This window comes from Glandiceps talaboti, chromosome 16 (assembly GCF_964340395.1).
Source record: "Glandiceps talaboti chromosome 16, keGlaTala1.1, whole genome shotgun sequence".
NCBI lineage: Eukaryota > Metazoa > Hemichordata > Enteropneusta > Spengelidae > Glandiceps > Glandiceps talaboti.
Genome location: NC_135564.1, coordinates 19342026 through 19414114, shown reverse-complemented (window position 1 = coordinate 19414114; position 72089 = coordinate 19342026). Strand labels below are relative to the sequence as shown.

The window sequence follows — 72089 nt, the reverse complement described above, 5'->3', positions numbered from 1 at the left end:
GTCGTTCAAAGTTTGCTTTCGTCCATGATTATGGGCTGGAAGGGCGTACATTATTGTTTAAATATTGTCTTTTGTTCAGCCAAGGAAAATACAGGTGACCTAATTATGAGAAGGCCGTGGCATTGCGAATCGAATCGAAACATGAGTAGTAACAAGCTTTAATTCCTTGGGTCAAGAGTGCTTTCTAGCTGCATGACGACAAATATTAAGAAATGTTACATATTTATACCCTGGCATGCAACATTTATGTAAACCGTGAAAGGTATTAGGGGCGACGAATTTGAACATTTTGATTGATGTATAAACACCTCGGAACCAATGACATAAACACACATTATCGTGACGTAAACGAACCGGATATAAATCCCATATACTTTTTTGTTCGAATGAGTTCAATTTGGTTTGCGTTGATACAAATAGATATTATCCCCAAACATTCCCTAATATTTGTCTTCCATTCAGCCAATTCCAAGGAAAATACGAGAAGCATATGACCCTGGAGAAGACTATTGGGCAATAATATAATTTAGCCCCCTCAGGCATAATCAGTATAAAAAGTAGGGGAAAATAATCAATAGCGATTTTGATATTTTGAGCACCACAGAGCCAGTTTATAAAATCCGTATCTTCATCAAGTTTCTATTCAAAGACAATGGATTGACTTACACATGGTATAATGCCATATGTATAATCAATCGTCGTCAAAGTCTGTATGGCGGGAAACCTAGCCAGTCATTATACCATGCACGAGTCAGATTCAACAAAAAAATATGGAATATATACTCTGGTCGTTCTACGTCAGGACAAGACGCATGTATGCCATCACAACGTGTGTCTACGTTCTGCTGTGTTCGAAATATGAGTCAAAACGCTTAAAATTGCGATTACTTTCTTCCGATTTTTTTTTTTATATTTTACTGGCGATTGTGTTATATAATTATATTATTCCCCAATGTTTTTCTTCGTTCAGCCGAGGAAAATACCTGTGATCGCAGGACAAGGGTCCCTCAGGTCACTCGTATTTTCCGAAGAACGAAGAAATATATTCACTTTTATCTATTCATGGTGATATTCCAATCTGAGGAAACAACACCGTGACAGGGCGCCCTCAGGCATCGTCGCGGCCAATCTAATTGCACAAGATCAATGACGTCTGAGCGACAAAACGTACCATACAGTCTAAGCTAAGACCATTATAGAGAATCAATAGTGGTCTGAGGTCTAAGTCAGTGTGTGTGATTCAAATATAATGTAGTGAACTTGACTCGATTTCTTTCATTACCTCTATTTTTATTGTCGTTTGTTCTTTTTAATTCTCCGAGCGCCTTGTACCTACGGATGTAGTTCCCTACATTAGATTTTCATCATATTGAGTCTAAGTTTACATATTTCGTTTCCATTTCACTATCACGTGACTGTTTCTCCACTAACGTCTTTGTGTTTTTCTATTATCAGTGAGGATGGTGGAATCGAGGAGAAAAGAGTTGCTAAGACACCCAATGTATAGAATAGATGATGTCTTCCAGCAGTTTTCATATGAAATAAGGTAAGTTGTACAACGTGTATAAGAGCAATAACTGAGACCACGACTATAGTATATGGTTTTACGTGAATTTCTATCTATATTACTAATACCGGTATAGCAGTACAAGTTGATTTAGGTTTTAGAGCTTCTGGGTCACACTTTTTAAAAACAACAACAACAACAACAACAACAACAACAACATCATCATCATCATCATCAACAACAGCAACAACAACAACAACGACGACGACGACAACAACAACAACAACAACAACATTATGACATTAACATAAAACATACATATAATAGTAATTATAGTAGTAACATGACAATATAAAATCACATCCTCTCACTAATTACCACTTTCTGTTCTTTTCTACCATTGCAGGTTGTCTACTAGTAGACTAGATTTCATTGCCAGTAAATTTTAATCAATAGAAATACTTTTTTTTGATTGTAACAATATTGCAGATGGATTTTATTTATATATTTTTAGACTATAATATATGAAGAATTTTGATACAATAAACTATTTTTGTATCAATTCAAAAATTTGGTTGTGATCTCATTTATTTCAGTTACTCAAAACTTTCCCTTTTAAAGCAAAATGTTCAAGAAGGCGCCTTCCCTTTAGACTGTCAAGTTGAGATCAACATACGTAGAATGTGCTGATTAGTTTATATAATTGTTTCACCGAAAATTCACTTTTATCATAATTATTTCATCATTTAATTCATGGCAAAACGATAAAAAATATTTCTGAATCATTCAAAAGTTGACTACATTTAAACTGTTTATTCATACATTTCTGATGGCCCTACCGAACCTATATATTTTGAATCCAACCAAAATATTTTTAGCACTTGCAAATTGGTGACGCCCTCATAGCCAGACCAGAAAAAATCGTTGTTGGGAAGTACATCACAAGTACGTATCCGGGACGAAAACTACTGTTGTTTGCTACTTGTGAAATTGTGGACTTATGATAAATGAAATGATTCTAAGTATCTTTCTTGTCATTTCTAAGACATCTATACTCAGTCTGTTAGTATACGTGTGATTACGAACTGAAAACCTCTCCAATATGTACACACACACACACACACACACATACATACATACACATACACGCACATACACATGTACATATACATACACACATATATTACATACATACATACATACATACATACATACATACATACATACGTACGTACGTACGTAGTTGTACGTACATTCATACATACATACATACATACATACACACACACATACATACATACATACATACATACATACATACACACATACACACAGATACATATGCACATCCACAGACAGACAGACAGACAGACAGACAGACAGACAGACAGACAGACAGACAGACAGACAGACACAACTAAAACCGACAAGTTAAAAGTTATATAGTCGTTGTTTTTATTTGACCATTTTAAATGAATAACAATGTGTGATATGAAACTACAGATTTCTTTTCAAAACAAAATGGATCAAATGTGATGGCCAATGCTTGTAAGAGCGCCCTCAATGTAAAAAATGTACATAAGTCATATCATGTTCAAGAGATGGTGATTAGATTATTTGGCGCTTCTTTATTTTGACATTTACAGATTAAAAAACTGTCAATAGACAGCTCTCCTAGTTTCGACCAGATTTTGAATTTTATATCTTTATCTTCCATGAACCCTGTTTTTATATTAATTTAACACCGGATGTGTAAACAAAATTAAGACAAGCACAGTAGACGTGAAACACAGTTACTATAGTAAATTGAGCATTCTTCCTGATGATCTCTAATTTGACGCCATTCATGCATCGTCGTAAAACAATTTCATGACCTTTTTACGGCACTGTACTAGTATGAAATTGTCCTGAGATGTTGGCTAGCTAAGCTAACTAAATGTGGTCGCGAAAGCGGAGATACATTACGTCACAGTCACTTGTGAGCGAATATTCTATTCCAGGATGCTAATAATTCTAAATAGTCTAGGAATACTGTCAATTAGCAATCACCAGCAACGGTATTTTTGAATAATTATCGTATATACCAAATAACGTCATTATTTTGTATTGTGGTCATCCCAGACTAGAATGACCATCCTGGAATATAATATTAGTTCACAAGTGACTGTGCATTGCATGTATAGACTCTTGAAAAAAAACGATTCCATGGCTGGTTCCGTGGATACTACACATTTAAAAGTGAAGGAAATAATAATATCATTTTTTTTTTCATTATTACGACACAAGAAAACAGAAACTAACATACAATTCCTATAATTACATGTATGTCAGCCTAAAAAGTGAACGATTCGCAGTTGTACGTAACTAAAAATAGCGCTCCTCATAATGATTCTAATCCATGAGCTATATCTTAATAGACTTTACAGCACCGTGCCGATGTCCAATCTATCATTTTACCACCGTTGCATCCTGCGTGACAGTAGCATTGAGATCGACCGTGATGTGTTTGGATGGTGTAGGAGCCACACGCCATGCCACAACTACACCCAGTCACTATGTAACCTGTAAACAAAGTAAATTTTAATTAATACATCCTCTTTTCTCGTATGCACACACACAGACGCACACACACAGACACACACACGCATATACATACATACATACATACATACATACATACATACATACATATAAATATAAATATATATATATATATATATATATATATATATATATATATATATATATATATATATATATATATATATATATATATATTAAACAAAATCTTTAAGTTCTTATTTTTTCAGTTGTGCTAACCCAGGTATTTCAAGATAAGAGAAAGTACACAATCTCTTACCTACAGGACACGTTGCATAATTGCGGGCAAGTTCACCATCGATCCCTTTATTAATACATTGCAAACTTGCACCTGAAAAGATATAAGTATGATCGATGTAAGGATTGTATTATGTTACAGAATACTCTCGTGTATAATATAGTCAAAACCGAATCATTTTTTCTCTGCTTCTGACTCTCTCGCTGTCTACCATTTCTGTAAAAAAAAAATAATTGTCCGTATCTTTCCATTTTTGTGTATTTCTGTTGATCTACCCGCACTCCCTCCCAGTGACTACCCGAATCGTCATTTCAAGAAGCAAACAAACAAACAAACATATATACACAAACAAACAACAAACAACCAACCAACCAACCAATCAAACCAAACAAACTAACAAACTAACAAACAAACAAACACACAATATACAAATGTAGAATGTAGAATTCAATGTAGAATATAGTTTGCAATACATATGTGTGCATTGACCGGTGGGGGAGGGGGAGGAACATCATGACATGTACTTGTTCAATACACATGCAGGTGTACAAGTATTACTGTGTAAGAGCGGGACTGTAAAGACAAATATATATGATCATTGCTGTATCAAACTGTAAACCACATACCGTGTATTGAAGGTGTCAGAGATAAGAAAACAACACCAACCAAAGTTAACAGGATCAAGTTAGTAGTCTTCATATTATACTCGAAAGCTAGAAAGAAAGAAAACAAACAAAACCTTAAATTGCTAACTTTCAAAATATCAGAGGATAATTCCCCAAGATTTGATGTTCGGTGTACAAGGTATCAACACTAATTTGCAGCCTTTTAGGCCAAAAAAAGAAAGAATTGTTTCTGGTCAGCGCGCGCATCACAAATACCCCCACGTCGATTTTTTTACATGTTTGTCCAGCCCATGCAGTCTGCACATCCGGGGGAAAACACAAAAATAACCCTCCGTACATTAATTCACTGATGAAGACACTTCCAGAGATAATAGTGAACTAGAAAATGACCGTCGGACATTTGCCCCACATATACATACACACTTGCTCTAAAGGTCTAAATAAAGAGAACAGTACGTAACTGCGCCATAAATCGTAGATTGAGTGACAGGTTTGACAATATAAAAATAAATTGCATCGTCGCACCACTTTTGACAAAATGTCCTGATCAGAAACACCCCTTTTTATTTTTGGCCTTAGGTTTAGTGTTCCATCGATTTGAACGATTAACGGTATAATGATTTGTGACTGTTTTTATTAGGCGGGTGCAGTCTGTACCTATGTGACTCTCTCTAATGTTTAGTTTGTTAAATGGGACACGCTGTGTAACTCTATAACCTTAGACGGTTACTTGTAGTTACTTGATGGTTACTTGAGAATTCGAATGTGATAGAAGAGTAACATTTCTAGTTCACGAAATATCGCATCAGTGGAGATGACAGACAAAATAGGAGACGAAACTGTGAAGGTAAAATGAGTAACTCTAGATCTACAGACAAAATAAAAAAGTTCAATATACTTACCTTGAAAATGCTAAGAAAGCAATTTGCACCAAAGTCGTTGTGTAAAATGTAGTACTGTAATTGTAGGACAATGATCCGTCTCACGAAATCGTCGACGGCTGTTCACTCTGCCTGAAAGAATTGCACTACAGTGTTGAGGACAGTCAATCGTATAACTTGCTTTATCCTTCCACTCTGCAGTTTTATAAAGTAGACGTGATCAAATTCCTAGAAATATTTTATTTGTTAAAACTATTAGGTGAATTGTAAACATCCGGTTTTCTACTAAAAGCATCACGCTCACGAAGTGCACCCTCTATCGACGTAACTGCATACTAGGCATCCATTCTCCCTATGGGGTAAACCATTTGTTTTCTGAGGGGAGGGCTGGAGGATAGGACCCAAAAACAATTTTCTTCGGCCACCGTGCACCACGACAGCAATTCCCTTTTTCCAAAACTATATGGCTATAGCAATCAAAATCTAAATGGCTATAGCAATCAAAATCTGTCCTTAGGTGTGTAAGTAGCATGACTTCGGAACAGGCTTAGAGACGAGTGTAGTCTGGTGGTCAGAGGTCAAGTGAAAAGACAGCTCTCGATAGTCAGAAATAATCTAGGTTGTTGACATCCTACCAATACCAGTAACTGTGAACTTCCTGTTTCTCATGAATTGTTTATACTTGTGGAGTACAGGAACTTGCATAAGAGGAATCAGAAGACATGTGGATGGGGTATTATGCTTGTCCAATGCTCTGCTATGGCGTAGGACGAAAGATGGGACTGAAAAGTTAATCAATACAGTTTTGTGCATTAACATGGCATTAGGGAACAAGCAGATTTACGTGGGGGGGGGGGTAAGAATGATAAAATGGTGCGAGAGCTATGGAAAAAATTGGGGTGCGAAGAGGGGTTGGGGGCATGAAAATTGTAATGATCTGAAAGGGATGGAGGCACGAAATATTTCGTCATGATTAATATTTGACAAAATTAAACCTTATGAGCGTTCGTTTATTGAGTACATTTGCAAAATGTCTAGTAACGCCTCGCCACAATAAGCTCAAGCCTATATTCAGTGATTCTCTATGATCAGTGATTATCTTGTCCGATTATTTTAGTGACATAAAACATAAACATAATACGAGACTTTGTCATCGTCAAAATCTTTACCCGTACCATATGCGAGAACGAATTTTGGTCAGTTTGCTATTTCATTCGCAGGTGCAAAAATTTGGAATGATACTATTCAAATCAAATCGAAATATTCTTTACATCTTTTTGGGAAATCTTTTGAACAGTATTTAGTAGGGCAGTACAGGTTATTAAAAATTTAGAGAGGTATGGTCGTTTCGCTTGTTGTGTACACTTTTCATAGTAAAAAAAGAAGACTTTTGCGTGTAATGGTTTTTTTTTCAGTTATGTATGAATTTCAGTGCTATCGACAACTGAACCCTCTTATTGTTATCAGTCACAATGTACAATGTCGTACTAACTCACGGTCCTTATAGTGATTAAACTTCTCGATAATAGGGCGCGACTCACGGCGGTTTCTGGAACGATTTTGGTCAGTTGGTTGCGTTCTTGATTTGACTCGGTGTACCCGTTCAAATTTTATTTGTTGAGCTTGTAAGGGTGGCACTTTTAATTCGTTAACAATAAAAGTGCGAAGTTTTTGTTCAGTCTCTTCATCTGTTTCAACGGGTGTTTCTTCTAATTTATAAAATATCAAGTTATCTCGTCTACTGCTCGTCTCGAGGTCAATGTAGCGTCGATTCAAATCTATGTTCAACTTCTTTTGTTGTTCGAGTTCCGTTTTGACCATTTTCATTTCTCGTTCTTGATCTACTACTTTCTTCTTCAAATCTACAACTTCCTCTTGTTGATATTGAAGACTTTTCGAAATATTGACTCAGTGAAGCTCGTATTTACTCACATTTTCTTCTATCTTCAACAACTGGTCCAGCTTCTGGTTAATGATTTCCATCCACTGTTCATGTATACATGTGTAGAACAATGCTGCAGTGACTCGTCCAAGTAGTGGCAATGTCGTCTTCAGTTTCGTCAAGGCTAGGCTCTAGTGAAGTCGATTTTTCCCTCTTACGTTTAGCTGGCGACCCTAAACTGGTATTATTTGGTGAGCAAAGTCAGCAAAGGAACTCAGGAACACCCACTTTGGAATCTCAGAAGACTTTCCCCTTGAAATTCGACAAACAAGAAAAAAATTGTACCCAGTTATGAAAATGGCTAAACGAGAGCAGAAACGAGTGACAATGGTTGTAGACAAGTTGTACATTGACAATCAACTGTACACCGGTCCAGAAACAAGAATAGACAGTACGCTAGCTGCTGGTTCTCAAACACCGGAGTAAGATGTTGTCGTTGTGTAAAGTCGAACTTTTACTTTATCATTTTCAATGCAATTAAAATTAGTTTCATTAAACACAAGAGGGATTAGAGATTTTCACAAACGTAAAAGGATTTTTACTTGGTTAAAGAAAAGAAAAGCACATGTCTTCTTTTTACAAGAAACTTATAGTCAAAAGTCAAATGAAATTTCTTGGCAACAACAATGGGGAGAAGGTAAGATTATTTTTTCCCATGGTTCGACTCACAGTAAAGGAACAGCAATATTATTTTCGAAGAGAGTTGACTTTGATATTAGAAATAGTATTTTAGATGATGATGGTCGTTATGTAATTCTTGAAGTCGACATTGAAAATGAACGATTTGTGTTATGTAACATTTATGCACCTTCATCAGGGGCTCATGGACAATTGCAGTTTTTCAGAGCATTGCTCCAGATGTTAGATACGTGTGGTGCGTCTCAGAATGAAACATTATTTTAGGAGGAGATTTTAATTGTTGTCTGTCGCCTCTAGACAGGTGCAGCTCACGACATTGGCTCATCTATCTCAATGAAAAGAATACTGTTATTTCTGAAATTGAAAATATTACTCATACTTTGGACCTCCAAGATATTTTCAGAGTGAAGAATAATGATAGTGCAAGATATACCTATAGACAGAAAAATCCTTTTATGCAATCTCGTATTGACTTCTGGCTGATTTCGCACCATTTGCATGACAATGTAAAGCGTGTTGATGTTATTCCAAGTGTGAATTCTGATCATTCAGGAATTTTTCTCTGTCTTGAAAATGAAACTTCTGCTGAAAATCGAGGTCCAGGGTTTTGGATTTTTAATTCCAGTTTTGTTGATGAAGAATTTTGCGATCAATTAAATGATGCTATTAGTAAATGGATTAGAGAATACTCTGAACAGTTGACGGATTTAAGGGTTATTTGGGATTTAGTAAAGATGAATATCCGCTCTTTTTCGACTTCCTATTCAAAAGTCAAAGCTAAGCAACAAAGGGAAAGTTTTGTTAGTCTTCAGGTTTTGATGGAGGAAGCCGAAAAACAGCTGGATAGTGGGCCAACGCATGAAAATCAAGTTACTTATGACAGGATAAAGAAACAGTATGAGGAAATGTTAGAATATCAGACAAGAGGTGCCATAATTAGATCAAAAGTTACTTGGCATGAAGAGGGGGGAAAATCATCGAAATATTTTTTGAACTTAGAAAAAAGAAATTTCAAGAAAAAACAGATTCGAAAGTTAGTAAATAACTCAAACGTAGCTCTCACCAATAATCGTGAGATTTTGGCACATTGTAAATCATTTTATGAAAATTTGTATGCAGAGAGAGTAATGGACATCAATGCAGCAGATCATTTCCTTTCTGATAACGAGGTATCTCAGGTCTCTAATGCCGAGAAACTTTTGTGTGATGGACCTATTACTATGATCGAATGTGAAAGGATTTTATCTACTCTTAAAAGTGGTAAAACGCCAGGCAACGATGGATTGACTGTGGAATTTTTCCGAAAGTTTTGGGATGTAATAGGCCCTTTCCTTGTCAAAGTTTTTAATTTCAGTTATGAAGAGGGAAGTATGAGCACAACACAGAAACAAAGTATTATAATTCTAGTGGAAAAGAAAAATTCAGATCGTATGAAAATTGAAAATTGACGTCCAATTTCCCTAATCATGTAGACAGTAAGCTGGCATCTAAAGTTATTGCCTTTCGAATTAAACAGTGCCTCCCCTCTATTATCAGTCCATGTCAGACCGGTTATGTAACGGGTCGTTACATTGGGGAATCAATACGCCTTATATCTGATATTCTTTTTTATACAAGGGAAAGGGACATTCCAGGTATCCTTCTCATGGTTGATTTTCGAAAAGCGTTTGATTCCATAAATTGGAAATTTATTTCACGTTGCTTGCTTAGATTTGGCTTTGGAACCTCACTGATACGCTGGTTTACTGTATTTTACACGGACATCAAGAGTTGCATCATGAATAATAAGATTACATCGAGTTATTTTGACATCAAGCGAGGGGTTCGCCAGGGAGACCCGCTTTCCCCATATCTGTTTGTCATGGCTGTTGAGTTTTTAAGTATAGCAGTTAGAAGTAATACAGATATAGAAGGTTTAAGAGTTTGTAATGATGAAATTAAATTGGTTCAGTTCGCTGATGACACAACTTTACTTTTGAAGGATGAACATTCTGTCGCCATTGTGATGGCTGTCTTAGTTAAATTTTCCAAATGTTCTGGCCTCTGTGTAAACAAAGACAAAACAGAATTTTTTTGGCTGGGTAAGGATAGAGACAGAATAGATAAACCTTTTGGTTTGAAAGTGGTCAAGATGTTTAAATACCTTGGTATTTATTTTTCGTATAAAGTTGCTGAGACAATTAAGTTAAATTTCTTTGATAGATTACATAATGCACAAAAAGCTATGTTTATCTGGAACAGTAGGAATTTAACTCTTCTTGGAAAGATTACAATTGTGAAAAGTCTTATCATTCCGAGGTTACTTTATCAAATTTCCTTGTTGCATATACCTGATCATTTCCTTTCGAAATTTCATTTAGTTATAGAACAATTTCTTTGGAATGGCAAAAAGCCTAAGCGAAAGGATGATACCATGTGTTCTCCCTGGGAAAAAGGTGGATTCAGGCACATTCATCTGGCATCTTGGTGTAAAGCCTGTAAATTAACTTGGATAAAGAGAATTTTTTATTCAAGAGGACAATGGAGACTAATTCCATTGTACTACTTGCGTAAGGTTGGCGGGGAACTAATTTTTTGTTGTAATTATAACAAGCAGTGCATTCCTACTAGCATTCCAGACTTTAACAGGGATATTTTAAATTTGTGGTATGAATTAAAGAAAAAAGATCATCAGAATGAGGAATGTGACAATGATATTTTATGGAATAACAGAAATATCAGTATTGGAGGTTTACCAATATATATTGACAGATTGTACAAAAGTGGCTTTGTGTTTATTCAAGATCTTTTTACAGATGGAAATGTTCCGATTACTTCAGATTATTACAATTTACGCCAGATGAATTTACCTGAATCTGTTATTTTTACACTCACGGGTTTGGTTAGGGCAGTATCTAGGAATAGCACATTTGGCATTAATGAACGCGTTCAGACGAGACCACTGAAACCAGTACTTTTTCAGGGAGACACATGCTATGATTGTTTAAAGATAAATACCAAGGATTACTATACTATTATTTTAGATTATTCTTTAAAGATCACAGAAGCCAGAAAATATTTTAGCAATAGATTTCATGTAAGTGACACAGATTGGAATAAGTATTGTACCATTTCCAAAGACGTGACAGTTGAATCTCGAATACAATGTTTTCAACAAAAGGTTATAAATAGGTTGATATTCACAAATGACAGTTTATTTCATATGAAAATAACCAGATACCATTGTCATGATAGAATACAAACAAGAGATCATTTATTTGTAGAATGTAAGTATACAGAGCGCTTATGGTTGGACATAAATGAACACTTATTTGAACACTTACAAATAATTTTGAATAATTGTAACATTTACTTGGATGTTCTCAATCATGATGATTATTACATGATCAATTATATTATTTTACAAGCTAAATATTTTCTTTATACTTGTAAGTGTAAAAACAAAATTCCCTCATTTGAAAGTTTTATGAGTATTTTGAAGATTAAATACGAGATAGAAAACATCGCAGTAAAGAAAACTGCAAAGTACGAAAACTTTGATTCTAAGTGGCAAAAAATTGAACAGAAAGTGAAGCTCGCTTTGTAATTTTTTTTTCACTATTTTTAGTAACTAGTTTTTGTTGCAAAAGTTTTGTCTTGTATTTCTTTTTCCTTTTTTTCGTGATATAAATAAAATTTAAAAAAATTGATAAAAAAACAAAAAAACAATGTACAATGTCAGGGGGTCAGGCTAAACTAGATGCAAGCTATTTATTGACTCCCCATTTACCCTTCTCTTTTGTTTTTTGTTACCATTATAGTTTGTAACCACTTAAACATTTCGGTAAATAAACCATGGCAACTTATTATTAATTATGCGGGTGACTACCATGAGAATGTGTTCGTGTATGATTTAATCTCTCTGACTGTCTCTCTGTCTGTCTGTCTCGCTGTCTGTCTCTGTCTCTGTCTGTCTGTCTGTCTGTCTGTCTGTCTGGTTGTCTGGTTGTCTGTCTGTCTGTCAGTCTGTATCTGTCTGTCTATCTATCTATCTATCGATCTATCTATCTATATATCTATATATCTCTATCTAACTATCATTCACGCACTCTCTCCCTCCCTCCTTCCCTCCCTCCCTCCCTCCCCCTGTCTGTCACCCTGTCTGTCTGTCACCCTGTATGCATCCTAGAGGTCTGCCTGCGTCTGTCTGTCTGTCTGTCTGTCTGTCTGTCTGTCTGTCTGTCTGTCTGTCTTTCTGTCCATCTGAGGTTATCTCTGTATACATGATTACATCATTGACTTGTCATATCAAATGCCACGAAACATACCCAATCAAGAACACACAACTGTTGCCGAGATATTTGTCGCAACTCAGTGTATTAGTTGTATACATTGTTATGTCGCAAATCATATTAATGCTATACGAGACCATATACCCTCTGTCAACATTGGTAGACGGTCTATGGCTAGACATTGTCGTCGTTCGCATACATGTTATCCTTGCTCGTAAATATTACATGTCGCGTATCATGATAGAGCGCCACCTACGTCTGTATATTGCATTTGTTAAAAGGATCACATGAAACAAATTGAGTTGAAATCAAATGGTTAGTTTTATTCGGTTATACACTGATTATATATCACTTTTAACATTGTACATTTTTTTTTCACAATTGGTCACTGTATCCCTAATCTAATACCATCTCGACAGGGAAATGATCGCTGACATCGTATGCCTATATGGAGAAAGCAGGAAAAGACAAAATGTAAAATTCACTTTGTAGATGTCATTAAGATACACAAAGGTTTCAAATATATCAGGTGGGATCATTACATTTTTACTGTTCTGAGGCGAGTAACTAAATCAAGAAATAGATCTAGACTGTCATCAGTTGTTGTCACTATAGGGCTTTGATGACACAGGCAATGATTAGATGTTATCCCCTATTATATTATAGCATTACCAATTCCAGTGAATTTTGTGACGTCATCGCTGTACATTATTACTGATAATGTACTCCGTTATTGGGCATCGCGGCCCCGGAACGAGCATAACAATACAAGCTTATTTGTTCTGTTTCTTCATACGACTAGGTATTTTTTCGAAATGTATGTTGTTACTTATGATTGTCATTTCCACTGTTTAAAAATACAACGCATTCATGAAACAAGTTTGTCTTCATACTCATAGCATTACATTGAAGTGTATATGTGTGTGTACGCGTACGTACGTGTGTCGCTATGATTAGTATTCAGCTTCCGGGCCGAACATGGCAGACGATGTTCAGCGCTGTGTAATATACGTTGTTTTGCGTTTCTCGGTCTACAAATTCACTGGAATTGGCGAAACTATAAAATAATAACAATAATGTATGCCCTCCCAGTCCATAATGGACTCAAGCAAACTTTGCACTCCATAATGGGCTTGGCTGTCGTCTCGCCCATATAAACATTGTCTTTTGTTCAGCCAAGGAAAATACAGGTGACCTAATTATGAGAAGGCCGTGGCATTGCGAATCGAATCGAAACATGAGTAGTAACAAGCTTTAATTCCTTGGGTCAAGAGTGCTTTCTAGCTGCATGACGACAAATATTAAGAAATATTACATATTTATACCCTGGCATGCAGCAGTTATGTAAACCATGAAAGGTACTAGTGGTGACGATTTGATTGATGTTTTAAGCATCTCGGAACCAATGACATAAACACACATTATTTTTGACGTAAACGAACCGGATATAAATCCCATACATTTTTGTTCGAATGAGTTCAATTTGGTTTGCGTTAATACAAGTAGATATTATCCCCAAACATTCCCTAATATTTGTCTTCCATTCAGCGAATTGCAAGGAAAATACAAGAAGCATATGACCCTGGAGAAGACTATTGGGCAATAATATAATTCAACCCCTCAGGCATAATCAGTATGAAAAGTTAGGGAAAATAATCAATAGCGATTTGGATATTTTGAGTACCACAGAGCCAGTTTATAAAATCCGTATCTTCATCAAGTTTCTATTCAAAGACAATGGATTGACTTACACATGGTATAATGCCATATGTATAATCAATCGTCGTCAAAGTCTGTATGGCGGGAAACCTAGCCAGTCATTATACCATGCACGAGCCAGATTCAACAAAAAAATATGGAATATATACTCTGGTCGTTCTACGTCAGGACAAGGCGCATGTATGCCATCACAACGTGTGTCTACGTTCTGCTGTGTTCGAAATATGAGTCGAAACGCTTAAAATTGCGATTACTTTCTTCCGATTTTTTAAATATTTTACTGGCGATGGTGTTACATGTATATAATTATATTATTCCCCAATATTTTTCTTCGTGCAGCCGAGGAAAATACCCGTGATCGCAGGACACTCATATTTTCCTCGGCTGAACGAAGAAAAATATTCACATTTATCTATTCATGGTGATATTCCAATCTGAGGAACAACACCGTGACAGGGCGCCCTCAGGCATCGTCGCGGCCAATCTAATTGCATGGCACAAGATCAATGACGTCTGAGCGACACAACGTACCATACAGTCTAAGCTCAGACCATTATAGAAAATCAATAGTGGTCTGAGGTCTAAATAAGTCAGTCTGATTAAAATCTGATATAGTGAACTTTGCGCCATTTCTTTATTTACATCCTACTTTTATTGTCGTTTGTTCTTTTTAGTTCTGTGAGTGCCTTGTACCTACGGATGTAGTTCCTCACATTGAGTCTAAGTTTACACATTTCGTGTCCATTTCACTATCACGTGACCGTTTCTCCACTAACGTACGGCATGTCTTTGTGTTTTTCTATTATCAGTGAGGATGATGGAATCGAGGAGAAAATGGTTGCTAAGACACCCAAATGTATAGAATATATAGATGATGTCTTCCAGCAGTTTTCATATGAAATAAGGTAAGTTGTACAACGTGTATAAGATTCTAAAGCCATAACTGAGACCATGACTATAGTATATTGTCTGACGTGAATTTCTATCTATATTATTAATACCGGTATAGCAGTACAAGTTGATTTAGGTTTTTAGAACTTTCTGGGTCACACTTTTTGAAAACAACAACAACAACAACAACAACAACAACAACAACAACAACAACAACAGTCAGTAACAACAACGACGACGACGACGACGACGACGACAACGACAACAACATTGCAACGTTATGACATTCACATAAAGCATACTGTATATAATAGTGATTATAGTAGTAACATGACAATATAAAATCACATCCTCTCACTAATTACCACTTTCCTGTTCTTTTCTACCATTGCAGGATGTCTACTAGTAGACTAGATTTCACTGCCATTAAATTTTAATCAATAGAAATACTTCTACGATTTTTTGTTATTTCTTTTTTAATGCATCAATATTGCAGATGGATTTTATTTATATAATTTTAGAGTATAATATTTGAAGAATTTTGATACAATAAACTATTGTTGTATCAATTCAAAAATTTGGTTGTGATCTCATTTATTTCAGTTACTCAAAACTTTCCCTTTTAAAGCAAAATGTTCAAGAAGGCGCCTTCCCTTTAGACTGTCAAGTTGAGATCAACATACGTAGAATGTGCTGATTAGTTTATATAATTGTTTCACCGAAAATTCACTTTTATCATAATTATTTCATCATTTAATTCATGGCAAAACGATAAAAAATATTTCTGAATCATTCAAAAGTTGACTACATTTAAACTGTTTATTCATACATTTCTAATGGCCCTACCGAACCTATATATTTTGAATCCAACCAAAATATTTTCAGCACTTGGTGACGCCCTCATAGCCAGACCAGAAAAAAAATCGTTGTTGGGAAGTACATCACAAGTACGTATCCGGGACGAAAACTACTGTTGTTTGCTACTCGTGAAATTTTGGACTTATGATAAATGAAATGATTCTAAGTATCTTTCTTGTCATTTCTAAGACATCCATACTCAGTCTGTTAGTAAACGTGTGAATACGAACTGAAAGCCTCTCCAATATGTACACACACACACATACACATACAAATGTACATATACATACACACATATATTACATACATGCATACATACGTACATACATGCATACATACATACATACATACATACATACATACATACATACATACACACATACACACAGATACATATGCACATCCACAGACAGACAGACAGACAGACAGACAGACAGACAGACAGACAGACAGACAGACAGACAGACAGACAGACAGACAGACAGACACAGACAGACAGACAGACAGACAGACAGACAGACAGACAGACAGACAGACACAGACAGACAGACAGACAGACAGACAGACAGACAGACAGACAGACAGACAGACACAGACAGACAGACAGACAGACAGACAGACAGACACAACTAAAACCGACAAGTTAAAAGTTATATAGTCGTTGTTTTTATTTGACCATTTTAAATGAATAACAATGTGTGATATGAAACTACAGATTTCTTTTCAAAACAAAATGGATCAAATGTGAGATGGCCAATGCTTGTAAGAGCGCCCTCAATGTTAAACATGTACATAAGTCATATCATGTTCAAGAGATGGTGATTAGATTATTTGGCTCTTCTTTATTTTGACATTTACAGATTAAAAAACTGTCAATAGACAGTCCTCCTAGTTTCGACCAGATTTTGAATTTTATATCTTTATCTTCCAATGTATGAACTCTGTTTTTATATTAATTTAACACCGGATGTGTAAACAAAATTAAGACAAGCACAGTAGACGTGAAACACAGTTAATATAGTAAATTGAGCATTCTTCCTGATCTCTAATTTGACGCCATTCATGCATCGCCGTAAAACAATTTCAAGACCTTTTTACGGCACTGTACTAGTATGAAATTGTCCTGAGATGTTGGCGAGCTAAGCTAACTAAATGTGGTCGCGAAAGCGGAGATACATTACGTCACAGTCACTTATGATCTAACATTCTATTCCAGGATGCTAATAATTCTAAATAGTCTAGGAATACTGTCAATTAGCAATCACCGGCAACGGTATTTTTGAATAATTATCGTATATACCAAATAACGTCATTATTTTGTATTGTGGTCATCCCAGACTAGAATGACCATCCTGGAATATAATATTAGCTCACAAGTCACTGTGCATTGCATGTATAGACTCTTGAAATAAAACGATTCCATGGCTGGTTCCGTGGATACTACACATTTAAAAGCGAAGGAAATAATAATATCATTTTTTTTTTCATTATTACGACACAAGAAAACAGAAACTAACATACAATTCCTATAATTACATGTATGTCAGCCTAAAAAGTGAACGATTCAAAGTTGTACGTAACTAAAAATAGCGCTCCTCATAATGATTCTAATCCATGAGCTATATCTTAATAGACTTTACAGCACCGTGCCGATGTCCAATCTATCATTTTACCACCGTTGCATCCTGCGTGACAGTAGCATCGAGATCGACCGTGATGTGTTTGGATGGTGTAGGAGCCACATGCCATACCACAACTACACCCAGTCACTATGTAACCTGTAAACAAAGCAAATTTTAATTAATACATCCTCTTTTCTCGTATGCACACACACAGACGCACACACACAGACACACACACGCATATACATATCAATCAATCAATCGATGCAATTTATATAGCGCCAATTCCACTATGACAAGAGTTCAAAGGCGCTGTACAGTCAAAATGTTTTAGAAAACAGGTAAGTCTTTAAGTGTTTTTTAAATGTGCTAATTGTAACTTGTTCGCGAATTTCAATTGGTAGTTCATTCCACAGACGAGGCGCAGCAGAAGAAAACGATCTTCCTCCATAAGATTCCAGCTTGTACTTAGGTACATATAGGAGATGTTTATTTGTTGATCGCAGTGTTCTCGTAGCTGTTTTCCAGTGAAGAAGGTCTGATAAATATCTTGGAGCGAGTCCATTGAGGGACTTGTATCATGAGCAAAAGTTTGAACTTTATTCTGTCCTGAACTGGTAGCCAGTGTAGTTCCTTTAGGAGTGGTGTTACATGATCATATTTCCTGGCTCGCATGATGATTTTTGCTGCAGCGTTTTGAACATGTTGGAGTGGTTTGATATGATCGTTGGGTAAGCCATAGAGTAGGGCATTACCATTGTCAAGTTTGCTTGATATTAATGCCTGGACGAGTTTCTGACAAGTAGATTTGGAGAGGTAGGGACGGATATAGCCAATTTTCCTGAGATAATGGTAGATTGATTGACATGTTGTGGATATGTGCTTTTTTAACGTGTGATGAGAATCGAAAGTTACACCAATATTACGAGCTGTTTCGGCTGGTTGAATTGTACTTTCGCCAATATGGATGTTATCAATAGTTGGACTTTGAGGTCGACTGATTTTCGATGTAATGAGTAAGACTTCAGTTTTGTCGTCGTTGAGTTTGAGCTTATTCTTGGTCATCCACGTCTTGATGTCATTAGCAGCAGCTTCCATGTTTCTAACCGATAGAGAGATGTCTGATGGAGTAAGAGCATTGTAGAGTTGACTGTCATCTGCGTATAGGTGGAAGTTAAGATTATGCTGCCGAATTAACTGACCAAGTGGGGAGATGTAAATGCAAAAGAGTAGAGGACCAAGTACCGATCCCTGTGGAACACCTGATTGAAGAAGAGTCGGGGTAGAGACAGTATCCTTAACTAGAACAGATTGCTGACGATTGGAGAGGTATGATGCAAACCAGTTCAGGGGGGTACCTTTGATGCCGATGTCAGATAATCGTGATAGTAAGATATCATGGTCGATAGTGTCAAAGGCCGCCGATAGATCGAGGAGGACAAGCAGAACACTCTTGCCGGCATCAAGTGAAGTGCAGATATCATCATGGACTTTGAGCAACGCTGTTTCGGTGCTGTGGTATTTTCTATAAGAGAACTGGAATTGTTCACATATACACACATACATACATACATGCATACATACATACATACATACATACATACATACATACATACATACATACATACACACACACACACACACACACACACACATACATATATATATATATATATATATATATATATATATATATATATATATATATATATATATATATATATATATATATATATATATATATAGGAAGTCAGTGGTAAGATTTGTCCGTAGTACAGTGCTCGATACGTCTGCACGCAGAGCGGAGTATATGTTGAGTATATCCTGACGAGTGATTTACTCACGAAACAGGCTTGTAGAGACGAAAAACCCGACTTGATTTTCTTCTACCCTCAACATATATATATATATATATATATATATATATATATATATATATATATATATATATATATATATATATATATATATATATATATTAAACAAAATCTTTAAGTTCTTATGTTTTCAGTTGTGCTAACCCAGGTATTTCAAGATAAGAGAAAGTACACAATCCCTTACCTACAGGACACGTTGCATAATTGCGGGCAAGTTCACCATCGATCCCTTTATTATAATATAGTCAAAACCGCTGTCTACCATTTCTGTAAAAAAAATAATTGTCCGTATCTTTCCATTTTTGTGTATTTCTGTTGATCTACCTGCACTCCCTCCCAGTGACTACCCGAATCGTCATTTCAAGAAGCAAACAAACAAACAAACAAACATATATACACAAACAAACAACAAACAACCAACCAACCAACCAAACAAAACAAACTAACAAACTAACAAACAAACACACAAACACACAATATACAAATGTAGAATGTAGAATTCAATGTAGAATATAGTTTGCAATACATATGTGTGCATTGACCGGTGGGGGAGGGGGGAGGAACATCATGACATGTACTTGTTCAATACACATGCAGGTGTACAAGTATTACTGTGTAAGAGAGGGACTGTAAAGACAAATATATATGATCATTGCAGTATCAAACTGTAAACCACATACCGTGTATTGAAGGTGTCAGAGATAAGAAAACAACACCAACCAAAGTTAACAGGATCAAGTTAGTAGTCTTCATATTATACTCGGAAGCTAGAAAGAAAACATAAAAAAAAACTAAATTGCTTACTTTCAAAATATCTAAATAAAAAGTACAGTAACTACCATAAATCGTAGATTGAGTGACAGGTTTACAAATCGAATCGTCGCACCATTTTAGACAAAATGTCCTGACCAGAAACAACCTTTTTTTGTTTTTGGCCTTAGGTGTAGTGTTCCATCGGTTTGAACGATTAACGGTATAATGATTTGTGACTGTTTTTATTAGGGGTACACTCTCTAACTTTGTGGACTGTGGTGGTTAGTTTGTTAAATGGGACACTCTGTGTAACGTAACTCTATAACCTTAGACGGTTATTTAAGCTTGCGAATTCGTATGTGATATAAAAATAACATTTTCTTGGTCTCATTTTTGAGTACCGACTCGGATGAATATTCGAAAAACTTACTTGCCTCGTTCTCACCCCTAGTTCACGAAATATCGCATCAGTGGAGATGACAGACCAAATAGGAGACGAAACTGTGAAGGTAAAATGAGTAACTCTAGATCTACAGACAAAATAAAAAAGTTCAATATACTTACCTTGAGAATGCTAAGAAAGCAATTTGCACCAAAGTCGTTGTGTAAAATGTAGTACTGTAATTGTAGGACAATGATCTGTCTCACGAAATCGTCGACGGCTGTTCACTCTGCCTGAATGAATTGCACTACAGTGTTGAGGACAGTCAATCGTATAACTTGCTTTATCCTTCCACTCTGCAGTTTTATAAAGTAGACGTGATCAAATTCCTAGAAATATTTTATTTGTTAAAACTATTAGGTGAATTGTAAACATCCGGTTTTCTAATAAAAGCATCACGCTCACGAAGTGCACCCTCTATCGACGTATACTGCATACTAGGCACCCATTCTCCCTATGGGGTAAACCATTTGTTTTCTGAGGGGAGGGCTGGAGGATAGGACCCAAAAACAATTTTCTTCGGCCACCGTGCACCACGACAGCAATTCCCTTTTTCCAAAACTATATGGCTATAGCAATCAAAATCTAAATGGCTATAGCAATCAAAATCTGTCCTTAGGTGTGTAAGTAGCATGACTTCGGAACAGGCTGAGAGACGAGTGTAGTCTGGCTCTGGTGGTCAGAGGTCAAGTGAAAAGACAGTTCTCGATAGTCAGAAATAATCTAGGTTGTTGACATCCTACCAATACCAGTAACTGTGAACTTCCTGTTTCTCAAGAATTGTTTATACTTATGGAGTACAGGAACTTGCATAAGAGGAATCAGAAGACATGTGGATGGGGTATTATGCTTGTCCAATGCTCTGCTATGGCGTAGGACGAAAGATGGGACTGAAAAGTTAATTAATACAGTTTTGTGCATTAACATGGCATTACGTGAACAAGCAGATTTACGTGGGGGGGGGGGTAAGACTTAAGGATAAAATGGTACGAGAGCTATGGAAAAAATTGGGGTGCGAAGAGGGGTTGGGGGCATGAAAATTGTAATGATCTGAAAGGGATGGAGGCACGAAATATTTCGTCGGTGATTTGACATAATTCAACCTAATGAGCGTTCGTTTATTGAGTACATTTGCAAAATTTCTAGTAACTCCTCGCCACAATAAGATTTTCTATGATCAGTGATTATCTTGTCCGATTATATTAGTGACATAAAACATAAACATAATACGAGACTTTGTCATCGCCAAAATCTTTATCCGTATGTACCATATGCGAGAACGAATTTTGGTCAGTTTGCTATTTCATTCGCTGGTGCAAAAAATTGGAATGATACTATTCAAATCAAATCGAAATATTCTCTACATCTTTTTGGGAAATCTTTTGAACAGTATTTAGTAGGGCAGTACAGGTTATTAAAAATTTAGAGAGGTATGGACTTTTCGTTTGTTGTGTAGACTTTTCATGTAGTAAAAAAAAGAAGACTTTTGCGTGTAATGTTTTTTTTTCAGTTATGTATGAATTTCAGTGCTATCGACAACTGAACCCTCTTATTGTTATCAGTCACAATGTACAATGTCAGGGGGTCAGGCTAAACTAGATGCAAGCTATTTATTGACTCCCCATTTACCCTTCTCTTTTGTTTTTTGTTACCATTATAGTTTGTAACCACTTAAACATTTCGGTAAATAAACCATGGCAACTTATTATTAATTATGCGGGTGACTGCCATGAGAATGTGTTCGTGTATGATTTAATATCTTTGACTGTCTCTCTGTCTGTCTCGCTGTCTGTCTCTGTCTCTCGGTCTGTCTCTCTGTCTGTATGTCTGTCTGTCTGTCTGTCTGTCTGTCTGTATGTCTGTCTGGCTGTCAGTCTGTATCTGTCTGTCTATCTATCTATCTATATATCTCTCTATCTATATATCTCTATCTAACTATCATTCACACTCTCTCCCTCCCTCCTTCCCTCCCTCCCTCCCCCCTGTCTGTCACCCTGTCTGCCTGTTACCCTGTATGCATCCTAGAGGTCTGTCTGTCTGTCTGTCTGTCTGTCTGTCTGTCTGTCTGTCTGTCTGTCTGTCCGTCCGTCTGAGGTTATCTCTGTATACATGATTACATCATTGACTTGTCATATCAAATGCCACGAAACATACCCAATCAAGAACACACAACTGTTGCCGGGATATTTGTCGCAACTCAGTTTATTAGTTGTATACATTGTTATGTCGCAAATTATATTAGGGAGTGTACATTTTTAATTTCGAGGGGGAGGCCGGAGGATTTCTAATGAAGCAAGGGATTTTTATTGGTGGCCCCCCTATAAAAACTGGTATAAATTATCTGGCCCTCCCCCCTAAGACTTCTTGTTTTTATTTCATGCCCCCCCCCCCCTGAAACCACTAACAAAAATACGCACAGATGAAACACATGACAGATACAGCAACACATAGATTTGCCAGCAGTTGCTACATGTATTAACTTATTCCATATTTATACTTACTTCAGAATTGAACCAGTGCACAAAGTTGTTGAATCATGGACACTCATAAAATCACAAATAAAGACTATTATAAGTTAAATTGGCTGACAGGATGTCTACTTACAACTGAGGGGTGACAGAATAGACTACTGGTGATATCTCAGACAGTGATTGTGATGAAACAAGTCCTACATAATTTCATGGGAAAGTTACCTTTAGAAGTGGCAGAGTCGCCGGTCAATTTTTGTTTCACTGAATACAAATATTGTGATTTAATAGGTTTGTGCACTGTTTTTCATCAATCCATGTTAAATGCTACTTCTGTAGGACATTGTGCACAGTCAAGTGTTGGGTTTTGCCTATATTTTATTTTATATACATATCTGGCACTTGTCCATCCTGACATTCAGGTTTAGGTTTTTTTTGTGGCCCCCCCTAACAAATAGTGAAATTTTTGTTTAGCCCCCCCCCCTAATTTTTCTTGAGAAAAATTGGTGGGCCCCCCCTGAAAATCCTCCGCCCCCCCCCCCCCTGGAAGTTAAAACTGTTAAAACTCCCTTAATGCTATACGAGACCATATACCCTCTGTCAACGTTAGTAGACGGTCTATGGCTAGACATTGTCGTCGTTCGCATACATATTATCCTGGCTAGTAAATATTACATGTCACGTATCATGATAGAGCGCCACCTACGTCTGTATATTGCATTTGTTAAAAGGATCACATCAAACAAACTGAGTTGAAATCAAATGGTTGGTTTTATTCGGTTATACACTGATTATATATCACTTTTAACATTGTACAATTTTTTTTCAGAATCGGTCACTGTATCCCTAATTCAATACCATCTCGACAGGGAAATGGTCGCTGACATCGTATGCCTATATGGAGAAAGAAGACAAAATATAAAACTCACTTTGTAGATGTCATTAAGATACACAAAGGTTTCAAATATATCAGGTGGGATAATACAGGTGACCTAATTATAAGAAGGCCGTGTCATTGCGAATCGAATCGAAAGATGAGTAGTAACAAGCTTTAATTCCTTGGGTCAAGAGTGCTTTCTGGCTGCATGACGACAAATATTAAGAAATAATGCATATTTATACCCTAGCATGCAACATTTATGTAAACCGTGAAAGGTACTAGGGGCGACGAATTTGAACATTTTGATTGATGTATAAACACCTCGGAACCAATGACATAAACACACATTATCGTGACGTAAAAGAACCAGATATAAATCCCATACATTTTTGTTCAAATGAGTTCAATTTGGTTTGCGTTGATACAAATAGATATTATCCCCAAACATTCCCTAATATTTGTCTTCCATTCAGCCAATTTCAAGGAAAATACGAGAAGCATATGACCCTGGAGAAGACTATTGGGCAGTTATATAATTTAGCCCCCTCAGGCATAATCAGTATGAGGAAAAGTAGAGGAAAATAATCAATAGCGATTTTGATATTTTGAGCACCACAGAGCCAGTTTATAAAATCCGTATCTTCATCAAGTTTCTATTCAAAGACAATGGATTGACTTACAATCGTCGTCAAAGTCTATATGGCGGGAAACCTAGCCAGTCATTATACAATGCACGAGCCAGATTCAACAAAAAAATATGGAATATATACTCTGGTCGTTCTACGTCAGGGCAAGGCGCGTGTATGTCATCACAACGTGTGTCTACGTTCTGCTGTGTTCGAAATATGAGTTGAAACGCTTAAAATTGCGATTACTTTCTTCCGATTTTTTTGTATATTTTACTGGCGATGGTGTTATATAATTATATTATTCCCCAATATTTTTCTTCGTTCAGCCGAGGAAAATACCCGTGATCGTAGGACACTCATATTTTCCTCGGCTGAACGAAGAAAAATATTCACATTTATTTATTCATGGTGATATTCCAATCTGAGGAACAACACCGTGACAGGGCGCCCTCAGGCATCGTCGCGGCAAATCTAATTGCACAAGATCAATGACGTCTGAGCGACACAACGTACCATACAGTCTAAGCTCTGACCATTATAGAGAATCAATAGTGAGTGGTCTGAGGTCTAAAAAGTCAGTCTGATTAAAATCTAATGTAGTGAACTTGACTCGATTTCTTTCATTACCTCTATATTGTCGGTTTTTTTTAATTCTCCGAACGCCTTGTACCTACGGATGTAGTTCCCTACATCAGATTTTCATCAGATTGAGTCTAAATTTACATATTTGTGTCTATTTCACTATCACGTGACCGTTATTTCATTAACGTACAACATGTATGTGTTTTTCCTATTATCAGTGACGAGGATGGAATCGAGGACAAAAGGGTTGCTAAGGAACCCAAATATATAGAATAGATTGTGTCTTCAAACAGTTTTCATATGAAATAAGGCAAGTTGTACAACGTGTATAAGAGCAATAACTGAGATCATGACTAGTATATTGTCTGACGTGAATTTCTATTAATACAGTATAGCAGTACAAGTTGATTTAGGTTTGAGAACTTCTGGGTCACACTTTTTGAAAACAACAACAACAACAACAACAACAATAATAACAACAACAACAACATTGCATCATTATGACATTAACATAAAGCATACTGTATATATTAGTGATTATAGTAGTAACATGACAATATAGAATCACATCCTCTCACTAATTACCACTTTTCTGTTCTTTTCTACCATTGCAGGTTGTCTACTAGTAGACTAGATTTCATTGCCAGTAAATTCTAATCAAGAGAAATACTTCTACGATTTTTTGTTATTTTGAATGCAACAATATTGCAGATGGATTTTACTTATATGATTTTAGACTATAATATATATATGAAGAATTTTGATACAATAAACTATTTTTGTATCAATTCAAAAATTTGGTTGTGATCTCATTTATTTCAGTTACTCAAAACTTTCCCTTTTAAAGCAAAATGTTCAAGAAGGCGCCTTCCCTTTAGACTGTCAAGTTGAGATCAACATACGTAGAATGTGCTGATTAGTTTATATAATTGTTTCACCGAAAATTCACTTTTATCATAATTATTTCATCATTTAGTTCATGGCAAAACGATAAAAAATATTTCTGAATCATTCAAAAGTTGACTACATTTAAACTGTTTATTCATACATTTCTAATGGCCCTACCGAACCTATATATTTTGAATCCAACCAAAATATTTTCAGCACTTGGTGACGCCCTCATAGCCAGACCAGAAAAAAATCGTTGTTGGGAAGTACATCACAAGTACGTATCCGGGACGAAAACTACTGTTGTTTGCTACTTGTGAAATTTTGGACTTATGATAAATGAAATGATTCTAAGTATCTTTCTTGTCATTTCTAAGACATCCATACTCAGTCTGTTAGTAAACGTGTGAATACGAACTGAAAGCCTCTCCAATATGTACACACACACACATACACATACACATGTACATATACATGCACACATATATTACATACATGCATACATACGTACGTACATACATACATACATACATACATACATACATACATACATACATACATACATACATACATACATACATACATACATACACACATACACACAGATACATATGCACATCCACAGACAGACAGACAGACAGACAGACAGACAGACAGACAGCCACAACTAAAACCAACGAATTAAAATTATATAGTCATTATTTTTATTCGACCATTTTAAATGAATAACAATGTGTGATATGAAACTACAGATTTCTTTTCAAAACGAAATGGATCAAATGTGAGATGGCCAATGCTTGTAAGAGCGCCCTCAATGTAAAACATGTACATAAGTCATATCATGTTCAAGAGATGGTGATTAGATTATTTGGCGCTTCTTTATTTTGACATTTACATATTAAAAAACTGTCAATAGACAGTCCTCCTAGTTTCGACCAGATTTTGAATTTTATATCTTTATCTTCCAATGTATGAACTCTGTTTTTATATTAATTTAACACCGGATGTGTAAACAAAATTAAGACAAGCACAGTTGACGTGAAACACAGTTAATATAGTAAATTGAGCATTCTTCCTGATCTCTAATTTGACGCCATTCATGCATCGCCGTAAAACAATTTCATGACCTTTTTACGGCACTGTACTAGTATGAAATTGTCCTGAGATGTTGGCGAGCTAAGCTAACTAAATGTGGTCGCGAAAGCGGAGATACATTACGTCACAGTCACTTATGAGCTAATATTCTATTCCAGGATGCTAATAATTCTAAATAGTCTAGGAATACTGTCAATTAGCAATCACCGGTAACGGTATTTTTGAATAATTATCGTATATACCAAATAACGTCATTATTTTGTATTGTGGTCATCCCAGACTAGAATGACCATCCTGGAATATAATATTAGCTCACAAGTGACTGTGCATTGCATGTATAGACTCTTGAAATAAAACGATTCCATGGCTGGTTCCGTGGATACTACGCATTTAAAAGTTAGTGAAGGAAGTAATAATATTATTATTAATGGTTACGACATGAGAAAACAGAAAAAAACATACAATTCCTATAACTACGTGTATGTCAACCTAAAGAGTGAACGATTCGCAGTTGTACAGAAGTGAAAATAGCGCCCGCAACGACATGTTTTTTCGGCTCCTCATAATGATTCTAATCCATAGCTATATCTTAATAGACTTTACAGCACCGTGCCGATGTCCAATCTATCATTTTACCACCGTTGCATCCTGCGTGACAGTAGCATTGAGATCGACCGTGATGTGTTTGGATGGTGTAGGAGCCACACGCCATGCCACAACTACACCCAGTCACTATGTAACCTGTAAAGAAAGTAAATTTTAATTAATACATCCTCTTTTCTCGTATGCACACACACAGACGCACACACACAGACACACACACGCATATACATACATACATACATACATACATACATACATACATACATACATACATACATGTTATACATACATACATACATACATACATACATACATACATACATACATACATACATACATACATATATATAAATATATATATATATATATATATATATATATATATATATATATATATATATATATATATATATATATATATATATATATATATATATATATAACAAAATCTTTAAGTTCTTATTTTTTTCAGTTGTGCTAACCCAGGTATTTCAAGATGAGAGAAAGTACACAATCCCTTACCTACAGGACACGTTGCATAATTGCGGGCAAGTTCACCATCGATCCCTTTATTAATACATTGCAAACTTGCACCTGAAAGACAGGAAAAGATATAAGTATGATGTATAAGTAATAATAAGGATTGTATTATGTTACAGAATACTCTCGTGTATAATATAGTCAAAACCGAATCATTTTTTCTCTGCTTCTGACTCTCTCGCTGTCTACCATTTCTGTAAAAAAAATAATTGTCCGTATCTTTCCATTTTTGTGTACTTCTGTTGATCTACCTGCACTCCCTCCCAGTGACTACCCGAATCGTCATTTCAAGAAGCAAACAAACAAACAAACAAACAAACAAACAAACATAAATACACAAACAAACAACAAACAAACAACCAACCAACCAACCAACCAAACCAAACAAACTAACAAACAAACAAACAAACAAACACACAATATACAAATGTAGAATGTAGAATTCAATGTAGAATATAGTTTGCAATACATATGTGTGCATTGACCGGTGGGGGAGGGGGGAGGAACATCATGACATGTACTTGTTCAATACACATGCAGGTGTACAAGTATTACTGTGTAAGAGCGGGACTGTAAAGACAAATATATATGATCATTGCTGTATCAAACTGTAAACCACATACCGTGTATTGAAGGTGTCAGAGATAAGAAAACAACACCAACCAAAGTTAACAGGATCAAGTTAGTAGTCTTCATATTATACTCGGAAGCTAGAAAGGAAACATTAAAAAACAACTAAATTGCTTACTTTCAAAATATCTAAATAAAAAGTACAGTAACTACCATAAATCGTAGATTGAGTGACAGGTTTACAAATCGAATCGTCGCACCATTTTAGACAAAATGTCCTGACCAGAAACAACCTTTTTTTGTTTTTGGCCTTAGGTGTAGTGTTCCATCGGTTTGAACGATTAACGGTATAATGATTTGTGACTGTTTTTATTAGGGGTACACTCTCTAACTTTGTGGACTGTGGTGGTTAGTTTGTTAAATGGGACACTCTGTGTAACGTAACTCTATAACCTTAGACGGTTATTTAAGATTGTAGTTACTGATGGTTACTTGCGAATTCGTATGTGATATAAAAATAACATTTTCTTGGTCTCATTTTTGAGTACCGACTCGGATGAATATTCGAAAAACTTACTTGCCTCGTTCTCACCCCTAGTTCACGAAATATCGCATCAGTGGAGATGACAGACAAAATAGGAGACGAAACTGTGAAGGTAAAATGAGTAACTCTAGATCTACAGACAAAATAAAAAAAGTTCAATATACTCACCTTGAAAATGCTAAGAAAGCAATTTGCACCAAAGTCGTTGTGTAAAATGTAGTACTGTAATTGTAGGACAATGATCCGTCTCACGAAATCGTCTACACGGCTGTTCACTCTGCCTGAAAGAATTGCACTACAGTGTTGAAGACAGTCAATCGTATGACTTGCTTTATCCTCCCACTCTGCAGTTTTATAAAGTAGACGTGATCAAATTCCTAGAAATATTTTATTTGTTAAAACTATTAGGTGAATTGTAAACATCCGGTTTTCTACTAAAAAGCATCACGCTCACGAAGTGCACCCTCTATCGACGTAACTGCATACTAGGCATTCTCCCTATGGGGTAAACCATTTGTTTTCTGAGAGGAGGGCTGGAGGATAGGACCCAAAAACAATTTTCTTCAGCCACCGTGCACCGACAGCAATTCCCTTTTTCCAAAACTATATGGCTATAGCAATCAAAATCTAAATGGCTATAGCAATCAAAATCTGTCCTTAGGTGTGTAAGTAGCATGACTTCGGAACAGGCTGAGAGACGAGTGTAGTCTGGTGGTCAGTCAGAGGTCAAGTGAAAAGACAGCTCTCGATAGTCAGAAATAATCTAGGGGTGTTGACATCCTACCAATACCAGTAACTGTGAACTTCCTGTTTCTCAAGAATTGTTTATACTTATGGAGTACAGGAACTTGCATAAGAGGAATCAGAAGACATGTGGAGGGGGTATTATGCTTGTCAAATGCTCTGCTATGGCGTAGGACAAGAGGTGTGACTTAAAATTTAATCAATACAGTTTTGTGCATTAACATGGCATTAGGGAACAAGCAGATTTACGTGGGGGGTAAGAAGGATAAAATGGTGGGAGAGCTATGGAAAAAATTGGGGCGCGAAGAGGGGTTGGGGGTATGAAAATTGTAATGATCTGAAAGGGATGGAGGCACGAAATATTTCGTCATGATTTGACAAAATTAAACCTTATGAGCGTTCGAGTACATTACTTATGAGTACATTTGCAAAATGTCTAGTAACGCCTCGCCACAATAAGCTCAAGCCTATATTCAGTGATTCTCTATGATCAGTGATTATCTTGTCCGATTATTTTAGTGACATAAAACATAAACATAATACGAGACTTTGTCATCGTCAAAATCTTTACCCGTACCATATGCGAGAACGAATTTTGGTCAGTTTGCTATTTCATTCGTAGGTACAAAAATTTGGAATGATACTATTCAAATCAAATCGAAATATTCTCTACATCTTTTTGGGAAATCTTTTGAACAGTATTTAGTAGGGCAGTACAGGTTATTAAAAATGTAGAGAGGTATGGACTTTTCGTTTGTTGTTTAGACTTTTCATAGTAAAAAAAGAAGACTTTTGCGTGTAATGTTTTTTTTTCAGTTATGTATGAATTTCAGTGCTATCGACAACTGAACTTCTTATTGTTATCAGTCACAATGTACAATGTCAGGGGGTCAGGCTAAACTAGATGCAAGCTATTTATTGACTTCCCATTTACCCTTCTCTTTTTTTTTTGTTACCATTATAGTTTGTAACCACTTAAACATTTCGGTAAATAAACCATGGCAACTTATTATTAATTATGCGGGTGACTGCCATGAGCATGTGTTCGTGTATGATTTAATATCTCTGACTGTCTCTCTGTCTGTCTCGCTGTCTGTCTCTGTCTCTTGGTCTGTCTCTCTGTCTCTGTCTGTCTGTCTGTCTGTCTGTCTGTCTGTCAGTCTGTATCTATCTATCGATCTATCTAACTATCTATCTATCTATCTATCTATCTATCTATCTATCTATCTATCTATCTATCTATTATCTCTATCTAACTATCATTCACGCACTCTCTCCCTCCCTCCTTCCCTCCCTCCCTCCCCCTGTCTGTCACCCTGTCTGCCTGTCACCCTGTATGCATCCTAGAGGTATGTCTGTCTGTCTGTCTGTCTGTCTGTCTGTCTGTCTGTCTGTTTGTCTGTCTGTCTGAGGTTATCTTTGTATACATGATTACTTCATTGACTTGTCATATCAAATGCCACGAAACATACCCAATCAAGAACACACAACTGTTGCCGAGATATTTGTCGCATCTCAGTGTATTAGTTGTATACATTGTTATGTCGCAAATCATATTGATGCTATATACGAGACCATATACCCTCCGTCAACGTTAGTGGACGGTCTATGGCTCGACTTTGTCGTCGTTCGCATACATATTATCCTGGCTAGTAAATATTACATGTCACGTATCATGATAGAGTGCCACCTACGTCTGTATATTGCATTTGTTAAAAGGATCACATCAGTGAAACAAACTGAGTTGAAATCAAATGGTTGGTTTTATTCGCTTATACACTGATTGTACAATTCTTTTTTCAGAATTGGTCACTGTATCCTTAATTTAATACCATCTCGACAGGGAAATGGTCGCTGACATCGTATGCCTATATGGAGAAAGAAGAAGAAAAAATATAAAATTCACTTTGTAGATGTCATTAAGATACACAAAGGTTTCAAATATATCAGATGGGATTTTTTTTTTACATTTTTACTGTTCTGAGGAGAGTAACTAAATCAAGAAATAGATCTAGACTGTCATCAGTTGTTGTCACAATAGGGCTTTGATGACACAGGCAATGATTAGATGTTGTCCCCTGATATTGTCTTTTGTTCAGCCATGGAAAATACAAGTGACCTAATTATGAGAAGGCCGTGGCATTGCGAATCGAATCGAAAAATGAGTAGTAACAGGCTTTAATTCCTTGGGTCAAGAGTGCTTTCTAGCTGCATGACGACAAATATTAAGAAATATTACATATTTATACCCTGGCATGCAGCAGTTATGTAAACCATGAAAGGTACCAGTGGTGACGATTTGATTGATGTTTTAAGCATCTCGGAACCAATGACATAAACACACATTATTTTTTACGTAAACGAACCGGATATAAATCCCATACATTTTTGTTCGAATGAGTTCAATTTGGTTTGCGTTAATACAAATAGATATTATCCCCAAACATTCCCTAATATTTGTCTTCCATTCAGCCAATTGCAAGGAAAATACGAGAAGCATATGACCCTGGAGAAGACTATTGGGCAATAATATAATTCAACCCCTCAGGCATAATCAGTATGAAAAGTTGGGGAAAATAATCAATAGCGATTTGGATATTTTGAGTACCACAGAGCCAGTTTATAAAATCCGTATCTTCATCAAGTTTCTATTCAAAGACAATGGATTGACTTACACATGGTATAATGCCATATGTATAATCAATCGTCGTCAAAGTCTATATGGCGGGAAACCTAGCCAGTCATTATACCATGCACGAGCCAGATTCAACAAAAAAATATGGAATATATACTCTGGTCGTTCTACATCAGGGCAAGGCGCATGTATGCCATCACAACGTGTGTCTACGTTCTGCTGTGTTCGAAATATGAGTCGAAACGCTTAAAATTGCGATTACTTTCTTCCGATTTTTTATATATTTTACTGGCGATGGTGTTATATAATTATATTATTCCCAATATTTTTCTTCGTGCAGCCGAGGAAAATACCCGTGATCGCAGGACACTCATATTTTCCTCGGCTGAACGAAGAAAAATATTCACATTTATCTATTCATGGTGATATTCCAATCTGAGGAAACAACACCGTGACAGGGCGCCCTCAGACATCGTCGCGGCCAATCTAATTGCACCAGATCAATGACGTCTGAGCGACACAACGTACCTTACAGTCTAAGCTCAGACCATTATAGAGAATCAATAGTGGTCTGAGGTCTAAGTCAGTGTGATTCAAATCTAATGTAGTGAACTTGACTCGATTTCTTTCATTTCCTCTTATTTTTATTGTCGTTTGTTCTTTTTAATTCTCCGAGCGCCTTGTACCTACGGATGTATTCCCTACATCAGAATTTCATCAGATTGAGTCTAAGTTTACATATTTCGTTTCCATTTCACTATCACGTGACCGTTTCTCCACTAACGTACGGCATGTCTTTGTGTTTTTCTATTATCAGTGAGGATGGTGGAATCGAGGAGAAAAGAGTTGCTAAGAAACCCAAATATATAGAATAGATTGTGTCTTCCTACAGTTTTCATATGAAATAAGGTAAGTTGTACAACGTGTATAAGATTCTAAAGCCATAACTGAGACCATGACTATAGTATATTGTCTGACGTGAATTTCTATCTATATTATTAATACCGGTATAGCAGTCCAAGTTGATTTAGGTTTTTAGAACTTTCTGGGTCACACTTTTTGAAAACAACAACAACAACAACAACAACAACAACAACAACAACAACACCGACGACGACGACGACGACGACGACGACGACGACGACAATGACGACGACAACAACAACAACAACAACAACAACAACGTATTTAACAACAACATTACATCATTATTACATTCACATAAAACATACATATATTAGTGATTATAGTAGTAACATGACAATATAAAATCACATCCTCTTACTAATTACCACTTTTCTGTTCTTTTCTACCATTGCAGGTTGTCTACTAGTAGACTAGATTTCATTGCCAGTAAATTTTAATCAAGAGAAATACTTCTACGATTTTTTGTTATTTTTTTTGAATGCAACAATATTGCAGATGGATTTTACTTATATAATTTTAGACTATAATATATGAAGAATTTTGATACAATAAACTATTTTTGTATCAATTCAAAAATTTGACTATGATCTCATTTATTTCAGTTACTCAAAACTTTCCCTTTTAAAGCAAAATGTTCAAGAAGGCGTCTTCCCTTTAGACTATCAAGTTGAGACCAACATACGTAGAATGTGCTGATTAGTTTATATAGTTGTTTCACCGAGAATTCACTTTTATCATAATTATTTCATCATTTAATTCATGGCAAAACGATAAAAAATATTTCTGAATCATTCAAAAGTTGACTACATTTAAACTGTTTATTTATATATTTCTGATGGCCCTACCGAACCTATGATATTTTGAATCCAACCAAAATATTTTCAGCACTTGCAAATTGGTGACGCCCTCATAGCCAGACCAGAAAAAATCGTTGTTGTACATCACAAGTACGTGTCCGGGACGAAAACTACTGTTGTTTGCTACATACAGTATCCTTCTTATTTACTTTGATTGTCATTTCTAAGACATTCATACTCAGTCTGTTAGTAAACGTGTGATTAAGAACTGAAAGCCTCTCCAATGTGTACACACACATACACATACACGCACATACACGTGTACATATACATACACACATATATTACATACGTACGTACGTACATTCATACATACATACATACATACATACATACATACATACATACATACATACATACATACAAAATATATACATACATACATTCATACGTACGTACATTCATACATTCATACATACATATATACATACATACATACATACATACATACATACATACACACACAGATACACATGCACATCCACAGACAGACAGACAGACAGACAGACAGACAGACAGACAGACAGACAGACAGACACAACTAAAACCAACGAATTAAAAGTTATATAGTCATTATTTTTATTCGACCATTTTAAATGAATAACAATGTGTGATATGAAACTACAGATTCTTTTCAAAACGAAATGGATCAAATGTGAGATGGCCAATGCTTGTAAGAGCGCCCTCAATGTAAAACATGTACATAAGTCATATCATGTTCAAGAGATGGTGATTAGATTATTTGGCTCTTCTTTATCTTGACATTTACAGATTAAAAAACTGTCAATAGACAGTTCTCCTAGTTTCGACCAGATTTTGAATTTTATATCTTTATCTTCCAATGTATGAACTCTGTTTTTATATTAATTTAACACCGGATGTGTAAACAAAATTAAGACAAGCACAGTTGACGTGAAACACAGTTAATATAGTAAATTGAGCATTCTTCCTGATCTTTGGTTTGGTGTCATTCATGCATCGTCGTAAAACAATTTCATGACCTTTTACGGCACTGTACAAGTATGAAATTCCTGAGATGTTGGCTAGCTTAGCTAACTGTATGTGGTCGCGAGAGCAGAGATACATTACGTCACAGTCACTTGTGAGCTAATATTCTATTCCAGGATGCTAATATTCTAGTTTAGGATGATCATAATACAAAATAATGATGAAGTTATGTATATACGATAATTATTTTAAAAAATACCGTCGATAGCAATCACCGGCAATGGTATTTTTTTAAAATGATAATCGTATATACCTGATAACGTCATTATTTTGTATTGTGGTCATCCCAGACTAGAATATGACCATCCTGAAATATAACATTAGCTCACAAGTGACTGTGCATTACGTGTATGGGCTCTTGAAATAAAACGATTCCTTGGCTGGTTCCGTGGATACTACGCATTTAAAAGTTAGTGAAGGAAGTAATAATTTTATTATTATTGGCTACGACATGAGAAAACAGAAAAAAACATACAATTCCTATAACTACGTGTATGTCAACCTAAAGAGTGAACGATTCGCAGTTGTACAGAAGTAAAAATAGCACCCGCAACGACATGTTTTTTCGGCCCCTCATGATCATAGTAATGATTCTAATCCATAGCTATATCTTAATAGACTTTACAGCACCGTGCCGATGTCCAATCTATCATTTTACCACCGTTGCATCCTGCGTGACAGTAGCATCGAGATCGACCGTGATGTGTTTGGATGGTGTAGGAGCCACACGCCATGCCACAACTACACCCAGTCACTATGTAACCTGTAAACAGAGTAAATTTTTGATTAATACGTCCTCTTTTGTCATAGTTTGTATATCACTGAGCGGAAACTTAAAAAATCACATATATCTGCACCAAATATATCGGTATTTTATATGCACACACACAGACGCACACACACAGACAGACACGCACGCACACACATACATACATACATATATATATACATTTGTATATATATATATATATATATATATATATATATATATATATATATATATATATATATATATATATATATATATATATATATATATATATATATATATATATATATATATATATAGTTTTGGTAGTACTGGAACTCTTTCTTGGTTGTAACTGAAAGAGTTCCAGTACTACCAAAACTATTGCGCTCTGCCACTGCGGTATAGAGCACTGTCTTAGCAGATTGATACTCACCGAGTTATATATATATATATATATATATATACACACACACTAACAGACAATTACTATAACGAATTTAAAAAAAAATCTTAAGTTCCTTTTTTCAGTTGTGCTTCCTAACCCAATTTCAAGATAAGAGAAAGTACACAATCCCTTACCTACAGGACACGTTGCATAATTGCGGGCAAGTTGACCATCGATCCCTTTATTAATACATTGCAAACTTGCACCTGAAAGAAAGGAAAAGATATACGTATGATGTATAAATAAGGATTGTATTATGTTACAGAAAACTCTCGTGTATAATATAGTCAAAAGCGAATCATTTTCTCTCTGCTTCTGACTCTCTCACTGTCTACCATTTCTGTAAAAAAATAATTGTCCGTATCTCTCAATTTTTGTGTATTTCTGTTGATCTACCTGTACTCCCTCCCAGTGACTACCCGAATCGTCATTTCAAACAACAAACAAGCAAACCAAACTAACTAACAAACAAACAAACAAACAAACACAATATACAAATGTAGAATGTAGAATTCAATGTAGAATATAGTTTGGAATACATATGTGTGCATTGACCGGTGGGGGAGGGGGGAAGGAACACCATGACATGTACTTGTTCAATACACATGCAGGTGTACAAGTATTACTGTGTAAGAGCGGGACTGTAAAGACAAATATATATGATCATTGCAGTATCAAACTGTAAACCACATACCGTGTATTGAAGGTGTCAGAGATAAGAAAACAGCACCAATCAAAGTTAACAGGATCAAGTTAGTCTTCATATTATACTCGAAAGCTAGAAAGGAAGAAAACAAACAAAACCTTAAATTGCTTACTTTCAAAATATCAGAGGATAATTTCCCAAGATTTGGTGTTCGGTGTGCAAGGTATCAACACTAATTTGCAGCCTTTTAGGCCAAAAAAAAGAAATAATTGTTTCTGGTCAGCGCGCGCATCACAAATACTCCCACGTCGATTTTTTACATGTTTGTCCAGCCCATGCAGTCTGCACTGAGATCCGGGGGGGGGGGATACAACAATAACCCTCCGTACATTAATTCACTGATAAAGACACTTCGAGAGATAATAGTGAACTAGAAAATGACCGTCGGACATTTGCCCCACATATACATACACACTTGCTCTAAAGGTCTAAATAAAAAGAACAGTACGTAATTGCCATAAATCGGATTGAGTGACAGGTTTGACAATATAAAAATGAATTGCATCGTCGCACCACTTTAGACAAAATGCCCTGACCAGAAACACCACTTTTTATTTTTGGCCTTAGGTTTAGTGTTCCATCGATTTGAACGATTAACGGTATAATGATTTGTGACTGTTTTTGTTACGCGGGTGCAGTCTGTAACTATGTGACTCTCTCTAGTGTTTAGTTTGTTAAATGAGACGCTGTGTAACTCTATAACCTTAGACGGTTACTTGTAGTTACTTGATGGTTAATTGAGAATTCGTATGTGATAGAAGAGTAACATGTCTTGATCTCATTTTTGAGTACCGATAAATATTCGAAAAACCTACTTGCCTCGTTCTCAGCCCAAGTTCACGAAATATCGCATCAGTGGAGATGACAGACAAAATAGGAGACGAAACTTTGAAGGTAAAATGAGACACTCTACAGACAAAATAAAACAGTTCAATATACTTACCTTGAAAATGCTAAGAAGTCGTCCGTTAGACAAGGTAAAATGTAGTACTGTAATAGTAGGACAACGGATCCGTCTCACGAAATCGTCTGCACGGCTGTTCACTCTGCCTGAAAGAATTGCACTACAGTGTTGAAGACAATCAATCGTATGACTTGCTTTATCCTCCCACTCTGCAGTTTTATAAAGTAGACGTGATCAAATTCCTAGAAATATTTTATTTGTTAAAACTATTAGGTGAATTGTAAACATCCGGTTTTCTACTAAAAGCATCACGCTCACGAAGTGCACCCTCTATCGACGTAACTGCATACTCTGCTAGGCACTCGTAAATCCATTCTCCCTGTGGGGTAAACCATTTGTTTTCTGAGAGGAGGGCTGGAGGATAGGACCCAATAACAATTTTCTTCGGCCACCGTGCACCACGGCAGCAATTCCCTTTTTCCAAAACTATATGACTATAGCAATCAAAATCTGTCCTGTAAGTAGCATGACTTCGGAACAGGCTGAGAGACGAGTGTAGTCTGGTGGTCAAAGGTCAAATGAAAAGACAGCTCGAGATCGTCAGATTGTAAATGAAATAATCCAAGTTTGTTTACATCCTACCAATACCAGTAACTTTGAACTTCCTGTTTCTCAAGAATTGTTTATTACTTATGGAAAAGGTAATACTTCCGGCATGTCCCATCACCGACAGTTTCCCTCCGTGTTCACTTGTCAGTCGGGCGATGCATGGGTGCCGGCGGGGAGAGACTGCACATGTGTACAGAACTTGTAAATTCAAATACAAACTAACACTGTGTAAAGTGTTCCATCTCCACCAGTAACGTCTACAAATTAGTACAACACATAGTTGTGGATACTGGCAGAATAAAGCAGAATCTATGTAGAATCCAAACGTGTGCCACATAGTATAAAGTGACCCGGGATATTGTAGTGGAATACACAGTGGATTCTAAATCTGGGTTCTGGTTTGGCTTGGAGCTTTAGATTTACAGGTATTTAGTGGAATACACAATGTGATTCTAAAGCTATTGTTCTCATAGATACACAATGTCGACACACCAGGCACATGTCAAGGTCAGAAAGTGTCATGGGTTTATTATGTAAGTATACATGTCTTGCTGCTTTGGAAAACCATGGAAGTATAACTTTGGGTTATACTTCCAAGAGAAAACATAATAGTTTCTTTACAGACTGCAAGATATGTCGTGTTGTTGAGCCCTTGAGTGCTGGCTGATAGCTTTACAAGAATGTCGTATCTTATTACAGACTACTATGACAGATTTGACAGGATTCATTGGCCTATTAGAAGACTATGATACCGCCACACATAACATTATATAAATCTTGGATACGAGTGATACCACCATGTTCAAATGATACAACATTTACAACAGCTGGCAAAACCGTATAGACAGTGGAGGGACCACTCCACTATGTCAAAGCCTATAGGTAGAAATACAGTATAAATATTAATTGTTCGAGAGCTGGTTTAATATGTAGTTTTCATTGACAATTTACATATATGTCTATTATGTTATGTAACTAGTTGTTGAAAATGAATACAGTGCTCATCATTTGTTTACCGCGCTGTCTGTCTGTCAACCTGTCTGTCTGTGTGGTTGTCCTTTGTCTGCTTGCCTGTCAGCCTATCTGCCTGCCTGTTAACCTGTCTGTCTGTCTGTCTGTCTGTCTGTCTGTCTGTCTGAGGTTATCTCTGTTTACATGCCTTGTCATATCAAATGCCACGAAACATACCTAATCAAGAACATACAACTGTTGCCGGGATATTTGTTGTGACTCAATTTATTAGTGTATATATTGTTATGTCGCAAATCATATTAATACTATGCTAGAGCAACGTCGGTGGTGGGTCTATTGCTAGACATGGTCATCCGCATAAATCCTGGCCTGTAAATATTACGCGTATCATATTGGAGCGCCACCTACGTCTGTATATTGCATTTGTTTAAAGGATCACATGAAACAATTGGGTTGAAATCAAATAGTTGGTTTTATTCGGTCATACACTGATTATATACCACTTTCAACATTGTACAATTTTTTTTAACTTCATTATTTGACACATATTGTAAAACCAGTATTGGCCACTCTATCCCTAATTCAATACCATCTCGACAGGGAAATGGTCGCTGACATCGTATGCCTATGGAAAAAGCAGAAGATGACAAAATGTAAAATTATCTTTTAAGATGTCAGCAAGATACACAAAGGTTTCAAATATATCATTAAATTTTGATGTTCTGAGGAGAGTAAGTAAAACAAGCAATAGATCCCCAGTTATTGTCACTATAGGGCTTTGATGGCACAGGTAATCGGATTAGATGTTAACCCCTGATATTGTCTTTTGTTCAGCCAAGGAAAATACAGGTGACCTAAGAAGGCCGTGTCACTGCTAATCGAATCGAAAGTTAAGTAGTGACAAGCCCTTGGACCACAAGTGTTTTCAGGCCGCATGAAGACAAATACGAAGAAATTATACATATATATATATATATATATATATATATATATATATATATATATATATATATATATATATATATAACTTAACACTGAGTTTCTATATATGAATAATATCATAAACCATACATATCATGAACCATATATATATATATATATATATATATATATATATATATATATATATATATATATATATATATATATATATATATATATATATATATATATATACAGTGAAAAGTACTAATATTGACAACTTAACTTTGAACGCTTTGATTGATGTTTTAAGCATCTTGTCGGAACCAATGACATAAACACACATTGCCGTGACGTAATTATAAATCCTACATATTTTTGTTCGAATGAGTTCAATTTGGTTCGATTTGATACAAATCGATATTATTCCCAATTATTTTTTCTTATTCTCTAATATTTGTCTTTGTCGAGCCAAGGGAAATACGAGAAGCATATTGATGACACGGGAGAAAAATATTGGGCAATGATATAATTTAACCCCCTTAGACATAATCAGTATGAAAAGTTGTGGAAATGGCGAATTAGATATTTCGAGCACCACAGAGCCAGTCACTAAAATCCGTATTTTCTGTTCAAAGATGATGAATTGCCATGTGTATAATCAATCGTCGTCAAAGTCTAGATGGCGGGAAACCTAGCCAGCTATTATAGATCATTATATGCACGTTCTAGATCAGGATAACACGTACGCATGCATGTCACAACAATGTGTGTCTTACATCACTGCTTCTGCTGTGTTCGAAATATGAATCAAAGCGCTTACAATTGTCATTATTATCCCCGATTTTTCTTTAATATAACTTATTTTTAATGTTAGTGTATATACAAGTGGACTTAAGCAATTGCCTTTGCAAGTTCGGCTTTTAAAGGTATTGACTACCGGTGTGTGGTTGAATAGAGCGATCGAACACAAATAACTCTTACCAATTCGTAGTCTAAACCATAGTATGTATCGTAGTAAAATACGGCACTGCTAGTTGGATCTACGGCACTGGTCAATGCTGCACCAGCAACAACAAGTCTGACATTACGAGAGATAGATGCAAAAAAAAAAGAATAAAAAACAAATTATGAAATTAATATTGATCCTGGAATAAGAAATGCTCAATTTCTTGTTGTTGGAAGTTTTCCTATGATTTCATCGATTCACTCAGCGAGACTAATTCCACTACACCCCCCTCCCCAACCTGCACAGTCCAGCGAGTTTCCCCAGTTCTCTGAACGTCGGTTAAAGGTAGCCAGCTGCAGATACTAGAATGTTCAGCAAAAAGTGGCAATGCCGGTGTGCCGCAAAGAGGTATGGTGGGTTTTACGTCGATGGCAACTCTGATTGACAGGTAATGAAAACCTAACGATAAATGGTATAATATTTTACCTGTCGTAAGCACAGTGAGTTGACGACACAGTGGTGTCGTCGTCATCCTCAATCAACCAAGTAAAACGAGAATCGGTACGAAGACGAATGTATGGCCATTCAGATGACTTGACGTAACTACAGTCGGCGTTATAGTCACCAGCGATCAATACATCCTAAAATAAATATATCATTGACGAAAATTAGTTAACTGTAAACATATAACTATAGTGTTCTGAATCAATAACTTCAGGATTATCATTGATATTGTAGAACTATATCTAGTATGTTTGCATGTTTTGTTCAAAGATCTAGATAATTTGTGAATGGACTTCTACATGTATATCATGTATCCTGACATTCTGTGTATGTTTAAAAGTCAAAACAAACAAACAAACAAACAAACAAAAACACACACACACGTACGTACGTACATACATACATACATACATACATACATACATACATACATACATACATACATACATGCATACATATACACATACATATACACATACATACATACATACATACACACACACACACACACACACACACACACACACACACACACACACACACACACCATGATTCTATTACTAACCTGTAAACGCCATCTTTTCACAATGTCATCATACACGTCAGTGAGTGAGTCGATTTCTTGAACGGCGATGTCAGGATCTACATGAATGGCGGCAATGGCGAAATCTTCAACGGCTGGAATAAAGAATTGCATATATTGCATATAATTAAATACTAATCATAAAGTCATGCCAATGAATTAAACAATGTTAGTTGATATGACGTTACGCTTTACAGCTAGAAGTTGCACACTACTACATGTAGTTCGGATGTGAGTATATTGATAAAGGTAAAGATGATAACTTACCTAAAACATTTCTGAATCTTAATCTCAGATCACTAGACCTATTCGTTTCCATTCAAAGTATTGTTTTGTTTTGATTTGCATTGATGTCATTTTAATTATAATATTGGAGTGATAATTTCCCGCTCGCTTTACTCTGACGACACATGAGACATACCTAATTTAGATGAGTACAAATTGTTACGACACCCCCTTCCCCACCCCACAAAAAATGTTTAGATAATCTATGAATTTTCGCAAGACCCAAGGGGCGATCGCATTATGTCACACAAGCTCAATAAACAAAATTCGTTGGTTTAGGCCAAAACACCGGCCCCTCCCACAATTTTTCTACTACGGAATTATCCGGCTATAATGAAAATTGTAGCGGTTATACCACCGTGTGATCAGTGCATTGTAACAAATTAGTAAACATTAAAATATTAATGGCAGCCCAGTACTGTGTATCACATTAGCAGTAAATTATAATCACAATTTACCAACATCTCTAAGTAGTAAATACAGAACCTGTTATCATCACGGTTGAAGGTGGGAATTTTTTTCTAAATCATGTTGTGAGAAGAGCAAAAGTAAAGTTCAACAATCGCATTAAAGCAGGGCCCCTCCCTAAACGAACAAAGTTCGTTTATTTAGCTTATGTGACATCGCGCCATCGTCTCTAATGAGACTGCTGCGTTGGGGGTGTAGTTTTCAAGGTGACGTCATAAATAGAATGTAGATCTCTCTTACCTGTAAAACTGGATAAAAACCGCACCACAAATGGTTCACGTGCAAATTCGTCTGTATAGTCATCTACGCCGTCGTCATAGTGATAACTATCGGTCACACTCAGTTTGTCGATCCTGGCATTCATAATGATTTTGAAAAGTACTTTAAAAACAGATTTGAGCGATGCAAAAAGAACACCATTGATGATGAAATTGATGAAATAATAACGTAACATCGTTTATATTGATAATGTGACGTTGTTGGAATCTAGTTTGGAAGCTCGAAGCGACTCTACTAGCTTTTGGCTGAATCACTCCGACGTCATCAGTATAAATGATGTTAAGTCGTATTATAGTGACATTGTATTCCAAAAAGGTAACTTTATCACAAGCATTATAGCTGTTGAATAGAAATCAGAGACTGTAAGATACGTCGTGTCGCTCCGCCCTCACCGGCCTCCACTTTTACCTGTAAACGAGCGAGAGCGGTTGACCGACGTGTGAGGGCGCCCGTCACGGCGTACGTTACTGACTAAAGTGGCATTTTATCAGTGGTGGACCGAATAAAAAATGGCTTTGAAGGTGCTGAAAAGTCTTCTCCTTATAACGCTATCAAAATGAGATTTCAGATACATTTGATCACATCACACAGCGGGATACAAAAATCACAAATTAAACACGTGATATTCACCGTGACGTCTACAGTTTTTAACAGATGTCTGTCTTGAAGAACTGTTCATCAGTATTTTTATGTAAATGATAGTGTAATAAGGAAAATATTTTCAAAGCCACTGGCAATGTTAGCAATCTACCACTGATAAAACGTTATTACAGTATGATTACAGCATTTCCTATTCAACAACAACAACAACAACAACAACAACAACAACAACAACAACAACAACAATGGTTGTAAAAGAAATTAAAAGTCGCACACCGGAGACTGTTACTTTATTGTGTCTTGAGACTCTTAATTCGGCATTGTTTCATACAGACTTACCGGTAGAAGAACGCATACTGTTCCTTGTAGCTTGAACGACCAAGACGATCACTTATGATCATAGCATAGGCATTATTGGAGACGCTGAAATAAATGAGAAAACTAAATTCAAATGGCATTCAATAAGAACCTTTATACAGCGACACTGCAAGGTGGCATGGGATGGAATCAATGAAACCCCAAACTACGATGGTCTCATATTGAGCAGATAGTTTCAAATTCATTTTTCTCCGTAATTGTTCGTAACATATATAAATCAAATAATCACTCTATGAGATGATATTTTCCTATGTAAACTATTGTTTTTCCCACAATACGCCAAAGCATGGCATGGCATGGTGCGATGAGGCTAACGACATGTCGATAAGGCCTAACAAAAAAACTCGTGTGGTTCCGATTACGCTCAATTTTAGAATAGATTGAGTAGGTAGATTTTTAATTCAATTTTTTTTTAATTTTCTTACTATCTAGTTTAGGTAGGGAGTTATGTTTTCCATTGCTTTCCAAATTGTCTCTGTGTTATTGGTTTCTTCCCATCAGATGGACATCCATTACAGACTGGAAAAACAGTTTTATATTTTCTTTTTAAGTTGATGTCAGTTTCTGCATCCATTATTTCCTGCAAGGCTTCACAATTTTCGAGGTTTTATTACTTTTTTCTCGAATACGTAAAACAAAAGTTTAGGCGGGTCGGCGTGAAAAACTAGGTGGGTGTAGGGTAAACGGAACCATTTTTTTAGGCGATGCGAGGTGATGAGATGTGATTTGATGTGATGTGGTGTGATGTGGTGTGGTGTGGTGTGGTGTGGTGTGGTGTGATGTGGTGTGGTGTGGTGTAATGTGCTGTGCTGTCCTGTAATGCGATTAGATGCGATGCGATACAATGCGATGTGATGTGATGTGATATGATGTGATGTGATGTGCTGTGATGTAATGTGCTGTCCTGTGATGCGATGCAATGCGATGCATTACAATGCGATGTGATGTGATGTGATGTAGTGTCCTGTGGTCTGCTGTGGTGTGATGCGATGCAATACGATGTGAAGGTATGTGATCTGATATAATATATGATGTGATGTGACGTGATGCGATGTGATGCGATGCAATGTCATGTGATATATTGTGATGTGATGTGGTGTGGTGTGGTGTGGTGTGGTGTGGTGTGGTGTGGTGTGGTGTGGTGTCTAGTGTTGTATTGCAATGTGTCATGATGTAATGTATTTGTGATGTGAGGTGATGCATGTGATATGATGTGATTTGATCTGATACTGTGTCGTATTTTATAATGCAATGTGATAAGAAACTGCAAACTTTTCAAACAAAGCAATAACGACGCATGGATATTTATACAAGGATATTCAAATTCCTCTTCAGGGCGACATGGCTATCTATACCACCAGAGGGCGTCATTTAATAAATAGATGTCATAGTTTACCCGTTGACTAGGTCCAGAAGTTCTTGAATTGCCTCACCAGATTTATCTCGTATTTCTTGAATAACAATGACGTCATAACGAACACAGATCTGAGAGAGAGAAAAACAACACGTTCTTCAATAAATGTTATCTAGTTCATCAATATTTCCATAAACTGTATCCAGTGTAATTGAAGTTACCGTATTTACATAATGTATTCGGTGGATTAATACAGGTGAATTTTTTCCACGATAATAATGTCAACAGTAAATTTTGAAAACACTCTACAAATTACGTCATAGCATGATGGTTCATTTGGTTACCATAACTACGATGCCACAGTTGAAATGCTTACTGAATTAACCATGTTTTATATTTAGTAATTAGAATAATATATACAATTCTAAAGTTGAAACAAAATAATACAGAAATACTATCAGTTTTTGACCATGTCCCTTTCATACTTAAATCTCATGTCAACGACCTTGTAGTGATATGATCAACAGTGTAGGAAGTCGAATTGAGGATAACATAAGTCAAAGTAAAACATGTCTGTCTTTGGTTCTTAGAGTTATTACAGATTATTTTCTCATTCAACCTCAGGCCAAGTATGTATTTTTGTTGTTTAAAAATTTCATGTGAAACGTGACTGTATGGCATGTTATGATCTCATTGACATTGTATGTTTATCGTACATTAAAGGGGCACAAGCTGAGTTTATAGCTTGGGTGTAAATAATTGTTGCTACATATTTAAAAAGTACTCATAGTAGTCTACTAGTACTCACTGAAGTTTAATTAAAATAATCACTTGCAATCAACTGAACGCAAACCTAACATTAAATTGAAAACTTATAAATAATGACGGTATTTACGTATGCAAAATTGTTGTTGAGGAAACCCCTACTAATTATATTAGCGTATGCAATTAACTGTTCTGCCAATGTCAGACGACACCGTGTCACAGAAGGCATGCATCGACATACACGCCATGATACTAGAATTAGTTTAATCAAGGTTATAAGTGTTTTCACTTGAGTAAAAAGTTTATAAACTCAGCTTGTGCCACTTTAATAGATATTATGGCAAATCAAATTCTCAAGAACGTTTTACTATAGTATAGCTTATAACAATTATCAAACACCATCGTTGACAATGCTGTGTAGACATTCTCACAAGCCTCAGCGTATTCATTTTTCCAGTTGATTCAGAAGCACCTCTGCGAGAGGGCGTCCTATAACTTTGAGCCACCGTAAAGAGGACTCTGATGTAGCCAGTTTTACAACAATGAATTTAGACTGATCGCTGTGGGTTAGGTTTGATCATGTTAGTGGAGGGTCTATGGTTTAATGCTGTATGTGTATGTGTATATGTATATGATATTTAAGATATTTCGATACTTGTTTTTCAAAAACTTCGCATGCTTTTGGAGATGGAATATGAAATTAGCGTTATAATATGATTTTCTATATCAATCTTGGTTTTTTTGTCGTTTGCACTCGTGATCATGGGGATCCGGTATGATAGATTAAAAATAGACGTCTAAGCTTATTATTAAATGCGGGTACTTATAGGCCTAAAAACAATTGTGTGGTTCCGATTACGATCAATCTTAGAATAGGTGGGGTAGGTAAATTTTCTTCCCATGGCATGTGTGAGCGTCTAGTTCAGGTCCTGATCTTTTTCGTTGTTTTCCATATGGTCTCTGTGTTATTCCAAACAGATGTACGGCCATTACAGACAGTTTATTACAGAGAGTTTTATGTTGTCTTTTTATAACTTGATGTCAGTTTCCGCATCCACTACTTCTCGCGAGCTTTCACAATTTTCGCTATTTTATCATTTTTTTCTCGAATTCGTAAAAGAAAGTTTAGGGTCGGCAGTGAAATACTAATTGGGATCGGGTAACCGAAACCAGATATTTTTTAGGCCTTAAATAGGGAGAGACCCTCCAAAGATAGTCGATAGAATGAAAGGCATGCAGTTATGGTTAACTGTGTATGCACGTTCTGGTTTAATTTATTTAATGTGTATTTACACTGAACAGCTCCCAGCTGCAGAATGTTTACTGAAGTGCGCAGAATGAGGCTGCACATACATATGTACATGGATCCTATTTTGGCAGTACACAATAATAAGAGTTAGTTTGTTCCGACGTAACTGGCAGTTTAAATAATTGAGGCGTTCTTCGAGTATTTTGGTTCCCTAAAACATGTGACTTGAAGTCACCGGACACTTGGTGAGAGGTCTTACACTGAGTTCTTGGAGGTGATTAAGTAGTTAAATGATGTAAGAATATTTCAATTTGAAAGTAAAGTAACTACCAAGAACCATAAAGTTACAGACTGTGGTCCTTTAACTTTGAAAGAGACAACGAAGCAGTTTGATGCAGCTGATCGATGAGTTCAAGGTTGACTGATGCAATACGTCGACAACACTAGACGAAATGAACAAAACGGTACGGTACTCGGTCAGAGCACGTGTGAACCTATACCATCTGGCAACTGATAAATGATAAGATTATTTGAGGGCCTGACTAATTTGTTATTTTCTAGTGATCCGTTCATATTTGTATATGTAAGGCTTGTAGCTTTTGGCCGGTGGCCACCAGTACTAAACAAACGATTGATTGATTGATTGATTGATTGATTGATTGATTGATTGATTGATTGATTGATTGATTGATTGATTGATTGATTGGTTGGTTGGTTGGTTGGTTGGTTGGTTGATAAGATTCAATTTTGCTTTTCATCGGCGTTCTAACTAGCTGATTTATTGATATGAAATACTATGTGACATTTCGTGATTAACACATCGAATCGAAGTGCCTAAGTGTCAACTATACGATGGCCGATACGGTTCTTCAAAATTCAAAATTATCCCGGGAGATGTACTTTTTACGGATTTTGAATTTTGAATTCGGAAGATACATCGTACACTTGAATTGGCACTAAAACTGTGTGATATACATTATTTTTTCAGTCCTACGGTTTACATATACTTAATTGTTATTACATACCGATATAGATTTTAACTTGTGAATGTAAAATGTACAGTAAGGAGTACTTTGTAAAAAGAACGCAAACGTTTAACCGTTGTTGAAGACACAAAATACTCAATATGATCATCTCTCTTGTCGCTGTTATAAATTCAATGTTGTTTCACGTTAATCTTTCAAGTAGGAAGCCATGACAAAATTGTTTTGTTAATTAAAAATCCAAAATAAAAGCCCAAACCTTATCCATATGGATATGGTAACTTTAAGAGTTTGCTATTACTTTGTTCAAGAAAACGCAAACCCAATCACAGTTAAAATCAAGTAAAAAAAAACCCACGTTTTAGAAGAGAGATCAAATATGATATCAACATTGAGTTATCTAACAGAATCGAATCCAATATGGCTGCCAAATACTAAATGAAAAAAATGTAAGATTGGCGATTACTTTGAAAACAAAATTAAGAACCCAAAATTTCTTTTATTATTTCAAAAGAATACGGTTTTCTGAAGTGTGGAGATTTTAGATTTTTTTTTTTAAAAATGACGGTACCAAGGTGCATTAAGAGTAAGATCAATAGGATGGGCCTTGGACCTCGATTAGTTCAGAAAGAACTATAGTCCTTGGTCCTCACCAGAATTTTATTTTGTCCCTAGACGTTGTATTTTTTTTCTCTCTTTCATTTCTATATATTTATTCAATATCTGTATAATCTGTATAAGTTCTGGTGAAATAAATTTCAATTCAATTCAATTCAATTCAATGTAGGATAAAAAACCAAAATTCTTATACAATGTAGTTGGCCTCAGACCCCCTCCCCCCCCCCCCCCATTTTAACTAAATTGGCCAAAATTGAAAATTATTCAGACGGCACAATCAATTTCAAATCATCATGTAGTAGTATGTAGTACTATAAATAGAAAGCCAGTATGTAGTAGAATATAGTGATATGTATGTAGTTAAGAAAACATCCTTCCTTTGTAGACACTTTCCTTATTCTAGTGCCATGCATTTACTATAGGGATAATTCTTCTATTTCTCAATTTGACGACAGTGGTGTAGACATATTACATTCAGGGGTACTAACAGATCCATTAAAAGTAAAATCTCTAAAATGGCGAAAAGAAACACCCCAAAATAAAAGAATTTACTTTTTTATCCTACATTGAACTATTGATCTCGCCACTAATTCGGTTATAGCAAAAAACACCAAAAACAGTTCCATTACTTACATCTACAAGGATCGGCACTACTTCAGGCTCGGACATCTTACTAACACCGAAGGTTTTAATGTTGAAAGCGGCGATTTTCAGAGAACATGATACCGTGGTAGCCAGACAGAAGGTTACCATGCAGAATATGAGAATCTCTTTACCGGCCATTTTTCACTTCACAGAATACTCTCAGAGCGACACTGACACAGTCTATCATTCAATGTTACTTTCAACTACAAAACCTTGCCTTCCGAAATCGAGTTCTTAATTAAATTTTTATATTGATTATTTTAAGAATAATCAATATCGCTATCATTAATAACCGGTTTATGACGTAACAACACCGGATATATGGTTAGACACATGGAGATGTGTACAAGACATGTGGCATCTCATTGGTACCAACGTGAATAGAATGAAAGAAGTGGATCTCCAAAGTAAAAAAGAAATTATTATAGTAGGGTGTGTGTAATTTTAAACAGACGTGCCTAAATAGTACGCCATAACTAATAATGGAACGATTGCTTTGCAAAAATGAAAACAATGAACAAACAAACAACTAAATAAATAAATACATACATACATACATACATACATACATACATACATACATACATACATACATACATACATAAAAATATACATACATACATACATACACACACACACACACACACATACATACATACATACATACATACATACATACATACATACATACATACATACATACATACATACATACATACAACTCTTTGGTGTGAGTTGTTCTTTAGCTCTTTCTGTGCGTAAAATACGAACTTTTGACGGTATATTGTTCACTTGTACAGAAGTGTCGTAACTCAGTGCGCTCACGGTCATCTTGCCTCCACCTTGCTAAAGAATTATATTTTGATTCGAAATGATGGTGATTTCATTTATTATGGACTGTTGATCTATAACTCCAGAGACAAAGACGGATGGACAGACGGACGGACGGAATGATGAACGGGAATGATGGACGGACGGACGGAATGATGGACGGACGGACGGACGGACTAACAGCCAGACAGAGTGAAGCAGAACCACATACAGATAACCTTGTACCATTTCAAACATGGCATGGTATAGTGAGGTATTACCTAGTTTTCAAGTTGCCATCGGTGTTAGATGTTCTGCACTGTTACAACAATGGTGATTACTAGACTACCATAAACAATATTAATTAACCAAGTATTCTGCAGTCCTGAGAAATCTCATTCAATAGAATAACACACCTAATTAATATAAACACACCTTAGTCAGTACTTTAAGAAATACATTTATTTCACATTCAAGTTGTATAGCGGGCTTCTTATTAAATTGTGTTAGTTAATTAGCATTCAGCAGATATATTACCAGCTTTAATTATTCGAACGTCCTCTGGTATGAATGTACTAATTTGGGACTATAGTGTCCAAGATGATGACGTCACGTGTAAGATGACGTCACCGATGTAATGACGACATTCTGTCGCCTCGTCGTTTAGTTTATGGTCATATCTACAGAGTAGTGATCACTAACATCTTCGGCCTAAAATAAATAGAGATATGTTAAAAGTACAAGTCTACAATGATAGAGAGTTGTGCTAGTTTTGTACAAAATAATTTCTTCGAAAATCAAAGTACAACTGTCAAACAATTTCGCAATAAATGATGTCCATTGTGATTTATAAATTACACTGTATATTTTCTTCAAGTTCGTAAAGTGTACTGCATGCCCCCCCCCCCCTGGCCACCCTTGTAACAGTTATTTTCAGCATAAATACAAAATACAGTTAGTATATATACATGTATGTATGTTACAGTCAAAAGAAAAAATGACCAGTCGTATACGTAGTTTGCGATAGAACAGCGCTCTCTCAGTCGTATTATTATGATTGCAATGTATTCAAAGTGTAAATCCTTGTTTATCTGTCCCGATAAAGGTGAACCTACATGCATAGAAGAGGTATTCGACATAATTAGAATTGACTGTAAATCTAAAGATGGCAACCGGGGGGGGGGGGGGTAACTCCGTGGGTAACATTACGGGGAGGCTCCTCACAAACATTAAATCATTGAATGTGTTTTTATGCAAAATGTATACCCTTTCTGATACCAATTGCAAGTTGCATTTTAATTAGTAAAAGCCAGGGCTCCCAGGTGAACCAAGCCCTAGATCTAGTGTGGCATGAGCGACGAGAGTATGGAAGTTTTGAAGGTAGATATACCAGGTTGAAACGCTTGACTGCATAGTTTCTGTTAATTAACGCCAGTTTTGATTCACCCGACCCTTTCTCATTTAATTGACGTCACGCCCACCTTCCTCGTGATTCATCGCATCGAGCAAGGATGCTAATGACGTCAGCTGACAGCGGGTAGATTTAAAGTCACTAATAATCTGCAGCCATTTTCTGGTCGAGGATAGATATTGAATTCACATTGCAAAGCATAGACTTGGTGGTACATATCAAATATTGAAGGGTTCTAAAGCCCGTCTTTGCTTCCATAACAGGATAGAAAGAAACACAGAATACCACCAGAAAATACAATCAAATCACAAACTAAAGATCACCTATCTATGACAATCTTAAAAGGATGAAACCATGAAAAGTTTGTTAGATAAAGCTGAAAGTGTGTGTATTCTATAAACTTTTTACTTACGCATTTATTTCATCCAGAAGATCGTAGACTGTGGTCTCACTTGAATCCCTAACTTTCTGTACAGCAATAATGTCGTACTGCTTGCAGACCTATAGAAATACAACACGTGAGGTAACACCGGTGTGTTTGCTTGCTCGTCACAGTGACAATCGGGAAGAATGAGACAATGTTTACAGTATGTCAAGAGATGCAATCTAGTTAGTGCCAGTAACTCATCAATGTATAAACGACAGGGGTCCCGGATGCCATAACCCTTATAACGTATAACAATCGAATACACTGTACTGTTAATGTTATTAACTTGTTTTACAACATGACTACTTTCTACAGAAATAAACAAACTACTGAAAGCATCCTTGAGTCAACCTACATCAGAGCATAGACCCTACACCGTTGTTGTAGGGTCTATGATCAGAGGTATCCGCTGTTGTTTTTGTATCAGTGATCTTGTTGTCTTTAGTGCATTATCTTTTGGTGCCTCGGAATCTTCTCTTAGCTTACTTCATTCAAGCAAAAGCACCGGTGTTTTTTCGCAAGTCATAAATTCAGCAAGTATGGAATGGTAACGATTATCATCACATCCTATTAAGACTGGACACCCAATCTAGCAAATCAATCAAGGGGTGTTCTCCTTCCTTTTTAACAGGGAAAAATACATTTCTGAACAGATTTCTCATATAAATATGAAAATATAAAATCTTGCACAAAATTGAATGTACCTGTAATAATTACGTAGAATTAGAAAGACAAGTCGAAAATAAGAACATGTAACATGAAAACCACAGTTTTATTTACAGATATTGAAACCTTCGAGAACCCTAGTGCCCAATCTGCAATACTTGAATAATTACACTGGTGAAGAAAAAACTTAACCATAAATAACAAAACTATATATGTACATACATCAACGTTGACTTCAACTACATCTGATTTGCTCATTTTCGTTTTTCCGAAGACTTGGATATTCCATGCTGCGATTCGGATGGACGACTCCACGCAGTATACCGATAAAGCGAGTACTATGATAACAGTAGCCCCCATCATCGTAGTATTACTGTACTAAACCTTATCCTCAGACTAAACCAAGATGACGTGTGTGCCAGGAATCGTAGATTTTCTCTCATTATATTGTTTATGTATAATCCCAAAATTAAACAATACTTTAATTGTCATTCTTTATGATACGTGTTATTTAGTATATATAAGTGACATGTGCTCGAAGCGATGATTAAATAAAATGCATCGAGGAAAATGAACGAATTGACACACGTACATGTGTAACAAACTGGGGGGGGGGGGGGTAACCTCTAATGTTAAGGTAACCCTCCTTCAATGTTACTCTCTCTCCACTCTGTACACGGGATCGACTTGGACTTTTAGGGAATTAGCTCAGCCTATACACAATGTTCATGGTTAACCTGGATCATTTAGAAGAGGACCAGTCAGGGAGCAGATCGAAGCCCCTGACCTCAGACCGTCTCTTCCAAAGACTGAATCCAATAATTGTATTATTATTCCATTAAATTCTTATAAACGTAAAATATACAATACTCAAATGATTGGGAGATAAAATAATCAGCACCATAAATGACTAAAACGGAAGTATTGTTGTTGCCTTAATTCAATGCAAATATGAAAACTAGCTAAACAATGTGATCACGTCATCGTTCTTCCAACTGTCTGTAATCAGTCATTATTTGACACTGTTGATCTTTTAATAACTTAATGTTGTCATCTTAGGAGAATACTATTCCCGAAATGACCTCGCAAAACATCAAAACTTAGAGAATATTAGAAAGTTGTATTCTGTCATCCGTAACACATGAACGCGTCCAACCTGTCCACGAAGAAGTCATGTGAAACCTAGATTAACTGATGTGTGACAACTGAATTATATAATCAAATGCCCTAAATCTTTGATGTGATATTTGATATAAATGATATTTTTGACATGTGAGAATCTTGAGGCTTCCACGTGAGTTGATTATTTATACTGTAGCTTTCCTTAAAGTAGTTTGCACTCCAGTCTCCAGAATTAATAAAATCTTAAACTTGTGCTGTTACTTTATTAAAGGAAATGCTACCGATTCTCGGCTAAAATTATGAGAACAAATATTGTGTCACCGATCAGATTTTTGACAAAATTGAGGTCAAAATTATATTAAATTAAAAAATGATTTTAGAATCCAATATGGCCGCCAAAGAATACTACGTTTACTCTATGGGAAAATACAAGATTGTTCTTTTCTTTGAAAACAAGCCGGTGAACGTGTCTTTTATTATTCCTAAAGCACCAGGAACAAGTTTTCATTATGGTAAAGTTTTAGAGAGATGTCAAGGACTTTGATTTTCACAAGCATACATGTACTATCTTAAACTCGTGCCGATGCTAAAATAACAGTGTTACAACAACGTTAACCGAGGATAGATAAGGGCTCTGAGACTAAGAGATACATGTTCCACTGCTGTATACTGCCTTGTTATCAACTTGAAGGAATAACTTCTACAATACATCGCATTTCAGATCTCTACCTCTACGAGACAACAAACGCCACAATACATCCAGCCACGGGAAAGAAAGACGCTGCACGGGTCACACCCGTTGCAACTTTGATTTGTTTCAGAGCTTGAATTTACGAGAAGGATTACCAACAATATCTTGACAGTCGTCTAGGTTTAAATTGTGCACACACAGAGGCGCATGCGCATCAAACGTCAACGTCTGCTATCGACTTGTCCATATCGTAACTCGATAACGTAGCGGGTATGAACAAATTGTGAACATACTAGTGGCGCATGCGCATCAAATTAAACTTCAACGTCTGCTAACGACTTGTCCATATTATATGAATGATAATTTGGGAGTTTATTTTGGATCAGAAATTGTTTATTTCTCGTCTTCACTTTCCAATAAGTAAATTGCAACAAATCAAACACAAATATGTAAAACAAACAAAAACATTATCAAATGCACTAAATTTCCAACATAAGATAAATGACCATACATTACAAGTGTTGACTATATTTCTTTAAACCCAAGAGTCGCACGTTTTATTGTTAGGTACACTCAACGTAATGAATTTAATCATATTTTTTCACATTTTTATGTATAGCGTGGTGTCCATATATGTGGAGCCCATGTTAACCTAGATAGTGAAGTAAGGAGATATAATGACTCGGGAAGTCAACATGTGTTTGTGATATCTGCAAATGTCACTGATGAGGTATGGTACTGATATGAACGCCCCTACACCATACCGTACCAGACACCAAAGCAGTAAATATACTTTAACTTTTTCTAATGCTGATTGTGAAGCAATTCATCTCAGCTGTTCTATGTGATACTTACATACATATGTATACTACTTGGGCAATTCAAGATATGTGCTTCGATATGCACGGCACTCGGCCAAATTTGCACCCTATAGAATGAGTCCACTCCTTGCCCCCCCCCCCTCTCTCTCTCTCTCTCTCTCTCTCTCTCTCTCTCTCTCTCCCTCCCTCCCTCCCTCCCTCCCTCCCTCCCTCCCTCCCTCCCTCTCTCTCTCTCTCTCTCTCTCTCTCTCTCTCTCTCTCTCTCTCTCTCTCTCTCTCTCTCTCTCTCTCTCTCTCTCTCTCTCTCTCTCTCTCTCTCACGATTTTCACCATTCAACAACAACCATCAATGCAAGATCTAAACGTATGACACATTGCTTAAATTACCATTTATTGACCAATACCCTATAATTTTATTTCTGTAATATTACCAACAAAATACAATAAACACCATAACCCCGTGTTTCTCTTCGCATGTTTGTGAATAATTAACGAATACCGTGCCCGATGCTTTTATTGACAGGTATGAAGTATATAATATATTGAAGTAACATCATCAACTGATTTTGAACAATGGAAAATTATTATTGACATTACAAAGAAAGACCCAAATTACCCAAAGAGAGATTGGCGCTATCCAACATAATAATTCATTGCTTTCTTCAGATTAAGAACTTTTATGAAGTTGATAAACATGATTTAATCATGAGCAACGTGTCAGAATTGCATAAACGATTTCTTAGGCTGTTACTGAAAGGAAGAGTTTATTGGTGTCGAAATCTGCCAATATTGTTCTGATTTAATCAATGACCATCTCTACAGGATAGTGATCACTCACATCTTTTGCCTGAAATAAATAAACGGTGATCGTTATTAATAATTAGTGTATTCTACATAACCACAGTCCCTTTGTTATATAATATTCAATGAGAATTGTAATAAAATTACTTTCTCTTTCCATCCAAAAGCGATGACATTAGAACCAATGGCAATGGACATTCAAAAACTCATCAATAACAATTCTGCATTTTGAAGATTTCACGGATAAATGTTTTCATAAAACCCTGTACACTGGTGGGAATTGCCTGAATTGAAAGAGCCAGTGTCTGAGCAGAGAGCAGAGAGAATTATAGGTTATTCAGCGTTCTGTGGATTGTCTCTGATAAAGGTGACGCACTCAGCAGGTATCACACAAGGTATTCTGACAAAACACACGATCGTGTCATAGAAGGCACTTCGCAAATAACTTTCTTCAGTCCACTTTTGAATACGCTGATCAATATTTTCGTATTTGGAATTCAATATGTTTGGGAGTTCGCACTCGCTGTAGTCAATTTCTCACAACAACGCCCCCATCGGCGTCTGTGGTCACAACTTGAACAACAATACGTACGATCATTGATAAAATGCTTCGAAAACAATTATCGTCGTGTGCCATTTGAAATGTTATCTGAGTGAAAGCGTCTTTGTGTAATTCCAAAAGGTTTATGAAAAAAACATACCAGGTCCTCATTGATGCCCAGGTCTTCATCAAAATAATACACCTTAGCAGAATTCTGTCGATAGTACTGGTTAAATCTGTCGCCATGGATGACAAGCCTGCAAAATAAGACAATTTACATACTTAAACTTGTGCTAGTTAGAGAGCCTTCAGTATTTACAAGGGGGGGAGGTCCGGAGGAAATCACATATGGTCTGTTAAGAAAAACATGACCCTTCCCCCATTCTTCATTTGTAAAAAGTGACCCTCCCCTTTGTCCCATTTTGTAAAATATGACCCTCCCCATGAAATTTACGTTAATCAATATTCCCATTATATGTATACATACAAATTAAATGATTTTGACACTGTATTAGAAAGCAATATTTGTACATATAAAGTGACAAACACTAAAAGACTAGTTACCTTTCTCTTATAATCATACACAATCAAGTTAGTATCTAAAACGTGCTTTCCATGTTGTGCATACTCTGCCTGATCTGGTCACTTGTAAAAGTTCCCTGATATCATCATCATCATCATCATCACCTTCACCTTCAGTATTGCCATTATCAGTGTCACTCTAATCTGACTCACTGGTACTACTTGAGTCAGTGCATGTATCACTGTCCATGTTCTCTATGACTACTTCAAAACTAAATCGTCGTCATCATCATCATCACCACCACCACCACCATCATCATCATCATCATCATCATCATCATCATCATCATCATCATCATCATCATCATCATCATCATCATCATCATCATTATCATTATCATAATCATAATCATCATATTTTAACAACAACATTCACGTACAGTGGGAGTGATAAGGTGAGATGGTACACTCAACAAAATGCATCGTTTTATTAAACAATTTTCTTACAATATATGTATTTTAATTTTTTTTGTATTTTGGCATGTAAAGTACTCGCAAATATAAATGTTGAGTGCTCATCTCACTGTTACATCTCAAAACACAAAACAAATTGACAATACTTGAATCTTCAATTTGGTCACAAAATTAAGGATTGCAAAATGTGACCCTCCCCAAAATATTGTAATGCAAAATATGACCCTCCCCAAGAACGGGTGTGTAAATGTGACCCCCACCCCCGATTCATTTCCTCCCCCTGTAAATACTGAAGGCTCCCTTATTAGCAAAAAATGGCACACAAAGCTGTATGTGATGTAACTTTGATATCTTTAGCAAATATATCTATAATTCTTGTTTACAATCGCGTGACGAGCAGCACCGCGTCGTCTCCATACATTAGTTGTACTGATGTTGATTTACACATGGTTCACAATTTGTTACAACGTTTAATAACAACGTTACTTCGATATTGTGTACGGTTTACACTCACAATTCGAAATAGAATAAATAATTAGCCGAGTTGGGGATGATGTATACAGTATACTTGGTTACAACAGGATGTGTGTGATAACAAGAACTTCTTAAAGCTTAGTCCTGATTAAACAGCGGGTTTAACTATAGATTTGTAATAACAGATTAGATCATTCAACTATAGAGCCAGGGTATACAGACATTATTGACACGTTTAATTTCAACTTGACAATTCAGACATGCCATAACTAGAAGACTTTCCTCACATAAACTTGAAATTAGTTCAGGTCTATGGACATGGCCAAGGAAGGCACCAGTACAAACGGTGTGCTGCACTTAGTATATGTGACGTTACTGAAGACGAGTTTCACTTTGTTTTAGTTGTACAAGATGCTTGTCTTATAAATAGATAGGTACTAGAGTCTTACTTGAGGCACCTGAACATATTTAATATTATTGATTTAATTTCTCCGATAAAGCTTTTGTTGCTAGATAACTTGGCCTTTTTAATATTATATTTAAAATTAGACATGACGACCATTAATTTAATTCGATATACTATTTTTAAAAATTATTTTTGACAGTGTCTTTTCGTTTATAATTATTATTGAATGCCTTCTCTAACTAGTTATGTTATGTGTTCATTGTCATTGAACCTATTGCAATAAAATGGATTTCCGGCTTTTTCTAATTTTGCTTACACGTTGAATTGAATGACCACATGATATAACATAAATTAAGCATATTTAAACCGAATGCCTCCCGTAAGGGCAAAGCCATAGATTATTGGGCTTACACACATTATTGGAATGCAATATTCTGAACTTTACCTATTAATCGTGTGGTGTACCCACATATGAAACTGTATGAAGTTTGCATAGTTAACATATTACATTGCCTACTTATCAAAAAATTATCAACTATGCAAAATTAACAATTTACAACATAAATTACATCACCAAGCTTTAAATGACACATGAACTTCTTTACCACCAATACATGTATTAAGTTATCTGAAATTTAAAGCTTGCATTCTCAAGATATTGCCTTGGTATCCAAATGATTATGTATACAAATTACACATCACAATTAACCAGATTTAAACTGAATGCCTCCCGTAAGGGAATCACTAATTATGCAAATAACTCATTAAAATAAAAAAAAACTATCATAACAGTCTTTGCTTTTGGACGAGCGTGCTTTCTTAAGTTAATGTATGAGCCAAATTATACGGAATTTGAAGAGTGCATGATACTGCTTAATTACTGAATATCGTTCATTATTCAAAATACTCATTAAAAGGTAAAAGTTGTAGCAACAATCTTCATAGAACAGGTGCGTATAATATGGTTGATATATGTATCATATTATACAAAATTTGAAGCTTGCATTTTTAAGATACAACGTAGTTACCTAAAATCATTAATTATGCATATTTTTCATTAAAACTGTACACTATAGCACCAAATTCTATAGGACGTACCTGCTTTGTTGTGGTTAACACTATGTACTAATTTGTATTGAAATTGAAGTATGCAGTCTTAAGATATAGCCTAATTACCGAAAATAATTAATTATGCAAATTATTCATTAACACTGTAAGGTATATCAACTAACTTTATAGGACATACACAATTTGTTATGGTTAATGTATGTACTGAATTGTATTGAAATTGAAGTATGCAGTCGTAAGATATAGCCTAATTACCAAGAATAATTATTTATGCAAATTATTCATTAACACTGAAAGGTACATCAACAAGCTTTACAGGACATGTGCGATTGTTATTGTTAACATGTGTACTGAATTATATTGAAATTGAAGTATGTATTCTTATGATATAGCCTAATTACCGAAGATCATTAATTATGCAAATTATTCATTAACACTGTAAGGTACATCAACTAACTTTATAGGACATATGTGTTTTCTTATGGTTAATGTATGTACTAAATTATGTTGAATATGAAGTATGCATTCTTAAGATAAAGCCTAGTTACCAAAAATAATTAATTATGCAAATTATTCGTTAACGCTGTAAGTTACATCATCAATTTTTATAAGACAAATGTATGTTGTTATAACGAATATACTAAATTATATTGAAATTGAAGTATGCAGTCTTAAGATATTGCTTCATTATTTGATTTCATTAATATGCAAATTTCTCTAATTAAACATTAACTGATCTGGCTGAAAACCTAATCAGGTCTAGCTATCACCCTAAAGATTATATATTCCAAATTTCATTACAATTGAGCCAGCCGAATTTCAGAAAATGATGACACAGACAGACAGACAGACAGACAGACACACACACAGACGGACAGACAGACAGACAGACAGACAGACAGACAGACAGACAGACAGACAGACACACAGACACACAGACACACAGACGGACATTTGTATTTTAATACTCCCCGTACCCTTACGGGAGGTAAAAACTACATAAACAACTACATCAAACACATATGATTTGCTATGGTTGATGAATGTATCAAGTTAAATGAAATTTGAAGTTTACATTCTTGAGATATAGCTTAATTACTGAATTTTTTTTTCGAATGCATACTCCATATTTGACATACTTTGTTTTTTTTATACAACTGTAGCGTCTTTGTCTTTTAATGCAATATTAATATTGTTTTATTTACATTGTTGTTCTTGTAACCTGTTTGTTGTTTTTATATGTATAGCCTAGTGCCAAAGGCAATTTTCCATGTTCAGTGGACAATAAAGCATATCTTATCGTATCTTATCTTATCTTATCTTAATCATTAATTATTTATTTAGTGATTAATATATCATCAAACTTAGCATTGTTATGGTTGATATATACACCAAACTATGTCAAATATGGAGCATGCATTCGTAAGATATAGCTCAATCACCTAAAAATCATTTCTTATAGTTAATTACCTGTCATATGCACATGAACTTGCACTGAGTGTAGTGTCGGCATCATCAGGTATCAACCAATTAAAACGATCCTGAGTTCTGTAGCTGATTGAGGGCCAATCACCTGGTCTTACATAGGAGCAGTCGGCATTGTAATCTCCACCAATTAAAATATCCTACAGAAAGTGTAGACAGCAGAAATAAGCATACACATTTTTTGACGACAATGTCTGTAAGCTAGGTGGAGAAATCGAAATGTGTCTCCCAACATACACAGTGAGACATCCATCCATCCATCCATCCATCCATCCATGCATGCATGCATACACATACATACATACATACATACATACATACATACATACTATAAGGCCTGAAACCATTTCAGGTATATTCAAAGACACTGTAAAAAAATGCGCAGACCAGTTACCAAACCCGAAACAGTGAGCTTCAAGTTGATTTCCATCTCATCAGCTCATCACAAAACGGTTTTCGTTACGACTTACAAACAAAATACAGACACAGATACTGCGTACACACATGAAATGTTACACTTGATCTCACTGTGTGGTTCCGATTACGTTCAACTTTAGAATAGATGGTTAGGTAATTTTTTACATTTTTTTTTCATGTATGAGTTTTCATATGGTCCCTGTGGTATTGGTTTGTTCCCATCAAATGTACAACAATTACAGGTTGGAAGAACAGTTTTACATTGTCTTTTTAAGTTAATGTCCCTTTCCGTATACACTATTTCTCACGAGTCTTCACAATTTTCGCGATTTTTTATTTTCGAATATGTAAACAATGTTTAGGGTCGACAGTGGGGTCAGGTAATCGGAATCAAACTTTTTTTACGCCTGAACACAAATTGATATTTTGTTTGAGTCTTCCTTATGCTAAACAGCGATCTTATCTTCACAATGAGTAAAAAAAAATGTATCATTGTACATACTTGTACGCTATCAGTGTCTCCATGGAAGTAGGGTGTCTCTATTTTGTATCAAAAGACCTTCGGCTTGTGTGAGATGTTAAAAAACACCGTGCCGCCTAATCTAATTCAATTAGTCACTCTGGTTTAATAGTACCGTTACGTCACGCAAATTACACAGTTAACGTTGTCAAAACTTACCTCCATTCCCCAATGATCCAAAGCATCATCATTGACTTTAGTGAAATGGTCGATTTCTGCAACAGCATCAGATGGTCTAACGTGTGTACAAGAGAATACGAAGTGCCCCATTGCTGTAAATTTGCAAACGAACGAATTTAATACAGTACTAAAAGAACGAAAGTATTGTTAGGTTGGTTTTGATCAGACTGTGACATATTTGATGATGATATGAATTAATGACAATCGTGGAAAGTTTATTTTTTTGGAACTTGTCGGAGTGTGTAGGTAACATGGTAAAACAAACATACAGGTACACGGCAGCCCGAAGTAGATTGCAGGAATTAAATGCGTGTAACTGGCTCTGTGCAGATCCTGTTACAGAGTATGTGAAACAATGGTCTGTAAATTTGGTAATATTTCATAGCTGTTTTCACAGACTTGTAACAGGTCTGTCGGCTCAGGCATGCAAATATGTGTGTGAATTATGATTGCATACAAGTCTGTGACCACATACTGAAACCGAGATGTAGACAGAGGTGTATATCCAGAGGTACGGAGACAATTCTGTTACAGGTTCTGTAAATATCGTCAAATTTCAGAGCTGTGACTGTGTGCACATACATGTACCAGACCTGTTTCAGGGTTGTGTACACATACATGTACGAGATCTGTTGGTGCAGGTACGTAATACGTGTAATTTGCCTAGAGTATCTCACAAACGGGTTATTGAATAGTATGTACAAACATACGACATTATGATTAACTCAGACCTGTTACATATGTGTACACATCCATGTATACATTCATGTACCAACTTGTAGAAATGACAGACCCCTGTGACATGCATGCCGGTCTAGACATAAACGTATCACCAGTGTACCCACAGGGTTCGGAACGTACAAGTATATAGTAATATAGCCACACCTCTGCTGATAGGCCAAAGACTATAACTCTGTTACATCACCTTGTGTCGTCTTTGCTGAGACAGACCTGTACTGCAGGGATGGTATAGGGTCTGCAAAGGACCAATTCCAGGGATGAAATTTGATTTGTTGTGTAGTACAATATTAAAATTTTCTATTTCAAGCACTAAAAACCTGAAGTAGTGACCACATCCTTCTCAAAGTCATATTATCACTTACCAGTATTTGGGGCGTAGAAGAGTACATTGTGATTTGGACGTTCAAGAACATCATTCAGATCGGCATACGAATAGGCATCTATTATCTCGACTACATCGTGTCTGAAAATAAACAATTTTGTAATTCATTAATATAACAACGGTCATAATGTTGGCTTGGGGTGTATTACATAAACAATTTGGGAGTAAATAAAGTATAGCTAGCTTGAAGTAAAATAACCTGTAATAAAGTGTAGTTAGGTTTAAACTTACCTGTAATAAAGTGTAGCTAGGAGTAAACTTACCTGTAATAAAGTGTAGCTAGGAGTAAACTTACCTGTAATAAAGTGTAGTTAGGAGTAAACTTACCTGTAATAAAGTGTAGTTAGGAGTAAACTTACCTGTAATAAAGTGTAGCTAGGAGTAAACTTACCTGTAATAATGTGTAGTTAGGTTTAAACTTACCTGTAATAATGTGTAGCTAGAAGTAAACTTACCTGTAATAAAATGTAGCTAGGAGTAAACTTACCTGTAATAAAGTGTAGTTAGGAGTAAACTTACCTGTAATAAAGTGTAGCTAGGAGTAAACTTACCTGTAATAATGTGTAGTTAGGTTTAAACTTACCTGTAATAATGTGTAGCTAGAAGTAAACTTACCTGTAATAAAGTGTAGCTAGGTTTAAACTTACCTGTAATAAAGTGTAGCTAGGAGTAAACTTACCTGTAATAAAGTGTAGCTAGGTTTAAACTTACCTGTAATAATGTGTAGCTAGAAGTAAACTTACCTGTAATAAAGTGTAGCTAGGTTTAAACTTACCTGTAATAAAGTGTAGTTAGGAGTAAACTTACCTGTAATAAAATGTAGCTAGGAGTAAACTTACCTGTAATAAAGTGTAGTTAGGAGTAAACTTACCTGTAATAAAGTGTAGCTAGGAGTAAACTTACCTGTAATAATGTGTAGTTAGGTTTAAACTTACCTGTAATAATGTGTAGCTAGAAGTAAACTTACCTGTAATAAAGTGTAGCTAGGTTTAAACTTACCTGTAATAAAGTGTAGCTAGGAGTAAACTTACCTGTAATAAAGTGTAGCTAGGTTTAAACTTACCTGTAATAATGTGTAGCTAGAAGTAAACTTACCTGTAATAAAGTGTAGCTAGGTTTAAACTTACCTGTAATAAAGTGTAGTTAGGAGTAAACTTACCTGTAATAAAGTGTAGTTAGGAGTAAACTTACCTGTAATAAAGTGTAGCTAGGAGTAAACTTACCTGTAATAATGTGTAGTTAGGTTTAACTTACCGGTAATAATGTGTAGCTAGGAGTAAACTTACCTGTAATAATGTGTAGCTAGAAGTAAACTTACCTGTAATAAAATGCATATTGTTCTTTTGATGATGAACGACCCTGGCGCGGTCCAAGCTCAAGCGAGTATGCATTGTTGGTTACTCTGTGTACAGAATTCAAACATTTATTACTCTATGTACAGAATTCAAAAGTTTATCAATCAATCAAGCTACCATTCAATCAATCAGTCAGTCAGTCACTCTGCCTGTCTGTCTGTCTGTCTGTCTGTCTGTCTGTCAGCCAGTAAATCAACCGATCACCCGACCAATCAGCCAGCCATCTGCCAACCAACCACTCAGTCAGTCAGTCAGTCAGTCAGTCAGTCAGTCAGTCAGTCAGTCAATCAGTCAATCAATTAATCAGTCAGTCAGTCAGTCAGTCAGTCAGTCAGTATGTATGTATGTATGTATGTATGTATGTATGTATGTATGTATGTATGTATGTATGTATGTATGTGACAGACAGACAGACAGACTGCTAAGTATTGAGTTTACTTACGCGTTCATTTCGTCTAGTAGCTCCCAGACTGCGATTTCATCGATGTCTCTTACTTCTTGTACAGCAACGATATCATACTGAATGTTCACCTAAAACAAAGACATCGCACACACTTAAATCTTCTCCAGAGTTCTACTTTCTGCAGGCATTCTTATAATGGAAGCCAGTTGAGTATAATGTCGCTACTGTGTCGGAATCACACCAGTGCCGTACGTTACTCTTATCATACCAAATGTTATAGCAAACGTCCACTCAACTCTACACTATATTCGAAGTCATTCTCGTACCCAGAACACACAAGTATCCAGGAATGACACAAGAGCAATTCAAATTTTTTTAGCATTGAGCTTTCAATCTTTCGAGAAATGTGTAAAATGCTTGTTATTTGTACACTCAATAACAAACATATATAGTAACTTTTTTTTAGCTTTGTGCAATGTACTGAGTTATAAACACAGACTTTGTCAATATTGTTTTACAGTGATTTGTTAAGTAGAAAGGCATGATAAAATTGTTTTATAAATAAAAAATAAAAAATAAATACCCAATCCTCATCGATATGACAACTTTAACTCTCTCGCCCGAAGTATTAAAATTGAATTACTTTGTTGCATTCTAATTCACTGACTTACCTTTGAAAAATACACGTTGTTACAAATTAAATGTGTATGGTTTGGCGCGCGTGATGAAAAGAAGCAGTGTAAGATTTTTTGCAGCGCCAGACGACAACTTGCTACGCTCAATAAGGGTTTTCACGATGGAATGAGTTAACATCAGTCATCTCTATTGAGGAACCTAGTATGGGGTATTTGATGGCGTGTCTCCCCCGTTGACAATTTGAAGAAAACTGTTTTCGCATTTCACACTATAAAAACTCGTAAAAATTGACGACTATAACAGTTAGTGTTGAAAGGAACAAATACAATACATCCTGTAAGTATTCTAATTTCTATTTCTAGCAAATCGACGTTTACTTGAAGGTGACCTGAATTCTGTCTGTTGTAGAAATTACTCCATCAAGAACAAAATATTTACTGCTTTTCTCATTGACTTATACACTTCATATTTATTTACAATATAACAGGGGGGGACGATGCCAGTCACGTGATACGCTATCGCGTCAGCGCAATGAAGCTCATTCAGTATTGATACACTGTCGAGTGCACTTCCTGCCTACCCCTAGCACTGTGTACTGCTGGATACAAATTCGCTGTTGACAACAGATTGACAAGGTACGTACATTGTCACGTTTCATACGTTTTAAATTCGTCTTTCCTTTATTTTTGCCATCGTAATTTATTATGTGTACTGGTACCAAATCAGATCGAAAAGTATTCAGCGACGTGACCGTGTATACCGTACCGTACGTGTACATGTCGGCCTGCAGTTCATTGTATTTGTAGTTCGGTACGGTAGGTCGCGGTCGCGGTCGCGTTTTTACCAAAATGAAAAAAGCACATGGATATTCCATTTTCTAGAATCAACTTCAAGGCAGCATTTGTTGGATACCTACATGTCCATTGATAATTAATGACTGTGATAGTTGTGACATTCAACGTCCAGCAATCGACGTCTACGTCTAGTACGCTAGTTGCCGGTGATCAGTGCACTACGCCTGGCATAACGTACCGCACCCGGTCTAACGCCCATAAGTTTACGTTCTTTCTGCGTTCTCTGCCTTGCCGTACTTACTGAAAAATGAAGTTTCACTCGTGTCGACAAGTAAACTATGTAGTTGTTTAACATTTTTACATGTGTATTGTTTCAGATACGTGCTGTTCCCAGTGAAATGAAACTGGTTGTGCCTTCGACGCATTTCTTGCAGAGAGTGTGAGGAGTACTCCCGTAAGAAATTTTATATGTGATCGCTGCATAATGTATCCAGGGTGGCCCTAGTTATACGACAATGACACGAAAAAATGAATTATATAAAATAAAATAAAAATGTGAGATTTACGGTGTTTTTTTTTGTATTTATAACAGCATTTCTGGCAAAGTGGTTTGTTCGAAAGTGTATGGTACTATTACTAGTACAACGTTACATTAGGGGTAGACCATTCGATATCCTGGGGGGGGGGCTTGGAAGATTGGTGGAGAGTCATTATTTTTTTTCCCCCACCTGCTTGCCTGAGAATTTTTTTTCTCTCCTTCGCCTATGCTGGCAACTTTTTTTTTCTTTGCTTCTTTGAGATATCCGGATTTTTTTTACGTCAATGTTGAACACCTACATTTGTTGCCACAATTTTCTGTTTGGTTTTCACACAGGGTAATACGGAGAGTAAAAAGATACTGTTCTATCACACACATATTTTATTTAGAAAACTACATATTTCATACATATTTGATTTTCAATTAAATAAACATCATTGACAGTTTTTATGCCATGGTATGATGACACACTGAAAATACAAATCGGAAACTTGATTGGTGAGCTCAGACATTTAGATAGACCGGTCAGTTTCTCCAGCTTGGGGGGATGGGGGGGGGGTGTCAGTGTTATTTTCCATTGGGCCAACAAAAAGTCACTGACCCCATGAATAAAGTTTCATAGCATCTGACAGTAAGCTGTAGAGGAAGAGCTTTGAGACTGGAATATGTGTACCTCTTGTGTGTGTGTGTGTGAATGGGGGGGGGGGGTTCTAGGGCCCTGGAGGATTTTTACTTCTAAAGGCAATGTTTAGGCCATTCACAGACACTTTCAGACAATAATTAAGTTCTTTTATAAACTATCCAATAGTGATAGTAATAGTATGAAGATTACTGTTACAAAACAGTCAAGTTCACTTTTGCCCCAAAGTGCAAGATAAGTGAAGCACTGATTGTGAAACAGCCAAAAAATTACATATAACTAGTGTGGTAGCTAGGTAATACATGTATTATATGTATAATTGTATGTATAGTTATGTTTGAACCCTTACATGAAGTAATATTTAAACCATTCATGAAAGAAACAGAGACAAGAACAAATATATATATGTACCACAGGCTAACGAAACTGACTGGTCCCTGACGTGTTTGAAACTGTTTGTCATGATTTGACAAGTGTCCTGGTTGGAGAGGTACGAGCAGGTTGAACAGTATACTCAAACCTGTGCATCATTTCCCTATCAAGATATTTTTTTTTCTAGAAGCAGTGGTCCATCTTTTTTTTCCCATCACCCACTCATATCCGGATTTTTTTTCCACTTGGCATCTTTTTTCCCCCCGAAATCTTCCAAGCCCCCCCCCCCCTGGATATCAAATGGTCCACCCCTTATAGGAATATGACGAGGCGTGCGTCGCCATCTTGAAATTAAGACAGTTTCGACTAGTCTTTGACGCTGCCGTATAGTCATTATTCGTGGAGCATTTAGTGGTGGCAAGATATAACGTAAATATCATGAATCAAAATGTATAAATGTTGATTTTTTTTCATTGAATACATGGTGTTCTTCGGTGAAAAAACCATCGGAAAATAGCGTTCGTCGAAAGCTCTGACTAAGTAGTTTGACCTGTCTCCTGCATTCGAACATAAATAATTTCACAACTGGACGTTTTTGATATTATTTAAGCAGTTTGGGATGATGCTTTATAGCTTTACAACAAATGTGGAATTTATCTTGAGAAATTATTTACATATACACTCAAAATTCATTGAAAAACGGGAAATACTCGCTTGTACTAAGTTGTAGTGCAGCGGGGTCACGCTCTATTGTTCTAGGGGTCAAACCATATCACGTGGTAGGTATCGTGCCCCCCTGCAATATAACTAGAACTTCTTTGCTTCAAATGAAAAAATAAATTGTCGCAAAACCACAACAGACTAGTCTACTTTACGGCATCGGTATTACACGCACTGCCAAGAGGTTAATTGCACCAGTTGACAATATGTTTGGCTCTGGCTTTGCTAAATGAAATATCTGTAGTGTTTCGTAATAATGAATTTCTTTTCCATTTTCACCGTACGCGTTATGTATATGATATTGACGGATCAACAAATTTAGTCACATATATTTGCATAATGTCTGTTGAGTAATAACTGTACTTTTTCCTGAAATTACAGTCCACAAAACTGTCTAATTTCCGTCAAATCCGAATGATTTCCAATACAATATTAGCCACTACGTTGAGTGGTCTCAGATGTACACACACATATATATATATATATATATATATATATAGTATATAGTAAGAGGGTAGGAGAACATCACATATGCGCACGCGCAAATATATGGAAACCAAATTTAACAATTTAAACCATATCGTTATATAGTCACTTGCGCATGCGTATGTTATACACGTCTATAGAACATGTAGTTTTGCTTCGTTTAAAAAGGAGTCATGTTATTCAAGTGACCACTGTGGACAGAAATACAGGATGAACGGTTGTTTTTTTCCGATAGTAACCCGAGTGAATTTCTTCCTTGCTATTATTTATTGTAACGTGTACACTTATTTCCGCATTTAGACACTGATAAATCGTTCATGGAAGATTTCTTTTTTTGCAAAAAAAAGTCAATTTTATATATTTTCGGTTCATAGGGTTTGATTTTCAGATAGATTCTTAATGTAAACACTTGTCAAGTGGAAAACACGAAGACATGATACAATGGAAACTATCATTCCAGTGTAACAGCTATTTCAAATTATAAATAAGAGTTTAAGATAATTTCGGTGAAAAAGCTTATCCGTAAATAACAAAACTATATATGTACATACAGCAACGATGACTTCAACCACATCTGGTTTGCTCATTTTTGTTTTTCCAAAGACTTGGATATTCCATGCTGCGATGTGGATGGACGACTCTACGCAGTATGCTGACAGAGCGAGTAGAACAAGAACGGCAACACCTCTCATAATGGTGGCAATAATATATAATACCAAACTTAGCCAAAGAATACACAACGTTTACCTCGCCTCGCTGAGATGAAGTGATGTGGTTTTGTAGAGTTGTATAAGTTATATTTCTGTAGATAAAGATGTGCAGTATCTTATCTTATTTATTTTATCTACATTTTTTATTTACTTGTTTGGGTGGGTGTTAACGTTTGCATCACGTTTTTGATAAAAACAAAACTGACCTACTTTCAAATTAATGTATAATGACACAGTACTAGTGGTGAAGTCCTTAAACTGTTTTATTATTTTTATTTCTTCTTTTTTTTAATTTTGTGTATATATTACATTCACTTTATTTTATTTATTTATTTATCTATCTATCTATCTATCTATCTATCTATCTATCTATCTATCTATCTATTTATGTATATATGTATGTATGTATGTGTGTGTGGGGGTGTTTGTGGGTGAATGTATGTATGTATATATGTATGTATGTATGTATGTATGTATGTATGTAGGTAGGTAGGTAGGTAGGTAGGTAGGTAGGTAGGTAGGGATGGATGGATAGATGGGTGTATGTATGTATGTATGTATGTATGTATGTATGTATGTATGTATGTATGTATGTATGTATTTGTTTATTTATTTATTCACTTTTACAATGAATACTTGTATTTGTCATAAGACATATACTGAAATAAGTG

The 72089-nt window shown here is 35.9% G+C and overlaps 5 protein-coding genes and 1 long non-coding RNA gene across 6 annotated transcripts in view; all 6 read right to left on the bottom strand.

The window, feature by feature from the left end:
• Positions 1 to 2959: 2959 nt before the first annotated feature.
• Positions 2960 to 6035, bottom strand: LOC144447539 (resistin-like). The gene is made up of 4 exons (XM_078137587.1): positions 5875 to 6035; positions 4973 to 5059; positions 4368 to 4439; positions 2960 to 4069 (listed from the first exon to the last, which is right to left on the bottom strand). Exons 2-4 carry the CDS (start codon positions 5043 to 5045, stop codon positions 3918 to 3920), a joined length of 297 nt encoding a protein of 98 aa, XP_077993713.1. The 5' UTR covers positions 5046 to 5059; positions 5875 to 6035; the 3' UTR covers positions 2960 to 3917.
• A 10802-nt stretch (positions 6036 to 16837) lies between these two features.
• LOC144447477 (uncharacterized) lies at positions 16838 to 21133 on the bottom strand. Its single transcript, XR_013482029.1, has 4 exons — positions 20990 to 21133; positions 20353 to 20439; positions 19857 to 19939; positions 16838 to 17951 (listed from the first exon to the last, which is right to left on the bottom strand). It is a non-coding gene; the product is annotated as an uncharacterized LOC144447477 (long non-coding RNA).
• A 5881-nt stretch (positions 21134 to 27014) lies between these two features.
• Positions 27015 to 29990, bottom strand: LOC144447444 (resistin-like). The gene is made up of 4 exons (XM_078137476.1): positions 29835 to 29990; positions 29176 to 29262; positions 28535 to 28606; positions 27015 to 28150 (listed from the first exon to the last, which is right to left on the bottom strand). The coding sequence occupies exons 2-4, from the start codon at positions 29246 to 29248 to the stop codon at positions 27999 to 28001; spliced, it is 297 nt and encodes a 98-aa protein (XP_077993602.1). The 5' UTR covers positions 29249 to 29262; positions 29835 to 29990; the 3' UTR covers positions 27015 to 27998.
• Positions 29991 to 35407: 5417 nt separating this feature from the next.
• Positions 35408 to 38839, bottom strand: LOC144447496 (resistin-like). The gene is made up of 4 exons (XM_078137536.1): positions 38683 to 38839; positions 37728 to 37811; positions 37168 to 37239; positions 35408 to 36600 (listed from the first exon to the last, which is right to left on the bottom strand). The coding sequence occupies exons 2-4, from the start codon at positions 37795 to 37797 to the stop codon at positions 36449 to 36451; spliced, it is 294 nt and encodes a 97-aa protein (XP_077993662.1). The 5' UTR covers positions 37798 to 37811; positions 38683 to 38839; the 3' UTR covers positions 35408 to 36448.
• Positions 38840 to 40723: 1884 nt separating this feature from the next.
• Positions 40724 to 50943, bottom strand: LOC144447199 (deoxyribonuclease-1-like). Its single transcript, XM_078137102.1, has 8 exons — positions 50794 to 50943; positions 46588 to 46676; positions 45153 to 45236; positions 44175 to 44287; positions 43164 to 43276; positions 42581 to 42735; positions 42130 to 42226; positions 40724 to 40849 (listed from the first exon to the last, which is right to left on the bottom strand). Exons 1-8 carry the CDS (start codon positions 50941 to 50943, stop codon positions 40802 to 40804), a joined length of 849 nt encoding a protein of 282 aa, XP_077993228.1. The 3' UTR covers positions 40724 to 40801.
• A 6220-nt stretch (positions 50944 to 57163) lies between these two features.
• The window catches only part of LOC144447602 (deoxyribonuclease-1-like), a 16321-nt gene continuing 1395 nt past the window's right edge, over positions 57164 to 72089 (bottom strand). The window contains exons 2-9 of the mRNA XM_078137679.1: positions 71260 to 71510; positions 66562 to 66650; positions 66083 to 66166; positions 64745 to 64845; positions 63621 to 63733; positions 62510 to 62664; positions 58256 to 58352; positions 57164 to 57600 (exon numbers count right to left, since the gene is read on the bottom strand). Of these exons, the coding sequence (XP_077993805.1) occupies positions 57553 to 57600; positions 58256 to 58352; positions 62510 to 62664; positions 63621 to 63733; positions 64745 to 64845; positions 66083 to 66166; positions 66562 to 66650; positions 71260 to 71400 (828 nt within the window). The 5' untranslated portion in view covers positions 71401 to 71510 and the 3' untranslated portion in view covers positions 57164 to 57552. The remainder of the gene's footprint in view (positions 57601 to 58255; positions 58353 to 62509; positions 62665 to 63620; positions 63734 to 64744; positions 64846 to 66082; positions 66167 to 66561; positions 66651 to 71259; positions 71511 to 72089) is intronic.

Coding starts and splice junctions, on each gene's coding strand:
- LOC144447199 (XM_078137102.1), bottom strand. CDS start 50,943: ATGGCCGGTAAAGAGATTCTCATATTCTGCATGGTAACCTTCTGTCTG. Junction 46,677..50,793: donor TAGTGCCGATCCTTGTAGAT/GTAAGTAATGGA, acceptor TCTCTCTCTCAG/ATCTGTGTTCGTTATGACGT. Junction 42,736..43,163: donor TGAAAAGATGGCGTTTACAG/GTTAGTAATAGA, acceptor TATTTATTTTAG/GATGTATTGATCGCTGGTGA.
- LOC144447496 (XM_078137536.1), bottom strand. CDS start 37,797: ATGAAGACTAACTTGATCCTGTTAACTTTGATTGGTGCTGTTTTCTTA. Junction 37,240..37,727: donor TCTGACACCTTCAATACACG/GTATGTGGTTTA, acceptor CCTTTCTTTCAG/GTGCAAGTTTGCAATGTATT. Junction 36,601..37,167: donor TTATGCAACGTGTCCTGTAG/GTAAGGGATTGT, acceptor CTCTGTTTACAG/GTTACATAGTGACTGGGTGT.
- LOC144447539 (XM_078137587.1), bottom strand. CDS start 5,045: ATGAAGACTACTAACTTGATCCTGTTAACTTTGGTTGGTGTTGTTTTC. Junction 4,440..4,972: donor TCTGACACCTTCAATACACG/GTATGTGGTTTA, acceptor ATATCTTTTCAG/GTGCAAGTTTGCAATGTATT. Junction 4,070..4,367: donor TTATGCAACGTGTCCTGTAG/GTAAGAGATTGT, acceptor CTTTGTTTACAG/GTTACATAGTGACTGGGTGT.
- LOC144447444 (XM_078137476.1), bottom strand. CDS start 29,248: ATGAAGACTACTAACTTGATCCTGTTAACTTTGGTTGGTGTTGTTTTC. Junction 28,607..29,175: donor TCTGACACCTTCAATACACG/GTATGTGGTTTA, acceptor CCTGTCTTTCAG/GTGCAAGTTTGCAATGTATT. Junction 28,151..28,534: donor TTATGCAACGTGTCCTGTAG/GTAAGGGATTGT, acceptor CTTTCTTTACAG/GTTACATAGTGACTGGGTGT.